Below are 72089 nucleotides of genomic sequence, written 5' to 3' on the forward strand. Positions count from 1 at the left end.
GTGTAGCAGTATAGGAACATTTCTCTGCCTTTGAGTGCAGTTTAGTAATCCAGAAGCTGTTGACTGTGCTGTGTGATGTCCTCCAGATGGCAGCGTTACTTCACATACAAGGTTTGGCATTTCCTGAAGGAGAGTTACTGCTCAGTTAATGCCATAAATACAATGTGCACAACAACTCATATTAAACTTACTCAAGCAGTCACCGCACCTCTCCTCTCCTACATAGACCTGCAGAAAAGAAGGAACTATGACATAATCTGCAGGTTTCAGCCAACCCATAGACATATGTATATTATATACGCTTTCGCCACTTCAGCCTGTTGCTGCGATATGCAAACGCGTCTGCCATGTTGGACAGAGCAAGACTGTCTGTAAACAAATACAAGTAAACAGGGGAGCTGCAGTTCTTCTGGATAAAAAGCACTATAATGTTTGCATTTCTCATCCAATTTCGATGAGTTGTTCTTATATTCAAAGGTTTATGATCTACGTGGAGTACAAAAAAAAGTTTTGTCCCTAGTTACTTAGAATCTGGATATTTAGGCTATAATTGCTGCTAGATGCTCAAGAGAGGAGTGTGTATCAACATTAGGCTTACAGTACATGAACTGAATTATTTTCCTCTGTTAATACTTGTGGAGACATCCCTATATAATATAATTTAATGTGTATGAAATGTGCAGAAAGTTTTTTGACATTGTGGAAATGGCTTTTTCTGTCCACGTCCCCAAAATGTTAGCTTTTCTTGTGCTCCAGGTCAGAATACAGCTCATTCACTTTGAAATACTGGGAAAAAATTGAAATAGTGCATCTTTAAGTGCTAATAATGAGAAAAATGGAACAAAAATCAGATAGTGAGAGACTGGCAGCCAGTCTACTTTTTATATTTTTATAGCAGTGAAAGCAAACAGATATATAAAAAGACAATCATAAGATAAAATAAAATATGCCCTTATTGATCCCTGGAGGGGAAATTCAAGTGTTACAGCAGTATAACATATATACATGATATGGTAAAATATATATATATATACTAAAACCCTTGGAACGGAACTGTTTTGCACAGCTTTTTTCATGAGTTGCCACTTTGTAATTTGGAATTTGTGGAAGACAGACACAACTAATGACAAGAGCAAATAATGATGGTTGTCAGTTCCAAACTGTGTTTTCTGAATGTGCTCCCTGAGAAAAAACACATCCTCTGAACCAGTCTCAGCCCAGACAGATTGATCAAGGACACTGACGGCTTGCCTGATGATGTCTGGTGAATAAATTGCTCAGCTGATCTGACCACCTCCAGAAGAAATCATCAACCCTTCTTTGTTTTTCAGTGTAAGCGAGTGGTAGCTCTCTGGTCAAATGATGCAGGCACAGCATCTGTCACCAAGCCTGCAGGGCACACACACATCAGCTTCCTCAAAATCTGTCAAATGACAAACCCTGATATGTACCCAAGGGCATTGTCCACAAGGCCACCAAAGCGGGTTGGTAGGTAGCTATGGTCACAATTGCAGAGATGTTAACAAAAGGGGATGGAAGCTATTCCGTTTCTTCTGCTGCTACAGCAGAGGATATCTCAACAGCAGATAAGGACACAGTCTCATCCTGTGCAGCCACGTTGCTTGGAGAGACATCGCACTGAACCATGAGACAGCAAAAAAATGGCCTGGAACTGGCCTGCAATTGTTATTCCAGTCCCCAAAAAACAAACACACACACACACACAGATGCACTCAACGCTTAATACAGATATTTGCTCTTTTCAGATGACAAAGACTTTTTTGAAAAGTCAATTTGAACACTTCTGAAATCTCTACCTGATGCCCTGATTGAATTGAAGAGGAGCTCCAAGTTTAACTCCTGGCTAAATCAATAAGTGCAGATATATCGCTGAAATTGTAGCCGTTCAGTATCATCTACATCAGGGTGTCAGTATTGACGATGAACCCCATGACAGACCGGTACCTTTAAAAGAAAATGTTTTTTCAATAAGATCATGGCAAACCAAGATACCTTAAGAGAGCACCAAGTAATTTTGTTCATTAAAAGTTGTAAATGGGCTTCCACAAATATCTATGAGATGTGACACAACAACACAAGGTGGCTAAGGTGGTGAACAGTAATAGAACTTTGCTCCACTGACTTGCAGTGCAGTTGCAGCTGGAACCCAAGAACATAATATATAAAATGAACATCATGCTATATTGAAGAAAACTTGAAACTAGTGATTGAGACCATAAATTCATTAGGAAAATGTTTACTGAGGTAATAAATCAAGTGAGAAGTAGGGTCATTTTCTCACAAACTTCCATACAATTGGACTTCTTTATGGAGTCAGTGGAGTTGCCCCCTGCTGGCAATTAGAGAGAATGTAGGTTTAAGTCACTTCCACACTGATCTCACTTTTCAGAAACTGGAACTACCCGCTTGTTCACAATGCAACTACCCCGATTAAAAAAGTGTGCACCGTATACAATTTGGGATGAACTCGATGAATCGTTTCTAATATATTTGCATCGGCAAAATCCACTTATTTATATATAATTATTAGTAGAGGCCCTATGCCTTTATTATTTAGAAATGTGACCAATAATCTGTGACCAATAATTTGATATTTAGATTGATTCCCCCTCTCTGAACTGTTTCTCAAGTGTGCTAGTAAGCCACAGCTAAAAAGCGCTGCCAAATCATTCCGAGTGAAACTCTAGAATTATTGTTCCACATGTCAGAGTAAGTTGATTATTAAACTATTTTGACAGTAATATTTTGGTTCACAGAGCATATGCGTGTAAACTGGAGACAGTGAACATTACACTACAGAGGACTTGTGAAAAGGCCTGTTTGTGAAAGGTTCGAGTGTTTTTTTAGAGGTCAAAAAGAAACAGCATAAATGAGATGCTTACTGAGTTGCAGTACTGGAATATGTAAAGTAAAAATGACACTTTTTTAGTTAATTTATGATTTTCTGTACGCTTACGAAATAAAATCAAACTCTCTACCATGAGGAATTGTAGAGTGTCATTCCTTTGCATCGCGTCATATTGCAGTGAGTTGCATTGTGTTGAATCAAATTGTGTGGAATGACAAGGCATTGCAATAGGGATGAATCGTATCGTATCGCAGTGATAGTTGCTTCATATGTATCTTTAATGTATCACACGGCTGGTAATGCATCGAGATGCATATTGCATCGGCCTCAGTGATGGAGATGCACATTCCCCAGAGCCAACAGTGCAGCAGAGAGGCTGTTCTCCACTACTGGAGACATGACGTTCATAACACAGCGGAGCCCTCCACCTCCCCTTCATGTTGTTATTCTCATACAGGCAGGAGACTGTAAAATGCTTTCAAATGAAATAATTCATTAATAAATGCAGTTCACTTTTGGCTGCGGACCATTTATCTTATCTACCAGTTATGTTTATATATTCAAACAGTGGCGATAATAAAAATTGATCAGCAATCAATATGGGAATCGATAAAGAATCAGACCAATAAGCAGAATCGATGAGGGCATTGGTATCAATAAAAAATTATCAATTCCCACCCCTACTTATGACATTGTGAGATTGTTTATTGTTTATTAGTTGTGATGTCACTAATCCTGACCGTATGTACATGTCTTATGTTGAGAGTTAATATGTTAATATAAAGTCAATAAGGCTAACATGTCAGACAGCTGTAGCTCAGATGCACACTCAGCAGACACTGAGTCTGCTGATGTAAGTCCAATATTCACTCTCCTTTTAGCACTGTTTTGGTCTCCACTAATGGCTGAGATAAATATCTGGCACTTTAGCTGCTAAATGCTCCACTATGTTCACCAGCTAGTCAACAGCTAACTGTGTTTGCTGTATGGTGCTGAGAAGGTAGTGTATTGTGAGTTTTTAAAGTGTTTTCATTGAAAACAGCTGTCTGCTGCTGCTGGAAATGACTAAACTTTTTTGGGGGGGTTGAAAAACAAAAACAACTGAAGGAGGCTAAAAAGCTCTGAGGGGAACTGCAACGTCAAGCGATAATTCTCTGTGGGTTCATCATTATGAGTCACCTCCTTCATATCATAATTTGCTGTTTGTTCTTTAATGCAGCTTTAAATAAAAATAACCTGAATAACCCATTTTAAGTCTTATATTTAAACAACTTTAAACTATTCCCAGACATCTATAATATCTACCAACACCATGAAAAGCTAAAGCAAAACACACACAACAAGGGACAAAGAGTTTAAAAGATGTCATTTATTGCACTTGTCTGGTGCTGTTGAAACAACTGGAATGATTGTATACTTGAGGCTTTCATACAAAAGCTAATATGCTTTTACTAGGTCAGTGTCTTGGTGGAGGTGGTTGGCGGTGGGGGGTGGCTGGTATAATCCTGTAGCCATGGTCACTTGAGACACAAACACACACACACACACACACACACACACACACACACACACACACACACACACACACAGTCTTACTATATCCTTGTAAAGACCAAGTCAAGTCAATTTTATTTGTATAGCCCAATATCACAAATCACAAATTTGCATCAGGGGGCTTTACAGTCTGTACAGCAATACAACAGCCTCAGTCATTAAACCCTTGATTCAAATAAGGAAAAACTCCCCCCAAAAAAACCCTTAATGGGGAAAAAAATGGAAGAGCAACAGAGGAGAGATCCTTCTCCCAGGATGGACAGATGTGCAATAAACTTCCTTCCCTCTCTCTTTAACTTGTGTCCCAGATTCTGAAGGACTGCTAAAGTATTTTGGGACTCTGGCCAAAAGGTGACCTTACCCAGTGTATCTTGGGAAAATTAGGACTAAAATCATCTGTCCACGATAACACTTAAGCATACAGCATGTTAAGTAGTCAACATTATCCACAGTATGAAGATAGACATTTTTGTAATTTAAAGGTTCATCTGGTACATACAATCGTTTTCCAGCCCCTTAAACAAGCTTGGAAAGTTAAGACACGCTATGAACATGAACTCACTTTTGATTCACATTTAGGATAATGCTAAAGGCCTCGAATTACTTAACTTGAACCTCACTTGAAAAGAAGCATTGGAGAGAGCTTTCTACTAGAGACACTAGAATGACCAATGAAACAAAGGCATGTAGTACCCATTTAACTTCACTCACATCTAAACTCAGTTCTAAAAGCTTAAAGTCCTTTTACAAATCTAACTTTCACCCTAACCTAACCCCATCTAATCCTTATTCTAATCTTAAATGTGAGTAAATTCAACTTTAAACTTAAAGTTAAATCTAACCCAAACCAATTTTTATCTAAATCTTCAACCTATAAGAATGTTTAACTTAATTTAATGCCTATCCTGATGTACAGTATGCTAATTCTAAAAACTCTAGTGTAGACTATTTTTCTGGTTTGTGTACTTGGATCACAGAATGATTATGATTATGATGATTATTCTGTATTGATCTCAAGATGATCCATGTTTGTTTTCTCATGACAGAGAAAATATTTTTTATGAGCTAAATTTTGTTTTGTCATCAGTCAAATAATTTCATGTTAATTTCAACATTACTGAAATTATGAAATTCTGAGATTCAAATTCACAAATTTCAATAGATGTGAGTAGGTAACAATGACTGCAGCTGCAACCAAAGACAAAGTCACTGAAATACCCCTTCAGTACTAAATTTAAAGTAATTGGGATTGACAGGGTACTTGTGCTAGTCAACATTTACACTATAATTATACCTTTGATTTGACATAAAGATATCCCTGCAGAAACTACTTCATGTTTGCTAAGTATACATATTAAAAGGCAGGAGAGGGGTACGCAAATCCAAATGAACTCAAGCAATAGGAACAAAAAAAAACCATTGATAATTTTTGATTCACTCTAAAATCATGGAAGCAAAAAAGTATGCATTTTATTATTTTTGCCTTAATTATAGATCCCACAAATATTTATCTAATGATCACGAGAAGAAAGTTGGCACCATGAAAAGATATAAAATAATTATTCCACAATCCAAAGAAAACAAAACATAATAACTTCCATGGCCTCATTGAACTTCCATACAACCCTAAACTCAAATCCTATCCCTAAACTAGCCATTGATTAAAGGGAGGATTGAGCAAAACGTCTTGTGTAAAACTTAGCTGTGTCCCAGTTCTATACCACACACTCATTCTTAGCCAAGTTTGGAATCTGTGACAAAATTAAGTGGTCAAATATGTCAATATGCAAACTAAATCTGCTTGATTTTTGAGTGTGGAAACACTATTGTGCCAAAACGCAATGCACAAATGGAGCAGCGCTGGATCAGCAAGCAGACAAAGCAGACAACTGCCTTGGGACCAGGAGCCATTTTTAATGCGAGTCAGCTGATTTTTGGTAATTTAATTAACTGCCATTTCTTTGAGAATGTTCTTGTCTGTGCTGGCTTAAATTTAAGCATGAAAGCTCTGGAAAAAGTTTGGAAGTGGACTTTTCGTTGAGACCATTTTGTCAACTGTTTCAAACATCAGGAATGCTTAAAAAAGTATTAAATCTTCAAGATTAAAGTTGCTTCCTCTTTGGAAGATTTAATTGGCAGTGGCTTTTTCCAAACAGTTTGATTTATATCTGTCGATGCACTCATTGCATCATTTCCCATTAGTACAAAACAGAACAATACATTCAGTTCTTGTATTGTATAACTGCACAGACAGTATACTATGGCAATTATCCTATAATCTGTACTGTGTGCAGTTAGTAAATAGCATGGAATGGGGACACAGCTCTAGTCTTCACAAGGATAAAAGTACAAAAACACATCCACACACACACTTGAGCTCTGTTTATGATGCACTGTGCTGTAGGGTGACCCAGTTTGTACTGAATTGGAATGAATGGCTTTTTTGCTGCCCTTCAGTGTATGAAGGAGCTTTATTTATATTCTATAGTAAACAGAGACTTCACGCACTGGACGGGCTGTTGTGTGAACAACATTTGTGCTTGGTGGATGGAGGACTGAGGAAGATGATGTTCAAATAAATGAAATATATTCACTTTGTCATAGTGTTTCACTACAGACATTGTTCAAAAATAACATAGAAAGATATTACAATGTAAAGCATTCTCTTCCCATTGACAGGCTTGGACGAGCATAGCTGAATCACATAAAACATTTCTTTATCATAAAACTTTTTAGAAATCCATTCATACATCTTATGAGCCATAAAATATTACAAATACATATTCTGCCCCAACTATTATACAATATAGAGCGGATGTGATGGTTTAGTACAAGAATTATTCTAGATGTCCAATGTGTTAAAAACAATATTTTCATTGTTGGGCTTGTGGTGAGTTGTGCACTCTCTGTATCAACACTTCCAACACTTTCTTTGGCAGTTTGTGGACTCTTTTAAAAGTGCAACAGAAATCCAAAATCACCCTTCATTCAGACTGATTCGCTCTCTTTACAATAGTACAAGTACAAGCCTGGCTTTATCATTTATATTCTTGTTTTCACTTTCCTGCTTCAGCCTGAAGCAGTTTCACTTTAAAACATCTTCATCTGGGTTAAATGGCTTTTCAGATAGGCAACTGTGCATCCATACATCCATAGTATATATCTCTATCTACAAATCAGTGTGTGCTGTACAGTCGTTACACCTCTGTCTGCTTTGCACAGCAATAAACCACAAACAACAGGAGCAGATCTGCAACGGAGTATTAGAGTCACAGTTAGGAGATATCAAGAATAAAATAGTAATATGTTGTGAAAAATGTGGCAAAGTTATGAGAATGAACTTGTCATTTTTTGAGAAAATGTTACACAAATAAAGATAATTTTAGGAGGAAAGTCATAATATTGAGCTGAGTTAAGTCTCAGCTTTACAAGGAAAAAGTCTTAATAATATGATGTAAAGATAAAGAGAATACATCCTCAATTTTACTTTCATTTAAAATTATAACTTAATTTGTAATATTATGAATTTTCCTTCCTTTATTCTTTCAATAGAATTATGACTTAACTCTTGAAATATTATGATTTATCCATGTGAAATAATAACTTTATTCTTAAGATATTATTATTATTATTATTATTATTATTATTATTATTATTATTATTATTATTATTATACTATATCTTTTTGTGAAATCATGATTCCATTCATGTATTATGATTTTTTCTTGTACAATTGCAACTTCATTCTTGAAATATTCCGACTTTTTCCTCAGAATTATAATTCCATTTTTACATTTGTTCTTTTCTCAAAACATTATCACTTTATTCTTGACCTACATTTATTTACTTTCTTTGTAAAATTACGACTTAATTTGACTTTTTATGACTTCCCCTTTTCTCATGATTATTACTTTATTTTCATAACATCACAATTTTTTCACAATTTCAAAATATTACAACTTATACTACTATGACTTTTTCCTCATAAAGTTATGACTTTTTTCTTTTGACATTACTTTTTATCCCGTAAAATTACAATTTCATTCTCATAATATTATGAGTTTTGTGTAGAAACAATTACTTTATTTTCACATCACTATGATTTTATTTATCCCCAGCAGTGGCGCTATTACTTTGTCATACAGATCACTTCAAGCCACATCGAAAGCAAAAAAGCAAAAAACTAATTAAAGCTGAAATATAAGTAGTCTGAAATATACATCTTTTAAACGCCTTCACTTGAGCTGGAATAAGTGTACTGAAGAGGAAAGAGAAGTGGCAGTTGAGCTGTACGTGTGTTTTTGTTTGTTTATACATTTTAGTGATGGTGCATAAAGGTGTATATGTTTGTAACTGATAAAATCCTCTCTTTTTCCATGTGACTATGTTTACGTGTGTACGTATCAGTGTGTGTATGTGTGTATGTGTACCTGTATGTCTGTATATCAGTGTGTGTGTGTGTGTCAGTGTGTGTTCAGTGGTTGAGGTTAAGCAGCAGGCTGGGCAGTGACTTCAGATCCATCTGTGGCAGTAGCCAGAAACAATAGAGCAGCAGCCACAGCAGCAGCAGCAGATATGGCTCCCAGCTGTCACTCCACCTACACACACACACACACACACACACACACACACAGGCAAACACAAGTAGAAAAAGAGAAAAGAGATCAGAACAAGGTCAGCAGACAAAAAACATAAAGAGATCATAGTGGCCAGCAGCACTGCGGCCACCAGGATCTATTCATTAGTCAAATCAAATCTCATGTTTATCACAAAGTAAATATTCATGATACATTTATTTTGGGTGTTCTCATGTGCTGTGTCCCAATTTAGGGTCCACTTTCTTGGCAGTCTGCATTTCAGCAGTAAGTCTTACTAGGTCGCCAAAACTATTTTATTCTAGAAATGAGAGAAATGCTCTCTGCAGCCCAACAACACCAGCGTATCCATTGCAGCCCCCCACAATGTTGTTTGACGGGTGCACTGGGTCAGCCCCCGTCAGTTTGGAAATATGTGAACTTGACATATTTACCAGCTGCTTGCCTTCAAGTGAGCATAAATCTATCACATAATCTGTGCCAATAAAAAGCCAGTAGAGGAAGTAAGTAAACTAAGCCAGACATAAATTTCAGTTTGATCTTGTTGTCAGTCTGGTTTAAGAGGGTCATTACAGGTAAATTGAAGATTCTTGATATGGGATGCAGCACAGCAACAAAACCCGAAGACATTCAGTTCACTCTCATAGAGAACTAAAGAAACCAGAAAATATTCACATTTACGAAGCTGAAATCAGAGAATGTAGACATTCACTCAAAAGAATTAATCAATTACTAAAATAGTTGACAATTAATTTAACTAATCACTGCAGCTCTAATAATATGAGACAGAATTTTACTAATCTGGAAATTTATCATTACAGCAATAATATAATTTGTCTAAAACAAGGTGCAGTAAACAGTAGAATTATGCCCATATCTACAGTAATGACATTTCTAGCCACAGAGATGAAGATTTGTTCAGATTTGTGACTGTAAAAACAACCACAGGAAGTGTTGACAATGCTAGTGAGGTTAGCTAACACACACTTAACTTGTTACTCACTAAGGTTTATCTTAAAAAAAAAGATTAAGATGTTTGTAGAGGAAGTTGCCTACAGTTCAGGCAAACATCAAGCTTAAAATATAACGTCACCAAGATGAGCAACACTTCCTGTGGACAGAGGACAGCGTGGCTGCACCCTGGAGTCTGATCACAGCTGTGGAGTCCTGTTTGACAGACATGTTCACTATCTGTTCACTGACTACTAGCTTGTAACCAGTGAACATAGAAGTCATGAAAGCCCTATGCAGGATAGATAACTAAAGCAGGGAAGGAAAAGTTCTTACCAACAATCAGATTCAGCGTCGTCAGCTTTTCTGGTCAATGCAGTGACGGCTGTCTGATTGTCCTGTGAGTAGAATAAAACACCAGACACGCACACTCTCAGTATACAGTATCAAAGAGAATATTTATCCAAGGATAGCAATATCTCCACGGAGGAGGAAATGGAGTGTCAAACCAACCATGGCCTCAGTGAAGCGAGCCCCCTTCCTGTGGCGGAGAACTGGAGGGATCTGGCTTTCCTCTTGTCTGCTTGAGCTTTTACTGTCACACCTGAAAGAATGAAATCTGATAGTTTAGGTCTCTACGAGAGAGAGCAGACCCAGGAAATGCCGTGCTAAAAGCTGTCATGAATACTACGATTTATTAATAGAAGTGAACCGAAACAAATAAAAGCCTATTTCAGATTAGTCCCTGACCCTTTCCTCTATTTATAATTACAGTGGTTTAATTTGACTACATGATGACAGTAGAGCAGATAGCAGTAGCCTGCAGTATATGGTGCAGATCATTAGCAGGAGCAACCTGCATTGCACTTGAGTGCTGCCACCCACTAGAATACAGAAAGCTGACATCACCGGGCGGCAGACGCAGTAGTAACTACGCTGCACTACCCCCACAGTGTGTCATCACTTAAAATGTAAGTGCGTTATGAAGGGATCGTCTAATGGTCAGTATGAACAGGAGGAATAATTACAGCAAAAAAAACATGTTTCAATGTTCATTTGGGCTCCTGACTGTTGTTTTAGGACAGACTTGAAAGAGCATAGATTGACATTCTGATGATTTCTGCCCCGGTCGATTTGGCGACACCTGTGGTCACTGGTGGTAACAGCATGTGCTTGATAATAATACAGGTCTCACCACTGACCACCGGGGGCAGCAAACATAACTACGTGTGGCTACTGTGTCAAAAATGGGCTGAGAGGATTCATCTTGTCACACTGTAAGTAAATAAAGACAAAGGGAGACCAGATTGTCTGACACAGTAATATTAAACTCATGATAGGACGTGTTCTTCCTTCTTTATTATGTAATATGTGCAGATGCAACAACTTTTATCTTCTGCATCATGTCCAGTAGATGCATGCATCATTTCCTGCAACTCACTTGTGTGTGAATACATAATATAAATCCTATGTGTAACAGTATTTATGTGAGACAGTTAAAAAATGTTAATATAAATGAGTGGTTACTGCTGAAAAATGCCGGCCATATATAGTATCATTTTTTTTACACTAAAAATCTTAAATATTATAATTAAATTCCTCTCTTGAACATGAACAGAATGATGCCCTTGTATAAATTAATTCAACTATATTGGTGTCTGTAATCCTCATCCCCTCTCTTCATGCCACAGTCTGTCTATCCTCATAAGGCCTGCCTTAATTTCCATCACCAGCCTACATAGATAACTTTGTTCAGTACATTTAAGGAAATATGTGAGCAAACTGAGAGAGGCCGGGTCAGAGAAGTCCCATCCATTGCCATAACACTGGTTTCCCCCTGGGTGCAGTGTGTTTTTCAGTTTACCAGGGAACTGACTAAGAATAGAATGCCTACCTCACGGGCTCTGTGTTTTCCCTGGCAGAGCCTGGGCTCTGTAGCTCAGCCTCAGTGTGATCACTGCCATTCAAAGGAACATCACCACCCCAGAGTCCTCCCATCTTCTCCTCAGGCAACAAACACTGTTCCTGGGGTTCAGATGCTTTGTAAATCTCCTGGTTGAGTTTAGGGATCACCTAAAAAAGAACAAGAAGCAAAGAGAGGAAATCTTTTATCGTACTGTTATTGTATCCAGCACTTTTATATTTTGAGGTGTAACAAACATTTCTGCGTTTCAAGAGCAGAAATGCCTTACAACAGCACAAAACACAAAGGACCACTGAAGTTGACGGATATGTCATTAGTATTGCAGGTATTTGTTGCACAAATTGAAATTTTGACCTGATGTTTAAGTTAAGGAACTTTTATGTGTGTAGGAAATTTCATAGTAATCCATCCAACAATTGTTAAGATCGACTAAAAACTACAAATGTCAACCTCATGGTGGAGCTAGAGGAAAAGTCAGGAGACCACTAAAGTAGTAGGATTCATCGCCTGGGAACCATGCATGTCTCTACAAAATTATTATCAATCTGTAAAAAGGTTGCACCTCTCCCTTTTCACCAAGCCCTGGTTCCCAACATTACCAGTGTTTTTTGTGTTAAATCATTAATTTTAGTCCAATTTTCCTATTAATCCGTTGATTTATCAGTCATTTTACACAAATACTGGAATATGGCTTTCAGTTGAATAGTTTGTGATTCACAATGTCATTTTATTGTTGAAGGGCTTCAGTCTGCTTAATCAGTGAAAGTGACAACAGTTGTGAATCATTAGCTTTCAAGTTGCTGTAGGAAGGATGAAACTATTCTGTAGTAAATGACATTCTGTATAATTTGGTGCACTCACTGGTGCACTGTGTGTGTGTGTGTGTGTGTGTGTGATCACAGAAAATTGTGATTGCCAGCAGTACAAAGAAATCCTACATCAGTGTTATTCTATATGCTTTGAAAGCTTTGTATCAGTGTAGCTCACTCTGTGGTAACCTGAATAGATGGTATGTTCCAGTTAGGTGAGACAGGGGCTGTGTTTGAAATTGCATACTAAGGTACTGTCTACTACATAATCAATCAGTATGTACCGCATACTGCCTACTAAATGAAAGATTAAGCATGCCATTACCAGTATACTCAAGCAAGATAGTCATGTGACAGCATCACATGACTGTATCAATCACAACATTACCTGTCTGAGCTACTGTTGAATGAAAATTGTTTATCACAAATGTAAAACCTTACATCTTCCACTTAATGTGGAATGCTACAGAGACATTAGAGCCAGCGGTAAATTACTAAAGAGCCGCACAGATCAGTTCATCAGTTCATGTTCTCCCCGGGATGACGACTGACATTGACTGGTTGATCATCTCAGGAGTCAGGCTGCTAGTAGCTGAGATGACCAGCTGGTCACCCGGCCAGCAGCTCCGAAACATCTCCAAAAATGTTGCAGCAAATTTCCAAACAGGTGTTATTTGGATAAATTGACCACATATTGGGAATCTAAATGGTTACTTTCTCACGTTAAAAATATTAAATCTTATTAAAGTCACATATTAGTGACATGTAGTTCTAGAGTGAAAATTACAACAGCTTTTAGCCTGGCTCAAAATCTCTGCCATTGCAAAGTCTGAAGAGAGAGGTTGAGTATGTCCAGTAAGCTCACATCACATATTCAGAAATTCTTGCTAGTTTAGTATACATGTGGGCATTTCTTGAGCACATAAAATCCACATACTATGTAGTTGCAACGCACTACATACTCACTTTGACGTCATACTTTGAATAAATAGTACTTAGTATGCGTTTCCAAACACAGCGTGAGAAGGAGCGAGGGAGTGAGGGAGAGTAGCGTGCTGTGAGGCTGCACATTTTATTTATTTACTTGTAGGGTTTTTTGTGTTTTGCTTCAGTTTAACTTATTTTTGTTAAATTTAATTTCATGTTTATTAACATTTTTCTTAATAAACATCGCCTTTTTTGCACATACTCCTGCCTGCCGACCTGCTAATATAATCCAGTGGTTGTTGAGATGTTAAAATTAAAACTGGGTGATAATTATTATTGTTTCAACCTAAATATAATCTTATTGCAACAAACCATTCATATAAGAATACTGTATTTTACAGTTCACGTTCAAATGAATAGTAAGTTAATTTTTTTACCATTATCTATCACAGTGTGACATCTTTAATGATTAAGCATATGTTATTTGAAAATGATGTGATTTTATTCTAGTTGAACATGCACACACACTCAAAAAACATTGGACTCAAACAGAACTGAAGATAATTGTCCCTGTTTCTGTGAATTGTCAAGATTTCTTGCCACTGCTTATAAATAATTTGTTTTCAGGAAATATTTCATAATAACAGATAACTTTAGTATGAACTCATCACACTGACAGGTCCTGAGCTTTCAAAGAGCATCAGTGGTACAGAATGGTGTGATCAGATGATGAATGTCAACAGGTCATCCGGTCGTTAGGTGTGATATTGTGGAAGTGTGAAATGTCACAGTGCTTCATGTTCCTCTTCAGGCAGATGGATCATTACGCACACACACACACACACACACTCTGAAGGCAGTGTTCTCCAAGATGCCACTTACTTTACACTGACAGAAAAAATACAGCAAAACTACCATCAAGAGTAATAGACTTTTGTTGATTTAACTTTAAAATTCGAGTTCCTTTGCTCCTTTGATATCTATTGCATATGTACTGTGTTTCCACTGGCAACCATGATAGGAAACCTGGGAAACAGGTTAAAAATCTTTTTTATCATTCAGCGGATGGAATATTTTGACCCGAATGTATGCTAGTATATAAGAGACACAAACTGCGGCTAGTTTTGATCTAGTGTGTTTAGTATCTTAGCATTCCAACATGTTCTACTTAAAAATTCCAGATTTTTAAATGTAAATATTTTGTTCTTTCTTTAGTTCTCTATGACAGTAAACTGGATATCTTTAGGTTGTGGACTGTTGGTCGAGACAAAACAAGACATTTGAGGTTGCATCTTGGGCTTTGGAAAATAGGGATTCAGTTTTCTGACATTTTATAGACCAAATAACTAATCGATTAATCAAGAAAATAATCAACAGATTAATCAATAATGAAAATAATGATTAGTTGCAGCCCTTGTCAAGATATTTACCTTGTCCTGTTCTTGTAATAAATCCCCTCCATTCCTGAAGTCCTCCTCCAGCAGGTTTAGTGGTTTGTCTTCTGGCAGGGTCTCTGAAGCTGGCGCTGGTTCGAGAGCAGATACACTCAAAACAGAGGGCCAGCTCTGCATTTCATTATCAGGTGGCTCTGTAAACATGGGCTCCTCTTTGTCAGGATAAAACAGATCCATGGGCTCCATAAGGTCACCAACTAGATCCTCTGTGGGAGAACTTCTGTCAAAGTCTGTATAAAACAAATCCATGTCTCTGGACACAACAGTTGGTTCAAAACACAAAGTCCCCATCTTACCATTGGGCTGCACGTTACCTGGATCTGTGTTCTGCTGTGTGGTGGCGGTCAAGTTGACTGGAATGGTGTCTCCTTGTTTGTCTTGGTGTCCATCAGGTTGACCAGTTGAATTTATGTCCTGCTCAGTATTCACAGGATGAGTTTCGGCATCCGTAGAAGACTGACAAATCAAGTCCTTGTCAGTGTCACCTGTCTGAGACTTATGGTGAGGAGATTCCTGTTCAGCTTCACTTATTTCCATGTTATCTTTAGTGTCTGGCCCAGATATGTCTGCATTTGAAGAATTCCTGATGTCATGTTCATCTGTATCATCCAAATGCCCATCTGTAATCTGCTCCGGAGCTATTTCTTTAACATTTTCTGATATCAGGCAAGAAGAAATCTCAGGAAGGTTGCTGGTATCTTCTTCATTGGAGTCACAACTCAGTTCATCAGGATTTTCAGGGCTGGTGACATCTGTGCCAGTTCCCTTACTTTCAGACGCCTCTGGCTGGGGCACATCTTCATCCCCAACATGATCTTGTCCTTCTGGGCCACATGTTTCCTCTTCATCCTGTTCTTCTGGCTCACTGGAAATGGAGATGAGAGGAATATTTATGTCCACGCATGGATCCGGACTTGGTATTGATTCTCCGCCTTGGTTGGTTGGATGTGTGTTTGCTAAAGCATCACAAGTCTCTGTGCTAATCTTTTCTTGGGGATCTGGGTAGCCTCTTAGAACTCCTTCACTTGCTTCACTTTGTGTTTCTTTGACCCCCTCATCCTCTTCCTTCACAATCTCTGACTCATCTCTTGACTCCTCTCTTTTTTCCTCTAAAGAAGAATCTGTTTTCTGACATTCAGTTTTCACTTCAACCTTTTCAGAATTATTTCTCTCACTCAGACCATCAGTTTGACCATTAAATAGTCCTTCACCATCCTGCGCATCCCCAGTGACATCCACAGCTTCCTTTAAACCTTCCGGTTTTCTGTAAGTACTTGCTTCAACACTGGTCTGCTCTACGAGTTCTTCAATATGGTCAGGAGGTGGTAGTTCAGTGTTGGGGCTGGGTTGGGATTGGTTAGTTTGATCAGTTTCAAGGAGATCTCCAACACTAGAATTGGCCAGTTGTTCTGCATCACAGAGTCCAAAAGATGGTTCTCTCTCTCTGGGCACTTCATCTTTTTGAGACAGAATTGTATCCATCTGCTTAGAGACTACTTCTTTCTGACCAGGCATCTGTTCTAGTGACAAGTCCTGGTTATGATTCTCAAGGTTTGCCTCTTTCTCTTTGACTTCTTGGTTGTCCTTCTGATTTTTCCCGGTACGTCCTTGGACCCTCTCCTGGGTGCTCTCCAATGAGGTCAATGAGTAAATCCCTTCATCGATATATGACTCAGTAATCGACTGGTCATCGGAGACTCTATCCACTATGGAGGGGACAAATCCTTCATCAAGAGTTGTGACCTCCACAGGAGTGGCACGGTACACATCCCAGGCTGTTCCGCTGTCACACAGTGAACTGTCACTTCGACTCTCACAAAACTTCTCTGGCATCACTCCAAACTCACTCTCCACCCAGGAGTCTGGAGAACTGATAGCTGAATCGCCCATTACTGACTCAGTGTTCACTGACTCAGGCACTGAAGAGCCAGTGGGCGAGTGAGTGTAAGACAGCTGTGGGGAGTTTGAGATTGAGTTGGGTAAGACTTCACTGTCAGGTTCCTTGGGGTCTTCAACCACACTACTTGAGTTGTCATCCATATGGGGGGAATCCATTAAGAAGTCTTCAGTAGACCATGAGCGAGATGCAGCCGGTCTGAAGTGGGGTGACATGGCCCCTCTGTCCTCTGACACAGAGGAAATTAGGATTTTTGGTGGGGGTTGGGCACAGTCCTTCTGGAACATGTAAGACCTCTCCCTCACTCGACTTCTGTAAGCACCATTCCTTGTGTGGTTGAAGTCAGGGTCACGGAAATTGAGTCGACCCATTGAGACACTTCGTTCAATAAGCTTGCAGGGCTCCTCCGGCTGAGAGAGAAACAAAGAAGTTGGCAGAAATCTATCAGTGCTAACCTTCAGAAATATCTGTTTTGTCAAAATCTGATGTCAGACATATAATCATGCACTGCCAGTAAGGACTTGTACCTCCTCTATGCCAGGGAAGTGCTCCAGGAACTGTGACACATACGTCATGATGGATTGCTCATCTGGTGCGTTGATCATCACATCTGGGCAGATAAAGAACGATTACCACAGTAGCATTTTACATAAAGGCTCCCATGTCAATTAGGCTCCCTCCTAACAGTCATAAGGCCCTTTCAGAGTTGCACTTTATTATGTAAATGTCATGGCAAAATGGCAATTTTACATGTAGATCTCATGTCTGAATAAAGCCATGAGCCACTTTTTTGTAAAACTCATGATGGTAATCTTACTAGGTTGGCCCTATTAACATTTCTGTCACAGTTCCAACATGGCACAAGTCCAAGCTGAATTCTGTCACATTGACACAAAGACACAGGGAGAGATTTTTACATTGTTGAGCAGCTGTCTCATGTCAAAGGTGTCTGTATAAATAGGTTTTGCTTATTTTTTTTACCTCACACATCAGGGCAATAGGACTAAAATAATCAGGAAACTACATTAATCATCAGACAGTCTCCCTGCATTTTCATCCATTCCTGCTCATCCATTTTATATCCATGTGAACAAACAGGAATTAAATGAGAATCACAACCTAATGAATAGTCATTTCTTAACAATGCTAGGGCACTGTTGCATTCTAAAATTGGGCAGCAGAATTCTATATGTCATGCCGAATAAATTATGAAATTGAGTGCAAAAAAAAATTACAGGGCAATCTATACAGTTTATTCTCATTATCTAGCTATAAGAGATATGTTTAATATGTTTATCTTATGGCTACATTAAAGTCCCCCCCGCTCAAAAATATATTTTTCTTCTTATTCCTACAGTTGGATGTTTGAGCTTCACTGTGTAGAATAATGTTTGTGCAGAGTTTGATACTAGAAGGCTGTTTTCACATTCATCTGCTGAAACTTGAAAGTTTCTCTGTGCTCATCTTAAATCAGTTTAACACATGTACAAATGAGCATGAAGTGTGACATCACAACTCAAAATCAAAATCAATCCTGGTCCAATATTTAACTTACACAAGTGTGATGTGGAAACATGCAGCCTCCAGTGTATATACACTGAGAATGGACTTCACAGTGAAGTAGAAAAAATCTTGTCAGTTGAACTGGAATGAGTATATTTGCGTATTCATATATTCTGGAATTTTTAATGAGGAAGAAGGAGTAGATGTCATTTTAGGGATTTTACAGTGATAATTATACTTTGTTTGTGGAAAAAACATATCAGACACATTATTGCTCCAAAAAGAGGCATTTTTATGTCTTAATACATGTCTGGAGGGGATCTTTAAACAAGTTGCCGTGCCATGAAAACACCTTTCACTTTTGGTTTTCACATTCATGCATGGACTCACACATGATTGGAGTATTATTTTATTACAGTATTTTATTTTAGTGGGGTATTTACTGCACTAACTAGATTATTCATGATATCACAGCGTTGTGTACATAGCATAACCTGGAAGGGACCTAACTACAGAATTTTCAGATTACAATGATGTGTAATAAAATAACAAGATATTTTCTTGTTACCCTCAGGCTCCAGGAGGCGTGGGATACCCAGGCTGAAGTGGGCTATCCTGAAGGCATCCTCCAGATTCTCCCTGGCGCTTCTCAGCAGGGCCTTCCTCATGTCCACAAGGCTGGTGTCAATGGATTTAATGACAGCCAGGAAGGCAAGACCACTTGTCCAGCTCTTCCCAAAGTCCTGCACTGCCACACTATACCTAGGACAAGACATGTACAATGTCAAAATTGTTATTTTTCAAGACTCCTAAGATTTAATTTAACAATCTTTATATCTTTAATGGCAGACCACACTCACTTGCGTGTTCGCTTCTGCACCCACTGCAGCAGCTTCTTGATGGCCTTGCTGTGTTCTCGCATGGCTGTTGACGCTGACTGTCTCTCGTCTGACGGTGTGCTGCTGAAAGACGTGTCAGAGTCGGAGCTGGTGGGGATGGATGACAGGCTGGAGGAGGAGGGGAACTGGCTCCTGATGTTCCCGGTCAACTCCTTAATCTGGCAGGAGACACAGAATAGGATTATATTCCCTACACTGGTCTGAAGTCCACTGTCCCACTGCTTAATTTAGATGTTAAGTGAAGAGAACATACCATTATTTCTTGAATAAAAAACTGGTATTCACATAATGTTTGGGCCAGAGGGCCAGTCCCTAATAAAAGCCAGGTTCCATTACCTGTAATCCCAAAAACTGCTTAGTGGGTGCCATTCATCCTCTCCATGTCTGGTGCATAAGGTTGTATTTAGACAGGAACTACTGTATCCCGGGTATAAAATAGGATCTGTTCTAGCTTAAAATTCCATGTAAGGATAACAATAAGGTGAAAGGCCCAGCCAATAATGGGATTTATTATATAATGGTTATCATGGTAACCATGACACACCATGTAAACATTTCATCAGCTGTCCTCCACAGTTATGTTGTAATCAAAACTCTCAAACAATCAGAGGATATGTCCAGTCCTGAATCTGTGGTTGGATCTTAGAGATGTAATTAAAGGGGCACTCCACCTATTTAACACAAAAACTTCAGTTAACTCATCATGGGGAGTATTACTCGGGCTTTAAAAACAGGTGTGAAATCTCCTCAGTGGCTTCTGTGGGAGCTTTCTAAAGCCTGAGAAAATAACACTGATGATGTCATCAAGACTCAGAGACACATTTATAAACAGAAGCCTGTGTTATAAACCGGAGGTGTCACCATCTGGTCGTTAACCAGAAAGTGAGGGTCCAATGAAAAGATGCTATTGGTTGCATTATGTGAAACGTAGCATCAGACTCAAAAGTCAGGACATCTCAGCCTCTGCAGCACAGATTTTGACCATTAAGTACCGCTTTATTACAATTTTATTTAAAAGTTTGATGCATTTTTTCTTTTCTTTTTTTTGTAAATTAATAAGTGAGAAAGATGAACGACTGTGTAACATACAATCATGCAAACAGGATAACTTATTTTATTAGTTTTAGTAAGGTCATTTCACCGGTGGATTATGGCTTTGAACTAAGGTTGCAGCATTTAGTCAATTTATCGATTATTGCATCAACATGAAAATAACTGGAAACTATTTTGATAATCAAATAATCATTTAAGACAGTTTTCAAGCAAAAACACCAATAATTCCCTGGTTCCTGACTCTCATTTCTCTGTTTTATGTGATAGTAAAATGAGTATCATTGTGTTTTGGACCTTGCGTTTTAGGAAATATGGACATTTTTCACAGTTTTCTGACATTTTATAGACTAAACAAGTAATGGAGAAAATAATCAGCAGATATAGTGATAATGAAAATAATTGTTGGTTACAGCCCAACTTTGAACAGGAATATACATACTATCAATAACAATGATAAGACTTTACTTACATATCACATTCCACACAGGAATACTGTATGTAATACAATTAGCTTCACAAAAATGAAAAATACACATCAAGAAAACAAATGCAAAAATGGAAACATTTTGTCCAGCTTTCACTTAAACATTAGTAAAGTCTTGGTGTTTAAAAAAAATTAAATGTGTGAAAGAAATACAACCTAATAAGTGGACTATAAGTTAAGATTTTGTGGAATTATTCATTTCAAGGTCAAGAATGAATTTTCATGCTAAAATAAGTGTCAGCTGGGGAAATGGCCAATGCTCTAAGACCATCAAAGAAGCTCAGTGTATCCTGTTCATCATTAGCATTTATCCCAGCTCAGACCTGCCAGTGTAGGCAGCTTCACACAGGGGAATGCCTCTAGAATGAGAGGACAGTCTGAGAGGACTGTGGAGATAATTGTTTCCTCATGGTGTCTGTCCAAAGGCATTGAGCCACAGTGTGGATTACATAAACTACCAGGCAAGCTGCACTTTGATGGACTTTTGTGAATGGAAAGTGCACAGGCTGTGAAGCAGACACTTTATTGTTACACTTGACCTCATTTGAGTGAAAAGAGAGGCGGAGGAAAGGAGGGTGGATGGAAACTCAAAGTACAGATGAGAGTGGATGAACAGATTTTAAATAAGAGGACGGATTAAAGAAAGTGTGATTACCTGGAAGAAGAGGATGATGTTCCAGATGAGTCCCAGGATGATGGAAGAGTTTCCATCTGCAACATCAGCAGCATCTATACTGACCAGCTTTACCTGAAGACACACCAGCACGCACACATTCTGTATGTGTAAACAGTTCAGCCATTAAACATACAGTATCTTCATGCTAATACACGCTGGTACTCACGTTTCTCTCCTCAAGGAAAGACAGGACCTTGGCAATGTTGTTGAGTCTGAAAATACGATGGGAGGACTTCTTGAACCCATGAAGCTGGAAGATCATTCAGAATGAGAAAAATATAATTAATCAGTATAAAAACTGCCTGCAAGATCACAACTCTTACTACCAGCACTGCTCTGTGAGCTGCTAATGTGATTATTATACATAACACTGTACACTGTGTGAAAATATCTGCCACTAAAAACAAAAGAGTCTCACCAGCTTGCAGCCAGAGAGCTCCTCCAGCAGGGCCATGAGGATGCGTCCATCCTGGATGTCCCGGAAAAGGTCATGGACCTCAATGGGTGGGTCACACTGAGAATGGAGGGAAAGATAATATCAGACATTACTGCAAAGGCAACGTGCAGTGACTGCATATAAAAAATGCCAAAAGAAGAGTTAAGTTAAAATCCTTCAGATTTTTGCCCTGGTTAATTTGGTGACACGTGTGTTTTAATAGTGTGCTTTAATAGTTCAGGAGTTCTGTTCTAAATCATACATGTAATGACCACTCAGGGCAGCAAACAGCTACTGGTGTTGATCTGTTTACAGTGCAGTCAAACAAACTGTACGCTGAGAGGATTCATCGTGTCATGTTGTTTTAATAAAGACTAAAGGCACAGTCACACCAGACTGTGGCACAGCAAGATCATCTGTAAAATAGGTGGTGCTTGCAGCTACTCACAAGGCTAGACCTACTGTTGCTGGCTAAGCTAATGCTGACAAGCTAGCAAGCCGGGAACATGTTAGCACTAGTCAGTCACAATAGCACTCCAAGCTTCTTTCTATTTTCTCTGTACTGAACCATTTTCTCCCCCCAGCATTGTGTTGCCAGGGCTGTACATCATTTAATTCAATACAGAGATACTGAAGAGGAAAAAGTTTTACAACTCTTAGTTAGCGAGCTTGTTAGCAGGGCCTGTATTCAAAAGACAACACAGCTAATAAGCTACAGTAGCTTTCTTCATTTTGGATTCTCTCTCTATCCTCAAAGGTCAGCAAAATTAAAAGAAGAATACCAGAAAATGTCTTCTGACACAATAATGCTGAACTCATGGTGCAATGTTGTCTTCCATATTATGAGAAATATGCATATGCACCAACTTTAGTCTTCATCATATTCAGTAACCTATGAATGCATCCTTTCCTTTAGATCTCATGTGCATGGGAACACAATTTGAATGATAAGGTCATTACAGAATGTAAATGCACTGAATGGCTGTTGCTGGAAAAAAATGCTGTCCATAAATAGTATCAAACAGGGGGTTTCATCTGATGAAAATCAATACATTTAAATCCAGAACAACAAATCAGCTCAGACTTGTCCTTGCTAGACAGGAAAAAATGGGTTTTGGGTTTGGGTTCTGATGGACAGTCATTAATTTTAAATTCATTATAAAAAATACTGATAGATTTATGAATATAATCATTACTTGCAGTCCTTCTTCAGATAATACTGAAAAGTGATGAGTCTGATCAAAGCTGATTTGCAATCAAAACCTCATTAATCATTTACAGCCACTGTATTAGCTAATTATAGTAGGTAATTTGATGATGGGAGTTCCCAAGGCCAAAGTTCCAGTAATCTCTTCTGCAAAGAACAACAACATAATAATAATAAAGTTAGATAAAAATAAATGAATAAATAAAAATAAAGTTAGAACTCATCCCTATCAAATACACCCTTGAGCATTGATTCAACACTTAAGATGGCTCTGAACAGCTCTCCTTTCAACACTTGTCACTGAAAAATCAACACACAACCATTTTCAGACACTAGAAAGATATATATGGAGATGTTCTTGTGAAATTTGAGTGAAATAAAATACACAAACTGTTAAAGTGTAAACTATGCAGATTTATCTATACAAATCTGTCAGCTACTCAACAGCACACTCAGACTGAGCTAACATTTCTCCCTGTTATCACAACACATCATTACTAACTAGGGCATTTGTGAACTTGTCTGAACATGGTGAACTGTGGCAGTAGTGGGGTAAAGTGACTGGAACTTTCCAAGATGACTGAAGACAAATGTATGATTGTCAATTAGTGGGTCAGAGATTTGATGCAAGGCCAAAGAGTGAGTAAGAGAAAAGAGGCTCATTGTGTGACAGGAGACAAAAGGCTTGATCAGACACTCAGACTCTCGGCTCACTCTGATTCACCCCTGGTTGGGGACTGAAAACAGAAGCCAAACAGAAGCTCAGGAGTGAAACAGAAACACAGCGTGTCAGCAGAAGCACAGTGAAAGTAAGGCTCTGCTGGAGCTGGCTGAGTCTGAATGCACAGGTGACTATAGCAGGCAGTGAAAAAAAGCAAGAGAGCACTGCTTTCAGAGGTGTGTGTTTGACAGAAAGCTTCACTAGGTGCACACAAGGACAGAATTTCCACTGAGGATGGGGGGGGGGGGACGTGGGGGGACACTTTTTAAAATCCTACTTTCATATTTTCAGGTTGACTTGCTCTTTAAAAGATCTCTCAACATTGTCCTTTTCATATCCAGCATCCATAATGTAGGTAGAGAGGAGAGGAGCTGATGAAAATGTTGATATTCTCAGGGTGCCTGTAGTTGTTACCGTGCACTCAGAGCAACAGGCTTTAACAGCAGCAGTGAGTGGTGCAGCGAGGGATTTACATGCTTTTTTGCCCAGGGTTTTAACTCTCAGGCCACATAAAGGCTGCCCTACCTGGTGTGGGCTGTGGGGGTTCTATGCAGCCTAAAAGGAGGACCTGCAGACTCTGCTCAGGGCTGAAAATCACCTTCACTGCACATTTTGGGTGAAAATGAAAAAGAATTCCAAACCTACACCCCTGACAGCACATTTTATTTCTTGTGTGCATTAGTCTCTAATGTTGTGTACTCTCCTATTATCAGTTTGTCAGTCATCTGTGGAGAACTTTGAACTGCACTACCACATATTTGCACACACCTATAGGTGCTGTAACAAATAAAGTTTGACTGACTGATTAATAAATCAATTCAAAATTAATAGTAAACTAATCTGATAATTGACTGATGGTCTGAGTGATTTCAAACAAACAACAACAACATATATTCTGTGCATCTGTCTTCTCTAATATGAAGATTTGCTGTTTCATATCATTGTAAACTGATCATCTTTGGCTTTTAGACTGTTGGTTGTACAAAAAAGGTCATTTTAAGATATTACCTTGGAACTTTCTAATTTTCTATCTATATTTACAGTTAACTAATATCAGCCATTATATTTGTATAGGCTGGGCTCTACTTTCCACATTTATTTAACTTTCTTTAAATATGTGCAAATAAATAAATACAGAAATAAATGTAGAAATCAATACATACATTTAAAAAATATGGAAATAAATAAATACACAAATAAAATATAATAATTCTTAATAAAATTGTGTTTATTTCTAATTTAATATGCATATCTATGTATTTATTAATTAAGTGTCCCCTTTGGGCCTCCATACATCCTTAGTTCTTTGTGCCACTTGTTGAGGAACTCTCATTGGCCAAAAGCCTGGAGGAGCAGGGGAGGGGGCTGCTCCTTCACCCGGCCATTGTTCACATACAGGAGCTAGCTGGGCGGTGTGGAGAGGAAAACGACCACCGTGGGCTAACCAGACCTGTAACATCACCACTGTTCTCTCAGAGTAACACTTTACAGCCTCATGAAACTTTAATGCTGCACACATGCAGTTCCACACTCCCACATGTATAATTCAGACAGCGATGAAGAGACTGCAGCTGTTGTTTATGTACAGCACGTGTCTCTGCTGCAGAGTTAAGCGCGTGCAGTGAGTACGGTGGAGTCATCTCAGCATCATGATACACTCTGCGGTGAGGATGGAGCTATCCTGGGTTTTGGGGTGAAGTGGCAATAAAAGAAATTGTCTTGTTCCACCCAGGTAGTGAATGAATGCTCAGTGAGCAGCTCTGTAATAACCAAGGGTGGAAACCATGATTACTCTTTCTCCTCTGTGTGTTTTCATGAAGCTCTGAACAAACCTTTTCTAAATGTAGGTTCATCCATCGTGTGAAGGTCCTCTTCTGAACCACCTCTCTTTCAACTGCAACACAGAAACAGAAGAAAAAAGATATCAGTCATTGGGACACTGAAACCAGGGCCAGAGTACTGTCAGAGAGAGAAGACGCCACTGAGCATGAATCACAGCCTCAAAGGGATTTCATCGTAGCAGAGGAACAGCATGAGAAACACACACACACACACCTACATGTTCTTTTTCACTATTATCTATCCATCTTTCATGCTCTTATTTCAGATTAAACATCCTGATATTAGAATCAAATCTAAGACTGCAACGATCAGATTAACACAATTCAGAAATTACATATCTCGACATCGCATTTTGGTATTTACAGTAATGCCTCGTTCATGTCATATCTGGTTTCACAAGTCTACGAATTGTAAATTATGTTCACATCAACATCCTATTTGTAATTAAAACTGAGACACAGATTTTTCTCAAAGCTCTATTATACAGTATTTGACTTGCCACTTAATAATATAGAACTCCCTCATGACCTCAAGGCCGTCGTTCAATGTAATTAAACCCAAATTTAATGAATATAATATAGTTTTGTTAATGCACAGTATTTTAAACCTCCACACAAGGGAATCTCTGGCATCTCTGAATCCCTCCCACATGACCTGAACACAGCATAACCATTTACAGACCCTGCACACCCACACAGGTGTTTCCACTTATTCAGGCTGATTAGACCTCAGCTCTGGTTGAATTTGGGCGGGGTTATGCTGGAAATTACATGAGGTCACCAAACTCCATGTACCAATTAGAATGATAAAGGTGCTTGTTGTCCCGCCCTCACAGGAGCAACAAAGCTGACAGTGTGAGGGGGTCCTGAGGAGAGGTCTAATCAGGCTAATAAGTTAAAACACCAGTGTAGGTCTTCTGAACTTTCAGATATTGCTATGCCGATGTAACTGTCTTCATATTACGGCTAGGCAACAATTCACTATTATCATACTGACTTTCAGTTGATCTTGATGTTCATATCATCTTTATGATCCTGACTATATGTAATGCACAGTTAATGTTATGTTCTTAGCACACTAAAGACCTTTTTACATTAAGTATGTCACAAATAAAAAGCATGGAGATGATATAAATGTACCGGTGACATTGCAACACAAATTTACAGGAGCACTCCACAGATTTAGCATTTCACTCTTATAACATTGTCAGACCAGTGGAAAAAAGGATCAAAATCAATGCAGCAGAATCTGATATATTGTCTTTTTATTGGTCCTTGTCAAAAACAAGTGGCCACTAACACGGCTGACACTAATGTGGAAGTTCATTAAAGATGCTCCAACTGACTCCCATTCAAAAAGCCTCCAGTTCTCTCTAGAAATACTGAGTCAATCATTGTTTCAACAAGTCATTCTGGTCTCAATCTCTAAATCCAGGCCCTCTAATAATGAGCTGGGGTTCATTTTGGAAATTATTGCTCCGTTAATAAGATTTGAAGATTTAAAGTAGCTTTGATGTCTGCCGTGTGGGTGTTGATTGACAGCTGTAATTGAGTCCTCAGCTCTGGAACTCGCACTGGGTTGGACTATTGTCACAATATTTCACTAATTTTAATGTTATTTGATTATGATACCTGCCCTATTAGCACAATTTAGCTAAAGTAGCTAACGTTAGCCCAAGTGTGCAGCAGTCGGTGTTTCCAGTAAGCTAGCATTAGCTAAGGTAGCGGGGCATGTTTGCAGAGCATGAAAGGCAACACCCCACATCCCTTATCTAGAAGGTCCTGGCTACAAACGGAAAAGATGGTGCCGACCAGAAGCTGCAACTCTGGGCTTCAAACTAACTCTAGTGCAAACCAACAGGTGATGTCACACCTCGCTATGTCCATCTTTATATACAGTCTATGGTCAAAACCTGGCTCCTTCATTACCCACAGTGCTCGATTCACTCAACTGTACAGATTCAGGTGTGTTATGCTAGTAGCAGCTAATGTAGCCTGGAGCTGCTTACACTACTAACATATGAGGTAGAACCCCCCATGCCCACTATGAAAATCATGACCTCTGTGAAGGGCCTTAAAAATCTATTTGTTTTTTTAGTTGTTTTTTTTTTTAAATGGAGCCCTTGAACTCACATTTTCCCCACAAATCCCTTAACTAAGTCAATTATGGCTTCATCCACTTAAACAAATGTCTTGTGCAAGTTACACATTTTATACACATTTTTACATAGCACTTCCTACTTTTGGAAAACTTTGGGCTCTTCACTGGCATTAAGTTCTGTTGTTTCTGAATAATGCTTAATTGTATAGCATCAACATTTGTAATGATGGACACACTAATGTACTAACAGATGAGTATAAAGCTTCTATCTATGTATTGTTCATGAGATATTAAAATTACAGGTCAAAATAGCATGGCATATATTTGTTATGGATCGGGAGTTGCAGCATGTTTTGTGTTGACTTGTTTGGATTGGAAAATTCCATTCATGTCTCAGCCCTCCTTTGTAACACTGAAGGAGCTTTAGTGTGCTCAGTCCAGACTGCACCAGAGCAAAGACAGCAGACGTATGGGGGGAATGGCAACTAGAAAGGGTGGGAGGAGCTCTGGAGGGGTTACCATGGTAGCAAAGTCAGCTGTTATTCATCTTTATGTCCAGTATGTCTCACTGGAGGCACCGGGGATAACTCTGCACTGTGCACACCAAGGGTAATGAGTGCTGTGGCTGCTGTAATAATATTGATTTCTGGAATCACGGCTGCTTCGCTGTGGCCTGATGGGTACAGACAGCTCTGCATTATAGCAGAAGCCACAGATACAAGGGAAGAAAATCTCCCTCTTCATCACGGAGGGGTCAAAGTTAGTATCCATATTGGCGTAGGTGTAGAACAGTAGCATGTGGAGGGCTGAGCCACTGCTCTGTCACTGTTCCCCATCAGTCCAACAGCAGTCGGTCCTGTCCAGTGTTTCCTCACAAGGAAACTCCTCAACACAGAGAATTCCCCCACTGTTCTCAGAGAATGCTAGAGTTGGTATTCAAGAGGCGTCGCTGAGGCTTTAATGCATGAATCTTGTTCAGAGCAGACACAGGGAGGTGGCAGGGGAGGGGGGGGGGGGTTGGTGAGAAAACAGAGAGAGGATGACAAGAAGAGGACATGATGTGGAAGGAGTGAGAGACATAGCCTGAAGGGAGATGAGCAAGACATGAGATGAAATGAAGAGCATGATCAAGAACATTAATGAAACAACCACTGCTCCAGACTAAAAAAAACATCCTACCAAATGTTGGCATAAGTTATTCAATGATGTACAGTGGAAGCAAGCCAAATGATTCTGAATAAATGACATGGCTGAAATCAGAAACACACCAAAGGATCAGATTTTCAAACAATGAATCTACCAATAAACCCATCCCTGACGAAGAGTTCACCACTCTTAATGTGAAATCTGTGCACTGGAGCACTAGAGCTGTAACTAACAATTATTTTCAAATGTATTCATTTGTTGATTATTGTCTCATTATTCATGAATTTAGTAATATTTTATCTTATCACATTTGATTAAACTAATAGGTCTATAGGCAGGCCATCTGTTCCTGGAGCTTTTTTTAAAGGTAAATTATTAATAACAGATTAAGTTCTCTTTGCTGCACTGATAAGCATTTCAAATGAGGTGATTTAAGAAAAGGAAGAGGATTGTGTTCTTTTATTCCTGATGTATATAGGTTCTCATAAAATGCACTAAATTCTTCATTAATGATCTGATTATTTCTATAGACTAAATTAGATTTTGTATTTTTTAGAGAAATGGAAACTTATAACTTTTTGACTAATGAGGTTAAATGTTTACCCAATTTGTTAGCAGAAATATAATCGAATTTGTTAGTTATGCTTAAAATAGCTTTCTCAAGTAATAAAATGTCCAGATTTAATTTCAACTGTAATTTGGTTAACGTTTTACTATTCACTTGTATCATATCTGCTATTTATGTGTTTCCTCAATTTAATTATTTCATTATCCAGGTCTGCTTTCCTTTTTGCTGCAAACTCTAACATTATTCCTCTTACGTATACCTTGAATGCAACCCAAATTATACCAATTTCTAGCCTGTGTTGAGGGTCCCCCCCTTCTACAAGGGATTGGATAAATAAATCAATTTGTCTTTTAATATACTTCTTCAAAAATTCAGTATCCATTAAATATTTCCTATTCATTTGTTCCTGCACAAAAACAGTGTTGGTTTCCCCAAAATGATATAAGACTGTTTTTTATGCCTTCTTGTGATCCATTCACATTCCAGCTTTCATTTAATACTTGGCAACTAATCAATAACTGACTGATTGTTGCAGCTCTAATACAAAACATCAACATCAATGGGTGGCAGAAACAGCAGTAGTGACAACTTTAACATGCTGATAACACACACTAACACGTTAACATTAAACATAAAGTACAGCTGAGGCTGATGGGAATGTCATTCATTTTGCAGGTATTTGGTCATAAACCAAAATATTGGACAAACATGATGATGACACTGGACAACAAGTCAGAGGATCACCAAAGTGTTAACAATTCATCCTGAGGGGAACATGAATATCTGAATCAAATTTCATGGCAATCCAGCCAATAGCTGTTGAGACATTTCACTCAAAAATTACAAATGTGAACCTCATGGTGGCGCTAGACAAAACATCAGAGGATAATCTACAGTAAGTTAGTAGGATTCATCTCTGGGAACCATGAGTGCCAATCCATCCAATAACTGATGATTGATACCCACACCTAACCCTGAGGGGACCATGAATATCCTACCAAACTGAATGGAAACCTGGCCACTAGCTGTCTCTTTTTTTCCAACTGATGTTGCATTGTGGGGTTTGTATTTTCTTTGAAAACAAATAAGCAATAACATAGTGTGGAGGAAATAGAAGGATCTTTGGCTAGAATAGCATACCCTCTATGAGACCAGACCAAGCAACCAACAGTGGAGTGACTTAACTTAATAACATCTCTCTTTGCCAATTGCAAAGAAATAAATCACCAGAGCTTACAATGTAGCACATTCATAAGGATACACTCTGAAGTATCCAAGTGGGTCCGGATACTGTGACCTAATCTTTCATAAAAGAGTCAAACACTCTGAGGCCACTCGGCAGTCCTTTCCTAACACAAACCAGAGCTCCGCTTTGGATATTATACCTGGAAAAATGACATCAGCTGAAGACATCATTTTCACTGCATATAATAGGTTTCTTTTTAAGTTATGGCTAGTTTTATTTTACAGGTCTGACTCTGTGTGTTTCCCCAAGATAACTAATTAAGTAATTACTCACAAAACGGGCGTTGTTAGTCTAATATGGAAAATGACAGCTTTAAGAAAAACACAATAAAGCATTTGACTGCACTGCAGTGGATGTGTGAACATCATTTCTTAGCTAGACACTGGAACACTGAAGTAAGCCTGTAAGAGGGCGTGTTAGCCTTACTGTTACTGTTTGATCATTTACTCTGAGGCACAGCAAGCCTCAGAGGAAAAGTCCTCATTATGTTTCTGTATATACAGCCTTGTTAGTTTGCTGCTTTGTGTGTGTGTGTGTGGAAGCATATACTGTATGTTCCATGGGATAGTAACTGTGATGTATTATGCATGCTCAGGGAAATTCATCACTTTTTCCTTGATTCTATAGTTTATGATCGTTGTTTCTGTTCCTTCACTTTGTCAAAGTGTCTCAGTAGTTCAGATGTCTTTCTCCCAACACTCCCAAACCTTAAAGTGTTCCACTTGCTATCAAGACAAAGCAACAACAAATAAGAAAAGCTGCAAATCCTCACATTTGAGAGGCTAGAACTGATTAATGGATGTAATTGTTTCAGCTCTAATCCAAAGCAAATCTGGCCGTTGGATCTCACTCGTATCTCAGAGTAGTGGTCAAAGGCTAATTTTCCCACTTTTGGAATTGTCCTCAGAGAAACTGATCAGTACAGACAGACAGATGACCCTCACCATCCTTAGTCCATGCTGCTGGCAGGCCAAACGCTATCTTATTAAATCCCACATTCTTCGGGTGAGTAAACGAGGTCATTTCAGTAGAAGAGATGAATGTGCTGTCACACAGCTGTGACAGGTTACCAACAGCAACCAAATGAAGAAGAAACCAAACACTGCACTCAGGGCAAACACATTTCCTCCATTTTTGTTTATGGAAATGAGCCACATGAAGGCACTTACCCAAATATTTTACATTTCATTAAATCTTATTCGTGTTTACTTGTTTTTCTGCATGAATGTGTCCACATTACCAAGAATAAACTCAGGAATATATCTCCCTCCTTGTTTACCAAACTACAGTAATATACTTGTAATAAAATGGAAACAAATGATAATCCTATAATCATATACTGCAATAATGACAGGTACCATAACATACCCATTATGCTGTGAGAGTGAGTTTCACAGTAAGAACTAATAGTGAAAGTAGTGTGTTGAGTTTACCTGGGATATTCTAACCCAGTTGTAAAGGCTGCAGGTGACAATTAAGGATTAAGGATTAGGATTAGCTCTACAGTCTGCTCTGGCTTTCAGCCAATGACTGGCTAAGTTCAAACACAACAGAGTCAAGTTGCATAATGATATTGTGTCTGTGCACAGGGCTAACCCAGTCTTTATGCGAGTCCTGAGTGGAATTTATTAATAGTGCTCCACTCCCTGCCGGGACAACTGGCAATCCGTTTTAATTCATTCAACAGCCACTGTGCATAGCTGGAGCCATGTGGCCCTGCAGAGAGCTGGGGCTCTGGGAACAGGGCCCACTCTTCTTACAGACGACTGTGTATCGTTTTTTGGAAGCAATTACACAAACGTTTATAGCCAAATCAGCTCTGAAATTAGTGCACCGCAGGTGATGATGAGTTATACTGTAAATAATAGTGTTTTTCACATGTTTTAAGTCACGAGAAAGAAACTAACAGAAGCATGTTGATATTCTGAAACCTATTGGTTCATGGTGGTATACTACAGTGGCCTTGAGAGCTCAACGTACTGCAACTTAGAAACATGCAATAGACGACGCAATTGCAAATGAGGCAAACATCACTGATTTGTCAACACACCAATAGAAAATATAGCTGCAAAGCTAAATAAAGTTAAATCTTTAACTTGGTGAGTTGAACTCTGGAGCTCCTGAGAACAGTCCCTGCTTCAGTCCAACCAGGAACCTTTGTTGCATGTTGCATGTCATTCCCTGTCTCTCTTTCCCCTGATTTCCTGTCATCTCTCTACTCACACTGTCCATCAAAGGCATAAAACGCCCTAAAAATCTTCTTTTTAAAAGTTCGGAAGTACATACACACACACACACACACACACACACACACACACACACACACACACACACACACACACACACACACACACACACACACACACACACACACACACACACACACACACACACACACACACACACACACACACACACACACACACACGTCCAATCCAATGACAATAAAATAATAAAATCATGAACCTTATAACCTTACCTTGGTTAGGTCAGTACTTGGGTCATGATTGATAAGATCTTCAAGAACACAAGTATAGACAAGAACGCAGACTGAGACCAGACTTTGTGTTTTTATTTCAAGATCTCACACTTTGTAGAAACACTGGTTTTACCACCACAACCAAAAGCACCTCTTGCTTGTGATGCTGCTGAGTTCAGTGCTAATGCAAGGCCCAGCACTGTTCAGGAACAGAATGGGCTGGATGGTGATGTGGTCTCACTTCAGTAGCAAGGAATTCTAACAATCAAATAAATGTTTTTCACACGGCTGCTGCAAACTTCCAGGTAATTTGCGGTTCATTTGAAACATTCAGTACTTGGTATTTGAAGATAAACATGGTGCTTGGTGTGGAAAGCTAAATAACACATCTAAATGAATAAATCACTCAATTATTATACCCTGCACATGATAAACAGATTAGAAAATGGATTGATGGATTCCTCCTCATACAATCACTTCTGGTGGTAAAAGTTAATGTGGTGTTGCACCCATAATTATCACACATATTACAAGTCTGACTCTCCGCTGTGCCAAGATGTCAACAACAAACACCTGTGGATGCTGCCTTCACTAACAGGATTAGTCTGTGTAAAAGAGCTAACAAAGGACTTTTTGTCATGTTAGCAGAGAAGAGGTGGTCCTGAACATTGAATATGAAAATAATCAGCATGTTTTCCACTCAGTTGGTATGTTAATACTGCTTGTGTGATACCCAACCTGTGTCTGATCTAAACCCCCTGACAAACAGCAGCATGAGTGAACACAATTAACATTATTGTTTCGTCATCCACAATCATTTGCTCTGAGAGTGACACAGTCGTAGCACTTCCTGACATACAGGTGCATCCAGACCAGCAACATTATTTTTCCGTCTTACAGTGAGGATCAAGTGAGCTTACTGAAGTGACTGCCAACATGTTTAACATGTGCACACACGTACTCACACACGTTTCCTGTTGTAAAAAAATCAAGTGTCAGTGATTTGAGACATCCCATCAGGAAATCACACCATAAAATGAAGTATAAAAGTGATTTATTTTTACTCATTTACTAAACTTGATATTATTCTTTACCTCCTTTCCATCCATCTCTCTGAGCAGTTTGTCTAAGATAAGCACTCACTGACTTTGAGTGCTTGTCATGCAAACAGAGCAGGCTCAGCTGAGTTACCAACCACAGCCTCTTGACAGCTATATGAACGATGTGTTTAACATGATAACTCTTTTATAACGTTTTTGGGCGTCAGAGAGGTGGAGGGGAGGGTGCAGAAGGAGCAAGCAAATATAACTAAGAGGCAGTTAACTCTATGGAGGCTGTAAATGAACACACGTCTATTAAAAGAACTAGACAGGCAATGACTTTTGTAGGGTTTTCTGGCGTCAGTGTCTCTTTGCTCTGTGAAGCTTAACCAAAGCACGTCAGTTAATTGTCCTGTGTTCCCTCAGAGGGAGGATTCATGGATATAAAAGACAACTATGCATCTGACAGACAGTGGTGATCACACACACACAGCACGTATTTTAAACACTGTGGCTCATTTAAGCTATCTTTAGATAACAAAGTAGGATCTGGTCCATCTTATAATTGTGTGCAGACATGGAGCAGGTAAAAGGCCGGGCTACCTGAGCTTCTTGTACGCCTGGTAAAGTAAAGCAGGGCAGAGCAAACACAATCACAACTGTGGTAACCACTACGCAACAAGTAAATATTACCACAACTGCCTGCCAGAGCTTCCATCCACTGTTGAAGACTTTAAGACAGGAGTTCTCGACTTGTTTTGGCACAAGAGCCCAATTTAAGATCTGAACATTTTTAGACCCTGGCTATTTATAGTATACCATCTTTGCTAGTGGATATCTTTTTAATAACAAACAGGCAAGAGTTATGAAAGGACTGTTTTTAAAATCACTACTAGGCTACATAAGAGTCCTAAAGCACATGTCAACACAAATATTCATTTGAAGTCACCATGTCTACAACAGTCCCTGCAGCCTGCAGTCAGGTGGTCATCTGTCATGTTTAACTTGGACTGGTACTTTGATTTCATGCGTACCAGAGCACTACTACTAATACAGCTTCACACAAGTGTGTGCTTGCAGGGGGAACCATAAGTAAAACTAAAACTACTTGTAGTGCTTGATCAGTGCCCTTTCACACTGGACAAAAAATCTGGCTTTTGTCTTGAGTGTGAAAGGGTACAATCAGCATTCATTCCCGGGTCAAATGACTCTGCAGTAGTCACGGATATTTATCGGCTCCAGCTCCAATCGGTAGTCATGGAAACATGACACATGGAAACGCCAATTTTTGCCCCTTTTCTGGCTGCTCTTTCATCTGTTTCTATTTGCAGATGTCACATAGGGTCTCATCCATATATTCCTGTATGGTCTCTGTGTAATAACAACGTAATACCCACTTTGTTATTACAGTAACAAACATATGGTCTCATCCATGTTTACATATGATCAGCATGCTAGGCTAACAGTCCATCAGCTCTGCAACTTTATATCTGTGCTATGACGTCTTTCAGAGCACACAAACACCGTAAACACACTTTTCACACTTTTCTGCCCAGCATGGTCCTGTTAAAGTGGAAACACCGCGGCTACACCGTATTTTTATACAGTCTATGGGCTACAAACAGCATGGCACGGCTATGCTAACGATGCTAGCCATGCTAACTAGCTGCGAGCCGTGACATTGAACCAGAAAAAAAGCAGAAACACAAACTTGTCTACTGGCAGTGAGAAAGGATTCAATTGCCTATTTTTAGCTCGTTTACCAATGTTTAACAAACCTGCATATACACGCTAATTTTGGTGTAAAAGGGTGTAAGAGTGCCTGTACTAATTTTTTTTACCACGTGTGCTAACCTATTTCACAGAGGGACTCTGTAGCAAGGATAACGCAACATACTTAAAGCAATCTGTTTTTTAGCATGTTTTAATGTTTTCCAATTTGAATTAAACTTCTTGAAAATGAGTTTGATTTACAAGGACCATGTATTTACTTTATTTATTTATTTTTTTAGCAATTATCTTACAACCCCATTTGGGAAAAGATGCTTTGGTGTCACTGAATTGAAGAAATGAACAGTTCTGATTTCATACTTCAGATGAATACAGTCTCTTAAACCTGTAACATTGCCACCATGTCAGCCTGAATTCCACAATAACCATTTTTCTACCTGTTTTCATGTGAGTGTCTGAATAAAATGACATGGGAAGTAGAGGACCCCCCTTTTTTGTACCTCAGTGTTTAGCTGAGAGCGTTCGTTCTCACTGGGTGCCAATTAGAGCCATGAAGACGACTTCTTCCACACTGATAAAACGGTAAAAAGGAAAGCCTGCAGACGTGCTGGAACCACCTACGCAAAACCCAAATTCAGAGCAGGAAGTCTTTGAGCACAGACCCAGGAGATGAATGATACCAAGTGATAAATGTTCCCTGAGTATCTCCTCTCTTTTAATGATTCTAGTTGTTTTGTATTTTAGGTCCCATGTGCCTCTCAACATCATAATCAGACTGGGAACATGAATGTAAGTTTGTGTCAGAATGCCTCTCATGGTAACCGCTAAAATATGAAGAATAACATGTGGGCTTTTTCTTGAAATATTCATCAGCAGCATGACAGGGGTTTCCCTTTAGACTGCACTGCTGCATCATCCAGCAGTATTACATAACTGCAGCCATCAGAGAGAAGCTCTTTGAACTCCTGCCTATTGGAAGAAATCATCATCATCTTACCTGGTGGGCATCAACACCACATCATTTCACATCCGTGTAAGGTTATAAGAAAGATGTATGTTTGCATGTCAGTTACCATTACCACACCATTATCTGAATTATCATCATTTTTACTACAGGCAATGGAATGTTAAACCCTATCTAGGCAAATAATCTTTTGTGTAACTACATCCTAGTTTCAAATATATATATTTTCTCAATTGTAAATGGCAAAGTTTTACTTATTCATTTGGACATGAGAACTATTAAACAGAATGACTACTACTACTACTACTAGTAATAATAATACAATTAATATATAAGGTAAGTAATTAATAAGTTCACACTCAATCATTTATATTTATAACAATATATTACATAGAATTATACACATTTTACTACATTTATTACATATATGTCTAATATACACTTGTTTTGATTAATTTATAGTTTATATACAATCTGGGTGTAATATTTGGTATTATTCAGCACTAATAGAGTGGAAATGACCTCATTCATCAAAAAAAACTAAAAGTTTCTAACTAAAAAAGTAAAACGTTTTGCTAGTGAAGTGAAATTAAGTGAAATGTTAAAGTTACTAAAAGGAACTTTTAACTTATGAAACCGTCTCATGATGCCTCCTCACTATTCATCCTGCAAACAGCTGTGTTTAAAAAAGAAAAATAGTATTCAAAATAAGTAGCATCCTTCTTTCACTCGCTTCCAAAATAAATGCACATGCTAGCCAGATCTCTATGACACGAAGCAGTGGTGCTCATGGGAAATGCAGTCTTCACTCTCCACTCTGGGAAACACTACTGCTTTTGTCTACAGGGGCTGACAAAATCAACACAAAATGAAAGTTCTTGTAGTAACTTCGAGTTTACCCTACCAAATCATTTTGACTCGTCATAGCAGGAAAAAGTACAGTAAAGATGACTCTCTTCCATTTACTGAGCCATTGTTAATGTTATCATTCACACCTGTTAGACAAGTCAACATGTCTGCTGTGAGAATATCCATATCAACTTCCATGGCAATCTGATTAGTGATCGCCATTCTCTGCACCAATGTGTCGGACAGACAGAAAGCGACTGACGTTGCAAAAATAGATGGTTAGATGGGACATTGTCTGACAAAGCAAGATTACATAACCTGTCTCCAAAAGCTCTGCACTTTATAGAATCACAGAGCAGTGATCAGACAAAGAGACTGTCCAACAACAGAGACTGCTAGCTTCAGTGGCTCTGAATGGCTAATCAATCATTTACAGGAGAGTCGTCCAGTCTTTCTCCTCATGTCTTTCTCATTCACCAATGTTCATTCATTACAGGAATAAACTAAACATATACAGTAACTGTCCACACTTTTCACTCACAATAGTATGATCAATAAAGTTATTTTTAAATAACCTCAACTTGGAACAGAGGGGTTATTTTTTGTGAGTAATCGTTAACGCTGACACATGACTAACATCATGTTCACCTTATAAAGATGTCTATAAACTGTAATAAAACTGTAAAAGAAAGCACTGCAGGAGCTAATATCTATAAATGATTGGATGGAATGAAAATAGATAAGACGTGGGCCAATCACCATCTGCACAGTTCAGTTACTCACCAAGCTTATCTGTTGGAAAGGGTTAATAAGTCATGGAGCAAGGCAGTTTAAACAGAATGAGACTGAGTTTGCTTTACGTATCCAAACAGTCTACTTTGAGGATTATTTTTATGCTTAAATCACAAACTTGGAAAATAAGCAGGTATGATGCAACTTCCAAACAGTCCCAGTGACAGTCTGTGCTGCTTCTTCTATGTTTATATTCACTCTCCTGAACTAAAACAATGACAAGATGAAACTTATCCAGATATGAGCACTTATTTAAACTCAAATGGGTTGAAGGAAAATTCTGGTTTATTTCAACTCAGGTCTTGTGTAGGTTTTTGTGTAGTCTTCATCATCATCATTATCATTTCTGTCAGTTATAATAACTGCACCCACTAAACTGTCTGATCTTGTTTCTTGGCCTGTCTGACTTCTCTTCAGCGATGTTACATTCTCACATCTCAGCAGCTGAGTTGACCAACAACTGTTTGTTAAAATGATGTCTCTGTTCTCTAAAGATCTGACTGGTGGCATACTGTGATAACAAGAGTTATAAGAAAAAAAAGTGTTATTCAAATCTATAATATTACTTATTTTGGTAGTTGCAAGATGTTAAAAGAGCCACATTTTACTTTGAATTTCCAGGAAATTAAAACAAATACAAATTCTTAACTACAGAATATGGTAAATAAATATGACACAATTTTCTGTTCATTTTTCAAGACAAATAATTAATAAGAGCTTCTGTAAGTAGTAAAGTTGAGTTTGATTAATTGTTACTACAGTGCTGTTTTTTGTCTGAACACCTATCTGTTTTGTCTCAGAGACTAATTTTTCTACAGACAGTAGAGAATACTACAGAGTAAGCAGAACGCTTCTTCCTCTGAACCATCTTTTTTTAGTTGCACAACAGAAACACGATCCTTCCCTCTAATCTAGTCAGCATGTTTGTGTGATCACTGGTCAATGGCCGGAGGCAAGCGCTCGCCCTTGTGTCATTGCCCCTGGACCACACACTGTCTGCTTAGCACACTGTCACAACTGAAACTGAATGTGCCTTTTTTTTCTGCTTTTTCTGTTTTGAAAGCATTTACAGTGACAAGGGGTCTATTAAAGGAGATGTTCACACATTTTCAAGTCTGTCTTAAAACAACAGTCAGGTGTCCATATGAACAGTGAGAGAGGTTTTCCTCACTGTAATCATTCCTCCTGTTCATACTGGATATTAAAAGATCCTTCAAATGTGATTTCAATGTGAGTGATGGAGACCAAAATCCACAGTGGGCCCTTGACCTTGAAACCGTCCTTTAACAGCAGCTCAATTAAAGAGCAACTAAGTGGTTCTTTGCACACAAGAACATTATTTCTTCATAGTCAGATGTTGGAAGATGTTTTGTCCTGTCAGGTATATAAATTGTATGTTTGCGTTGACCTATCAGAGTTCTCTGTTCGTGTGGAGAGGTGTGCATCTAGAGGGAGATGGGAGAAGATGAGAAAATGCTGGAATGAGTAGAAGCAATGTTTTGCCTGCGTCATGGTGAAGCCATTTATTTGCTGCTTCCAGCGAGGCATACTCTTGGAAAAAGGGGCCAGACGTCAAAATGGGAGTTTAAGCTGAAGCTTTACAGGCTGTAGCACTTTACTGGTGAGTACAAGTGAAAGATAACTGCTTTAGCTTCGGACATTTCCACATGGAAACGGACCAGGTTTGTGTCTCTGAGGTGGTCGTGAACTGAGAGTGACGGGAGACAGAATTGGTTGAAGAATAAGAAATCGATGTTTCAAACTGATTCATGTTATTGGCCATTAGCCAATTAAGTGTTTGGTGTGTTTCCGGTCAGGGAGTCACCAGTGAGAAGACCTAGGAAAGTTGCGTCTGAGGACAGACAGCGCAGACATTGGTTGTGTCAGGAGTTGAATGGAGTTCATTGGGGATCGGGCTCGAGTTGTACATTGAGATGGTGGTGGTTGTTCAGGTAGACAGCATGTCGTGAGGGATTCTAAGGGAATTTGAACCAAGGGTTTCCCTGCCATCTAGACTAAACTCCCCCAGTGACTCATCTCATCCAACCCTGCTTGTCTCTGCACACTGATATATTGTTCTTGTTTCTACTATTATACCAAGGACCAAGGTATATTGACTTGTCTTCTTGAATTGAATGGTGAATGTGTGACTGTTAAAGTAATCCAATCCAATCTGTTAGTGGATGATTATCTGCTACTGTGTATGGGAAATTACTCATGGAAATTCATAAACATGGACACTTTATAGACTGAGACAAAGATTTAAGTTGAGACATTGTGTTTCATAAAGGAATATAAGTGGAATATTTGATTTCCTATGTGAACTTTTGAACATTCACTGGTTTTGTTATAAAAATTCTGGTGTAAGAAAAGATTGAATTACAACTTTCATTATTCATTCATTCATTATTTCATTGTTGCTCAGTATACTGGTTCATGTTGTTGGTTAAGAACTTACTTTGGAGTAGAGGTGTCTCACCTTCCCTGCCAGATATAGAAAGGGGGGGGAGGGTTTGTGCTGAAGTTAGCTCGAGTTAACAGGCTAGTGCACACTTACACTCCAGGTAGCTCCCGTGTTAGGAGGGGGTTCTGGAGCTCACTTTGACATACTTAATAGTGTTAACATTAATAACACTGCATACCAGGGTAGGTAAAAACATACTTACAGATGTAGGTAATGAGACCAGTTGTATTGGGGTTGGGGAATTACATCTTGTTTCGCAGTCATTCAAGGTAAGTGAGTAATGGTTACACCCCTACAAGGCAGTGGTTTAACTCCCCCGCTACACTTCATTGAATTCCATCAGTGACTGGTTTCAAACTCCATCAGAATATACAGCAGAAAGCTTTAGTTTAGCCTTAGAACATTATTGGACATCTCCACTGCAGCATCAAAGAACTGTTTATATATTAGGTAATGCAGCGTAAGGAAGACCAGTCGTTTTCTGCTTCTTTTCATGCCTTGTCAGACTCAAGAAACACGTAGAGACACTTTATAACCACAAAGACACCTGAAAATAGACAGCTGTCTTACTGCAAGGCAATAAAGATGGGGCTCAGGAAGGGTAAGAATTTAATCAACAGTATGGATATGACCCCACAAAAGATGATTTATGGATTAATGCTAATATTCTATCAACATTTCTAGGCCACAGTAAGTTCTGCAGTCAGCAGAGCATCAGGGTAAGGGTGTATGGGTGTCTTCTAGCAAGGCTGGCTCTCAGCTGTCAGTCAGCCGACCACATGGGAAACCCCCACTCAGAAGCTTGAGGCTGTTTCTCACAGAAAAAGTGAGGGTAATTCAGTTTGACTGACAATACACACATTCTTAAAAAAGAGGTAAATGTATAGGAGCATGTGTGTTTGACTGACATGAGTCAGTCCAGGCGGAGGCTACTTGTTTGTCTCTCCTCTTCAGCTGTATCCAGACACCACCAACATTCAGCTCTCTCTCTCTGCAGACTGTAGTTCAGAGCAAATAAAATAAATATATGAAGGCTAGAGACATGTTAGAAACAGACTGGAACCATTAAGCTCTATATTACAGTGGCCCTGAGAGCTCAACACACTGCAACTTAGAAAACACATGCAAATAGATGAAACAAAAGCAAATGAAGAGAACATCTACACCAGTTTGACAACACATATGAATCATTTCAATAAAAGAAATGCTCCATGTGTTGTAAAATTGGTGTTTTCTTCATTTGCATTTTGTCTATTTGCATGTGTTTTCTAAGCTGCAGTACGTTGAGCTCTCAGGGCCACCGTACTTTCTACCTGACTGCAGACAGACAGACATAAGACAGCCAAGGTGATAATGAGTCTTTGATCTCTTAGATCAAATCAGAGAAAGTGTCTTTGAGGAAGCTCCTGTCTGAAATGTTCAACTATGCTGCTGAGAGCTCAACACACGGCAAACTGACTGATGTCATCCTGCATCAACCATCTTCAACATTCCAAACAAATTACACAAAGCAGCCGCATCTGAAAAGAAGCTCATGGGTAAGATTAAACTGATAAGCTCACACACCTGAGAATAAAGAGCAACTGCAATCCTAAGAACAAAAAAACAAAGTATTGAGTTAAAAAAAGAAGGACAGATCTGGGTAAAAAAAAAAGCAGGTTTACAAGATAAACTGAGCATTTTCAGTTCACATAAACAAAGATGGCATAAAACCTTTTCTGACTGCAAGGGGAAAACGAAGTGAAAGACCAGGAGAGAGAGATAGCAGCTCAGGTTGAATCAGTGGAAAATTGAAAAGCAATCCCTGGTGGGTGGGTGTTTTTCTGTGCCGCTCATACCTGCTCAGCGAACGCCCCCGGGGGCCGCAGGTCAACCTGAGAGCGTCGTCTCTTAGAAACACTGCGTGGTGAGGCACAAGGCTCTCTGTTAGCATCTCTGTTAACCCTTCAAAGGCAGCTCTGCTTCAGTAGAGTGTGTTAGTGCCGAGCCATTTCTCTTGCCCGGCCGCGCAAAGCCACCTGCATCTCATAAAAACCTGCCTTCCAGACCAATCACAGACTGCACACAAAGAGTGAGCTAACCCGGGCTTACATCACCCCTCGCTGGAGGTTTATCTCACAATATAACCACTGACCTTTTAAAAAGAGCTGAGGTATTTTTAGAGGGGGTAAAATGGGTGTAGCTTTATAATAGAAGCACTTTCCAGACTTCTTTCGGCTCTTTCAGGGCACTTACCGGGCCGTGGCTTTACAGGTAATTGCTTGGTGGAGACACTGGGAGTGAGTGTAAGCTCTACTAGACAAGAGGAATGTATGTCAGAATGCATCCAAACAACTAGGCTACTCGTTTGTAGCCAATCATTGTCCAGTATGCATACTTGCATATTCATAGATTGTGGATGTTTCAGTGAGGAAGGAGAAGCAGATGTCATTTTAAGAGTAGTTTTATTGTCTTAAAGCATGTTCTTTAAATTCAGATGAAACAGGAGGGAAGCCACTAGTATTGCTGGGATATTGTTGCTGTTCCCAAATAAGGCATTGTAATTGAGGCTGGGAAATATAAACATTTTTATATTTAGAGACTTTTTACCAGTATATACAGATTACACCATGATATTTATCTGTGAAATGGTTCAACTGTAATATTTACTTAACAGCCTTAAATAGTTTTAAGATCAGTCTGTTTGACCTTATTATAGCTAGCTGTTTATTTGCTACCGTTAACTATTGTAGTCTTTGATTTGGATCATGTCCAGCTCTGCTCAGCTCTCAGTGATGTACAGTACAGTATGTGTACACTTGATATACGTGCTGTCCAACTCTGCCTTCAATTATCCACCAACACATAAATCAAATATGGTCAAAGTGTAACTCAGATGACAGCAGGTAAGACATCACAGCTGTTTGTCAGTTATGTAACCTGACAGATGTGCTCCCTGCTTTGCAGTATTATAGAGGCAGCATACCTGCAGAGTACAGAAATGGCTTATGTATGTTATTTTTGTCAGTTTGTAATTAATAAAAGACTCTCCTCATGAATATGTTGCATATTAAAATCAGCCATTAAACCATCCAGTCACTACAAGAAAGGGGAAAAGCATAGCTCAGTCTCAGCTGAAGTGAGTATCTGTTGGAAGATCCTGTTTCTTGTAAGTGAAGAAAAGACTTTATGAAATGAGGATACCTTCAGTACAAACTCTGGAGCCCTTCCAGTTGGGTGACACGGCTGATCTCTCAACACCTCCTCCACAGAAACCAGGTGCTTATTCATCAAGTGGCCCATCAGCCCACACATGCTGAGTACCCTCAGAGTTTCAGTCCATACTTGCTGTTATGTTATAGAATTGGAATACAGTGTGTGAATGTGGCTTTGCTACTTAAGCATCAGCTTAAAGTCAAACCAGCTTAAATTTCTATAGTTGCATGTTATTTTATTACATGCTAATAAGCACAATAAAGACAAAATACAACAGAGGCTGATAGGAGTGTCATTAGTTGTGCAGATATTTGGTCATAAACAAAAGTAAAGGAAAAGTCAGAGGATCAGGAAAGTTATCATAATTCATCAAGAGAGGAACATGAATGTCCAAATGTCATGGCAATCCAACCAATAGCTGTCAGACATTTCACTAAAAACCACTAATGTGAACCTCATGGTGACACCACAGGACAAGTCAGGAGATCAAATAGAGATAGAAAGTCAGTAGGAGTTTCATGGCAAGCCATCTGATAGCTGTTGACATTTCAGTCTGGAGCAAAGTGACAGACTGACAGACCAACACCCCTACAGCTACACTGCTTGCATGGCTAATAATAAAAATCTCCTCCATCTGTTGAATTTACTGAATTTGAAGCTAATCTGTGGAAATAAGAGAGTGTGACTGAATGATTGTGAATCAGTAGCTTTGCTTGTGAAGGCTGGGTGGCTGAAAGTGTGTGCCAAACAGTTGATGAATGGATACAAGGGACAGAATGACCCTTGGAAGGATCAAACCCAGAAACAATCTCTTGATCAAAGCCTGTTGGATTAGCTTTCAGCCACTGCATGGGATAGAGGGTGGGACATTTGTAATCCAAAAGCATAATAAATCAAAAACTATTTGGCATATTGGTAAAAACCGCTCAACTACAGTATTGGTCCATAGAGCTCTGCTGTTGTTTCCACCCTCTCAACCTGTGGAGGCAGTCCTCTGTTAACAAGAGAGCTGGAGCAGAGGCTCTTATTCTCTGTACTGAAACATCAACAGAGAGAAGCACAGCAACTTTGTCTAAGCAAATGAATATTACATGCAAAGTCTGGAACTGGAAAGAAGACATGCTGTACAGGCTGCTGCAATAGTATTTGCATAAAATCCTCTGAATTCCTCTTTGGAAATCCTGTTTGCACAGCTTTGTTGCAACTCATCCCATAATAACACCTGTTAACACATAGAAATGACAACACATCTTTTCCATAACAAACTTCAATGGGGTAGTATATTCCTAAGTAATTATGTAATGAATATAGAGCCTAATCATATGATCTGTCATCTTATGTTATTATGACATCATCGGTTGAATTACGTCATATGTCTTTCAGTCCTGTCAGAGGGGAATTCAGTGGGAACAGGCTCCTCTGTACACATTATACCAATACAACTGCTTTAATCCACTCCAGTAAGATAGGAATCACTATCATCATTACTATCATCATCACTAATCATTAAGTAGGGAGAAAGAGCACACAGAAAATGCTGTCATCTATTAACTAAATTGATCACAACTAAACAAAAACAAGCATGTCAGAGTGAGTGACGAGGTTTTTAAGGTTCCCCCAAATCTAAGAAAAATGGATACTCCAGAACAGGCAGCTAGACCTCATGGCTGGAGCCACTGAGACTGCTACTCTTAACATTTATTTGTAAGGAGTCGTGCCCTTAAGGTCACAGTACTCTCTACGACCAAATCAAATTAGGCAGGCTCGTGAACAGAAATAGTTGCCACATTTGGCTTCAATCACTGCTTTTAATGCACTTTGCTTTAAGTCAGCCAGCAGAACTCACCCAATACATCATCACTAGCATCTGCTCGACAGTGTCACGCCTGCTTTCTCACAGTGTATTTTTGCTTTACTTCCATGGAAATACACACGTTTTAGTTTCTATTTCCATCTTATCTTCATCTCACGACATTAAAAAGAAATTCCAGGGCTGGGTCAAAGTCTGTTGCCCAATCACAAAAAACTATTTGAAGGGGAAGTTTTACTAAATTAATTCAAGCCGGGACCAGAGTGCTGCGTACACATTTCTAAATCCAAATAATAGAGAAGAAACTTAAACAGCTTCCACAATCAAATAAATCCATTCAATAATCAAGCTTGTCTCCTTGTTTCTACAAGTTTCTTCTAATCTTTATCATGAATCCAGCACTAGATCTAGATTATTAGCCCCGAAGTTAGCCACAACGGGTTAGCCTAACCTGACCAGTCTCACTTAAGGTGGACTGACCTTTTAAGGTGGACCAGCAATTCTCACTCAAGTGACAATTTCAGCCTCTTTTAAACAGAGACTGGAGAAATGTCTGGCTGCTGAGTCCCCCCCCCCCTCTCCACAATTTTCATCAGGAAAAAAATATATCCCCATGTCAGTTTTTTCAAATATCATGCAGCCTTAATGTGTGTGTTTAACATGTGCTGCCTCATGAAAAACGCTGCTGTTACACAGTAAATATCAGCCTGAGGGTTTGGGTAGAGAGAGCCTATTTGCTGTGAACAAAGCGGACATCTGAAACTGTTTACAGAGGCTTTGCTGCAGGAACAATATGGAAGAGGAAATTCAAAAAGAATGAGGGGATGAATTGAAGAAAAGGGACCTTTGTTGCCACCGCCCCCCCTCTAACCTCCGAATAACTCATAGCAGAGAGTTTGTGAAGGCCGAGGCTCCGTGCCATCCACTCTGCTCCTGGATGTAGGGGGGGACTGGGCGCACGTTCAAGAACCGACACATTCAGCCCAATGTGAGCAGCAAGAGGCTGCGCTGTCACTGTTGTTTGCTGTCTGACCGTCTCGCTCAGACGCGGAGAGTCAACAGAGCACAGTGAGAGAAGCCTCAGTGTTTGGCTTGTCTGAACTCTCCTTGACCCGCTGTAGTTTGTTGTTCAGCACGCTGGTTTACGGGGAATCCTTTACACATGTTTCTGCCTCTCACAATAGATACAGGTTTGACCTCTGTGCTGCACAGGACTGCATATGTACACGCTGACAGATGGTGTACTGCACACACCTTCACACAGTCTCAAACACCACACACACACTCACTCACACACACACACATTTCAATCAGGAGTCCATTTTTCAAGCAGCAGACCGGAGAGATACATTAAATTGTTCTTTGTGTGATAAAAATGATTTTTTCTGTGCTCAAATGTCCCATCACACACAGGATTGAGACACAATTCCATAGAGAGACGCAATTTCATTTCCAGTCTTTCTGGAATAATTAGCATATGCACTGAAGAAAGGCAATGAACCATGATCATGTTCAATCTGTATCATCATTTACTTCAAATGTGTCTCTCAACAACATCTACATCAGCTAAATGTTCTGTTTGAATTGAGCCTTAAACCTTTTTAATAACAAGAAGCTTCTATTAAATCCCATTATCTCAGCTGCTTTAATTCCCTGCTAATATATCTGGTATTAACTTGCTTCTCTGAGGCTTCATTTACAGCAGTGGTATATAATTTAACCTTATATCATGACCGTACAGAATACTCTAATACGATTCGCTGAAGGCTCTCAATATTATCTACACAGCTTGCCCTGACTGTAGCGCTCTTTGCAGTGATTATATTGTATAATCTGTCGCCTATTGAAGAGTTACAGCAATTATTTCAGCTATGCACCAGTATGGTGGTATCTGAAATATTCATACTGTAAGGGAAATTAAAACCAGTATAGCAGATGAATCAGTATACCAGCCAGCATGTTTTGGAATGTTTGTTTCTTACTATGACTGAAAACATGACAAGACAGATCAGAGACAGCAGGCAGACACTGTGAGCAGGAAAACTCCTGAAAATACACACTATGTTTACTGGGGCATTTGGGGCAGTACAGCATGAGTCATGCTCTTATCAAACAACAACACCTGACGATACTTTCCAAAGATTAAACGTGTTCTGCCCCTAAATACAGGTCAGAACATTCTTTAAATAGAAACTTTGTGTTGGCACTGTTTTTGTGAACCTTTGGATAAACGTTACTTTACTAACAAGTGGGAGAAGCTGCAGCCTAGTAACAACCACAACACATAGGAGGAGTCCTGTAAGACTTCATATTATTCTGTTCTATTTTGGTCAGTTTCTCTCCAATCAAAACCTTGTTACCCTATTTTCCATCTCCATATTGTTTCCCTCTGCTATCTACTGCTGACACATTTCATGTTTCCACAGGCTGAACTTCAAGGGGCCACACAAGTGAGTTGGAATTGCACGTCCATTAAGTTGGGATTTAAAAAGATGAACGCTCAAAAGGACAAGACAAGACTTTTAATCTCTAGATTTAGAGTTAAACCTCAAAAACTATAGATCCTACATTCCCCATAATGCAACTTAACGGCATCTTTCATTAGACCCTCGCTGCCTGTTTAAAACCCCATGCACCATGTTTTTAATGCAGGCTTTCTATTAACAATTTGAAGTCTCCAAGTGCAAGCTGAGATAATCCCTGATGACATCATCAAAGCTTTACAGTTATCTGAAAATAATGCATGTTCTCCAGCCAATCAGAATCCAGTTTTCTACTAGCATAATCTTGTGCCAGAGCTCAGACCAGTAATGTTAACTGTTCTCAGAGAGAGAAAACTGCATCCGAATGAGGTGGGAGGCAGTGTTTGTGTGTGTGTGTGTGTGTGTGTGTGTGTGTGTGTGTGTGTGTGTGTGTGTGTGTGTGAGGGGGAGAGAGAGAGAGAGAGAGAGAGAGCTGTGTGGGATGTGTGATGTGGGAATGTTCAGTTCAGGGACTCCAGCACTGTACTGCAGAGGGAACTGCTCTCCCTCTCTCACCATCTCATCATGTGTTATGTAAGAGCCTCCGGGCCATTGTTTTAAAGCGCTAGCTGCTCTTCCAGCTTTCATGCTGAGAATCACACACACACTCCAGCCTCTCATCAGATGGCTCGGGCTCATATGGCAGCGTTGCAGAGATATGGACAAAAGTAGAAAACTTCTGCATCTTTTCAAGAGGCTGGAAAATGTCCAAGTTCACAGAGGAAAACAGCTCCGTTTATTGCCAGGACGAATGTAGAGAGCTGAAGCCCTCGTGCAACTGACATGTAGTGAATATGCAACCTAGTCATTAGTGCACATATCCAGCAGAGACAGCACAGGTTGTGGGCTGTTGTAATATGTTTAGCACATTCTTATGGGTTTGACACTCAGTAGCTGATGCCAAATCCAATGCATTGTAACCAAAAATGCGACACTAACAAGTCTTCTGCCTGAAAAGTGACTCACGATGTGTGAACTATGCAATTTCACGCCGGAGCCTGAACCAAATCCAGGGTTTGCATAGAACAGCCAACTGAATTTACCCTGAATAGATACACAAGCCTATGACAAATATAACAAGTATCAGCAGTATTCCATTCTAATACATTTCTGTCTTCTTTGTATCGTCCCTGACTTCAGAGCCACGATTGTGGCTCATGATTGTGACTCACGGTTGTGTGTTTCCAGGGCAACAGTTGCTCACCAGGTGCAATAAGATACACAGTTCACTTTAATCTACTTGTGTGTGTTGTCACTGGCACATGTGGGGACGGACCACTTTAGCCATCCATCTCCATCCAGCATCTATCATGTTTCAAGCCCATTAGGAGGAAGGAAGCCTTCATCACCTACAGTCATGGTAGTGAGGAGCATCACGCTAATCTTCTGCATAAGGTTTGGATATTTAAAGTGAGACTATGCAACTTTTGAAAGAAGAAATAATACATTCTTCATCTTAAAAATGAAAAGTTGAACTTATAATGATTAAAACGCGCCTTTGCTCAGTTTACAGTCAGCAGTTTTACTGCTACAGCGTTACTTTGTCTGGTATACCTGTAGCTTATGGTGGCTAATTTTAGCAAATGTTAGCTAGCTTAGGATGGATTTTACTGTATTACATTATTGAGTCAGCTTGCTGACTCTTCTCTTTTTGTGCTACTGTTACTCTATGTCAGCAGTTAGATTCAACCAGCCAGTTTTTCTAGGATTTTTCACTGGGGGTCTTGTGCATATGAAACTCAGGACTAGATGTTTTATTTATTTCTTTTTATAACACTGTTTTGGATTGTATCAGATGTCAAGTTTCACATTAGTAAGTTACGACTCATTTAAAACGCATTTGGCTAACAATGACTCATATGTGAATGTTCTCGTGTTGCACTTCCTTATTGATGATCTACACATGATAAGCCTGCTTCATTTATGGTTGATTGAAAATTCCGTTTTTGTTGCCTTAAAAAAAACATGACATCAATACACGTACTCTATTAGACAGCCAACTATCTGTTTTTGAAAAATAAACCTGTTCTCCAATAGATTACAGTTGTGGAATTAAATCAGTGTTAGAATTGACACATTAAAATGTAATTCCTGGTAGTCATAGTTTTAAGTAAAAGATGGAACAAGGTTATACTGTATTCACCGGGATTCACATGAGCCTTGTGTTTATTTTGTTGTCTACAGAAGACTTTTGGAAAATGATGCAAAAGTTTTGATGTAAGCTAGCTTTCATATACGGGCCAAGTATTTTTGCAGGAGGGACAGATTTGGCTCACAGGATGCTATTTGCCTACCACTGCCTTATGTTTTAGCATTAGCATTATCCCATAATTATCACTGTAATCACAGTGGCTGCTGTTGTATAGTCTCTCTTTAAAGGCTCCCCCTCAGTACCAGGAGGCGTATTAGTGACTTTCAGCTCGTTGTCTTGGTTTCATACATGCAGCTGACTGTTTTTGGTTCAGTCTCAGTGTTCTCAACAACCTGTTTTTCATTGAAAACGCTCTGTACACTACCTGCCCAGCACCAAACAACACAAGTTAATGAGATATCATCATCTATGATCTATCACTAACAGTCCTATCATTTAATACTCCATCTCAGCCTACTGTTACACTACTCTGCATCAACACATGATATGCAGAGATGGTGTGAATGTATTCTGGTGTTTTTAGAGGCCTACTTGTTACAGGCTTTGGGATGAACTGGGTTAGAGCCAAACAAAGCTTTCATTCTCACCACACTCATTAAATCAATTACTTCCACTTTAAAGAGCAATTATTGTTAGTCTGCTCCTCTAGTCCTTGTTAAGCCCTGTTTGGCACACTGGCAACACATACAGTATATTAGATATTCCCACAAGATTTACAGGATCACTCCAGTTCAACAGCAGAACAAAGACATGTTGGCCTGTATGTTAGTGTTCCAGTGTGGTCTGCAACATGTACCAAAATAGTATAGTATCTCTGGTGCATTTACAGTAATGTCTTGCTAAATGAACCAATAGATAAATAAACTTTACTTTTCAAACTAATGGCAATAAAGGAAAAACTCCCTCATGACAAAAAACTTGTTCAGCAGAAAATTGAAAAATGATATGACCTGAGTACAATCATATGATAACACTTAAGTTATTAAAATAAATGTTTCCCAGGTCAAAATGAACTTCCGTGCTCATGTGATGTAACTTGCTGGATCTTATTTGTGTGAATATCTGGTGTGACATCATTCCACAAACTTCCTGTGGCGTCAGTGAAATTTGATATCTAAAATATCAGCAGTGAACAACAGGTTTTACTGTCCGTCCATCAATATCAAAAGTAACTTCTTTCAACCTGCTGCAATCCCCAACAGTCGTACAGGAATAAATCCAGTGGAGGAGAGAAAAAGAGAGAACAAGTTCTACACCCACAGGAGCAGAAAATAGACCAGAATGCAATGCAGCTACATGAGAGGGAAGGTTTCCATCACTCAGTAGCTGCTTGGATTACCAGATTCACATTTTGTTCCCACATCAATTCTTCATTGAATACAACAATGTGTCCCTCCGCCCCCCCCCCCCCCCCCCCCCATCTCTAGGGCTTGTTTAGAGGAATTCTGGGATCTGTAGGATTACTATTAAACACAGAAGGAGATATTTTAGACCTAATATCACACCCAATATCTCTGCTTTGCCACCCAGGTACACCCAAGTACAAATACAGGTTCAAACAGGTTCTGCTTTACCACTCTAAAAGAGAATTTAAGGGGTATTTAAAATTTGAAATTCTGAATTTAAAACCTCAAAGTCAGTTGTACTGTTGTATAACGCTTTCTGTAGCTCTGGAGAAAAATATCAAATACACAACCACGCACTGCTTCCTACCTCGTTTAGATGACAGTTTCTCTGTAAACAGTAAAGTTAAAATTACTGGTCAGAGCCGGATTCTGATTGGCCAGATAAGGTGCATTATTTTCAGACTGTACAGCCCTGATGATGTCATCAGGATCATCTCAGCTTTGGGTGTGGAGATAACAAAAAGTTTGCCTTAAAACTAGGAGTGTGGAGTTTGACAGACATGGGAATTTACCAGGCAGAGACGGTTCAATGAGGGATGCAGTTGCATTATGGGAAATCTAGAATCCAGTGTTTTTGGAGTTTCATCCATCTACTAAAATCCAGGATATCTCAGCTTCTATTACCATTCATTAAGTCCCCCAATTTTATGGTAGTGCAGTACTAACTGACCAGAGTACTTTTTGCAAAGACCATGACATCTACTCTGACTGTACACGTCTATAATGACCATGATACTCTCTGACATTTGACAGACACCCACAAATACATCACACACAGACAGAGACACAATGCCAATTACATAATCTGCCAGGTATAAAGAGTAAAATCAATATTTGAAAAGTTGTGAATCATCTGTCCACATACTCTGATTCCACCTTCTCATAAGTGAATGATTTCTTTAGAAACCGTAAACTGAATATTGTAGTTGTGGACTGTTGGTCAGGACAAACAAGACATTTGAGGACATCAGCTTGGACTTTAAAGAAAATGTGATTGACAGTTTTCACTATTCTGACATTTTATCTACAGCTTCATTTCATAGACCAAACAACTAATCGATTAATCAATAATGAAAATAATCATTAGTTGCAACCCTAATGCTGATATGTGTTACATGTAATGAAGATCTCTATGAATCCATTGATTTCTACAGGATGGAGAACAATTCATAAGCTAACTGTCGACTAATCAGTGAAATGGTTAATACCTTCTAAAATGAATCTTCTGCACATATTTAAAGTGTGTCTGCTTGTAGTAATGCTTCTAAATGAACTTTACACTACAACTGTTTTCTCACTCTGTGCTCTTCATGAATTAAATACCTCCAGACCAGAGCGGCCAGTTATACTGTTGGTTGTAAAGTCCTCTGCAAACAGCGCGGTTATAAAAGGACTCAGAGCTCACACTGGGACACTGAGCAGACCTGTTTGAGGCAGATCTGGAAAGTTTGGGACTCTGCGGGCTGCTGTGCGTGATGAAAAGCATAGTCTCAAAAGTTCCCAACATACCAAACCCATTCTGTGCGTGAGTCGCAGCATGCACACAGTTTGCACTGAGGTCGTGCATGCGTGGCCAGGCCACTCACCGCGCTCCCACAGCTCCGCTCTGTTATCAAACAGTCAAACAGCAGGATGCTCCTACCTTGCAGGTTCTGCACTCGGATGTCGCTGATCTGTCCGATAAATTCCTCCCGCTCGAACCAGTCCTCCCACTCGTGTCCAGCCATCTGGACCCGCGGAGAGTGCTGCAGGGATCCCGGGCAGGAACACTCAGAAAGCTCCCCGGCTGGAGGAGGCGAAGCTGCTGCTGCAGCGGGCAGGCGGGCTGTCTTATTGTCCTGCCGGCCGACCGGGACCCATGCAAGCCGGGCACACAGGCTGAGATGACGGGGAGCGGTGACTCAGTGGCCGGACATGGCTGGTGTTTACTGCGGACTTCTTCTCTCCTTCACAGCGCTGCGCTGGTAGCGATGGAGCTGTGTGAGGAGAGCCCGCGGAGATGACTGGAGAGCAGGGGAGGAAGGAGCTGCAGCACCTGGTTGGTATTTCCGAGGTGGGATGGAGCTGATCCAGACCCCGCCCACCTCTCTCTCTCTCTCTCTCTCTCTCTCTCTCTCTCTCTCTCTCTCTCTCTCTCTCTCTCTCTCTCTCTCTCTCTCTCTCTCTCTCTCAGTCCCATTCAGTTTAATTCAAAGGGGCTTTATTGGCGTGGGAAACATACTGTATGTTTACAATACCAAAGCAAGTGTGAAATAAAAACAACATAAAATGTCCATAAACAGAAGAATTTTGATTTCGCCTCTAAGACACATAGATAGATAGATAGATAGATAGATAGATAGATAACTAACTTAAAATAAAAATAGAAAAATGTGGAGATTGCAGTTAAAAATGTAAATAAAATAGATACAAATAAGAGAGAACTCTGCAACAATTCTCTCTCTCTCTCTCTCTCTCTCTCTCACACACACACACACACACACACACACACCAGTAATCAGCAAGGAAGAGGCTGTGTGTTTAAGTAGCCTTGTGTTTAGCCTGTTTACTTGTGTGTTTAATGATCTTTTCATATCATTTCATATCGGTGGTCATGCAATACCTGAGTTTCAATAGCCTTCCAATACTAACACTGCTTTTTTATTATCTTATTTTGAAAAATATAACAATGTTTTTCAAGTTTCAACTATTCTGATAATCGATTTATAGATTTATGAAGAACTTTACCTAAATAAAGTGCAGTCTAAAATTGGGAAAATTCAAACAGAAACTTACTGATGAAAGTATGAGATCATAAATCTGACTGGACATTCAGTGGCAGCTGTTTTCTATACTCGTTGCTATGGACACATATGGACATGAGGTAATAATTCCTCTGCTGCAGCACCCCATGTTTACTGTCTGGTCATTTGAAGGAATACAGAACATAAAAGCACAAAACTGAAATAAGATTAGGCAAGAAAAAGGTTTTTTGGACCAGATTTTTTAGAAGGATACCCTTTTAAAGGCCAACATCACTTAATGAATTGGGATATTGATGTTGTGTTTTTGTCCTGCATATTCAGCTTCCAGATAACAAAGCAACAGTTAATGAAATGACCTCAAACCAGTTGTTCCACAGTGAATCAGAGCTTTCATACCACCTGGAATTGGGAGTTCCCGGGCAACGGATCAGTTGTCTGATTTGCCCATTTTGGTAATGCAGCTTTGAATACAAAAGCTGGTATATATTTTTTCTGCAAATCAAACCATTGCAGACTGATGTATTGTGGTGTGTCCTCCAGCAGGATCCAGATGTTCATGGGAGGGGGCATCACATGTGGAGTCAACTTTAGCTGTAGAATGTGTACATACAGTAAAAACCCAGATTGTGAATCTTGAAGACCAACTGAAAAACATTTGAAAACTGACCAAAAGAATGAATATAGTCATTTTGTTTGCCAGCAAATTATACATAAATTACATCCAGAAGTATAAACTATTCCTAAAGGCATTATAGTTTGAAACAAATCATTTCCAAGGCATCCTTTTAAAGGAGAAACCAATACAGCATTATAGTATTATATGAGGTATTGATTAGTTGATTAAATGATGAATTGATTAGCTGATTGAGAGAAATTCATTGCAGCCTTTTTTATAATTGATGAATTATTTATTTCTCAAGCAAAAATGTCAAACTTTCTCTAGTTCCAGATGTGAGGATTTTCTGCTTATTTCTGTTTTATATCCTTTTAAATAAAAAATATCTTTGGGGTTTTCACTGTTTGACAGTTTGAAGAAATCATCTCTGGCTCTGAGAACTTTCTCAGTATTTTCTGACATTTTATTTGAGAAAAGAATCCACAGATTATTCATTAGTTATAGCTCTGGAGGATATGAAATGGAATATCCCAGTATTTATAATAACAGAGTGTGAGAGAGACAGAGCTATTTCAAATCTGCATTACTCAACTGCTATTTACATCCCGTCTTTGGAGCACATCATCTATTGTATCCCATAGCAACAGATACAAGTGTGATGTTGATAACGGTTAGGATGATCAGTGCTGCTTTTGCTTTTACTGTATACACAGTATATAGTATATATACTTCATACATGCGTCATACACACACACACCTATGTACAGTATATATCTGCACAGATACCGACAGCCACAATAAGAACGTCCAGTTAACAGTCCACTAACCCTTATAATAATATAAATATAATAACACCTGTAAGTTTTATTCCACTTTTTCTTTGGCATAAAAATGTAAAATCTCTGGCACAAAGCAAACGCGTGTCAACCAATGTAGTATTGGTCACCAAAAACTACAAAAAAACCTTTATTAGAAAGGAAGTTTAATATTTTATGTCTTCTATGTTTTTGCTAGTATAATAAGAGCTCCTCATGCAAGTAGGATTATGTGAAAACAAGTCATTATTTTCTGTTCTACACTGCTGTGCTGATACCTCTAATTTCATTTTTGCATGAACAGCAGCTGAACAAGGATTCAACGTGAATGTGCGGCTGAATAATTGCGATGCATCTCTTCCTGTGCTGCGGTCATTAAGTCCAGACTGAAGCTGTGTCTGCTTTCTGTACACTGTCACCACACGGGAAATAAGGATCATATTAGTGAAGCGTGTTTATACACTTGAGACAGTCATGTTTGAGTTTACACTGGTGCTACAAGGTTAAAGAGGTGTGTGTGTGTGCAGACAGACTGGCACTGCATCTAAAAACTTTCAATGGCGACTTTTTATGTTTGAGCAGTTTGGATGATCGAAGGACGAAACAAAACCAGCTCAGTTTAAAGGCTTCTCCCATACAATCAGTAAGACTGAACAGTGAGCAGAGCCAGGTTAGCTGTTTCCAACTGCTTCCAGTCTCCATGCTAAGCTAAGCTAACAATGTTCTTACTCCAGCTCTGACCTCAGCACACAGACATGAGACTGATATTAATCTTCTATGTATCTCACCCTCAGAAAGAAAGCAAATAAGTGTATTTCCCAAAATGTTGAATTCTTTAATACTTTAATTACATAATAAATAGATAATGATACAATTAGATCAGACTGATTATTAAATCAAAAGTCAGTTGAAAGATTTGAAGTAATGCCCGGAGTGGCTCAAAGTGAAATGAAGGCGCGTCCATGAGAGTTGAACATGTTTCCACTTAAGCAAAATTTGTATCTCAAGACTTTACAAATCTGTTTCATAAACGTACAGAAGCTATAGATGAACACAAACACACAGAAACACTCCACCATTACTATCTGTAACATAGAATCAGTACATCTGCTGTTAGAGACAAATAAACAGTCCAGAATGAAAGTTTGTTTCTTTCTGTCTGAACTAGGGACGTGCTGAGGGCCCGGTATTTGTATTTGTATCTCTATTTGTTGAGGCAGCAAAATTATTTGTATTTGTATTTGTATTCAAATAAAAGTGGAGAGAGCCTTAAAAATCCTGCTTTTGTTTTTATTATGCTTTTAATTTTAGAAAATTAAAGTGTTACAATAAGTGTTCATGAAGTGTTCCCTTGGGAGCGCTTCATTTGTGTCAGTAGTTCAGCTTTATCTCTGGGGAACACCCCCAACTTCAGGAGGGATGTCTAAATTAGGAAATGTGCGTCATGTAGCAGGTGGATGTGACTCCCCTTGTTGAGACCTGCTAATAGACGTAACAGCGGGGCAGAGGAGAGACACTGAGATAGTGATGTAACTGACCTGTGCACTGGTATTTAAGATGTTTTTTTTTTCTACCTGAAAACAAATACTTTTTAAAATATTTGTATGAAACAAATATTCGTAAAAAACCCACTATTTGTGCTTAGCTGAATAACGTATTTGTATTCGGGCACACTCCTAGTCTGAACACATCTATAGAAACCTGACATTACATAATAAAACAGACACCTCCAACAACTGTATGCCAGATACTTAAATACTTGACTAGATCATTTATTTCTATACTTTTCAAGGATCAGCCTCCGTTCTGTTTAACCCACATGTAGAAACCCATACAAGCTAATACACAAACAGGGATTTCTATAAATAAACACAGTTGAGTGTGAGGGAGATTTTCTGAGAGGAGCACATTTGCATGCTGACCCACATTAACCCAGTGCAACAGTTTGGTGGTTATTTTCTCCCTCTCGGATGCTATCTTTCACACAGCAGAGTCAGCACTACTCAGCCCACACAATACAAAGCCCAGGCAGATGTTACCTAAGCATTTCAGAGAGCAAAGCCATCATCCTCCCACTGACAAGAACATGATGTTTTGGTGGCAAAAGGCACTGAAATGAAAGTATCAACCTTAAAGTTGATCCTAATCTTTGGTGAGCTAAAATCAGCAAACCGCTGGCTGATATCATCCAGAGTAATCTGTTTAAAAGCCATCTGGCACATTTCACCGCATCCAGCTGTCCTCGTCAAATAATCAAATCACACAGCAATACTTCCATGACAACAATGTATTTCTTATAATTACTGTCATACAATCATCTCACAGCAAATCCATCCAGTCACAGTGCTAAAAATGGTTCTACCTGTTATTGCACTGCTGTCATCTCTCTGATGTGGATTATTTTTTCTGGCTCAATGCCATGTTTAATTACATAGTTGTGTTGATCTAGTTCACCTTGTTTGTGTGTGTGGCTTCAATATGTAAGTGCATCATCCTTGTAATTGCTTGAAGGGAATGTAGAGAATGCCACAGATGAGAGGAAGCTGTGTACAGAGACTTCAGTTTCAGTATGTGTGTCAGAAGGTTGGGAAAGCTGTTATGAAGGGACGACAGCCTGCTGTGGAATAACAGGGAAGAGTGATAGCTGTGAGTTGCAACACAGTGAGCATGAGCCATGAAATGCTCCATCAAGATGTGTTTCTCAAAAATGAAATAAACATTTGTGACTCATTTAGTGAGTGTGTGTGTTACCAAAGTGAGTGGGCGTTCAGACCTAAAGGTTGTTTAAGATACAAGTAAGACATGAAGAAAGTCCAGTTAGACTAACAGATCCATGAGTTTAAAGGCTTATTAGACACCTAAACACTGCTCATAATACAACTCTGGAAAGTTATCACAGGAGCAAGTATTTAATCATTTGTTGTGATGATCACATGGTAAATGGTATAAATACTCTGTTCATGTCACAAAGTGATCTACCATAGGCTGAAGGGAATGTCATTAGTTTTGCAGGTATTTGATCATTAACCAAAATATTGGACAAAGTGGAATTCTGACCTGATGATGACACTAAATGAAAAGTCAGAGGATCACGAGGTTCACCCATGAACAAACCATGAGTACCTGTACAAATTATTCTGTCTGTGCCAGTCCATCCAGTAAATGTCAAGATATTCAATGAATAAGTGAAAACTTTGACCTGCTGGTGGCACTAAATGAAAAGTTGGGGATCACCAACATGTTTAGGTTTCATCCTCTGGGGACTTTGAATGTCTGTACCAAATTTCATGGCAACAAATCCATTTTTTAACCTCTTAGTGGTACTAGAGGGGGAGTTGGTGCCTCTCATCAGCATCTCGCCCTGGGGGTCTGGAGCCCATGGGCACTCCTGAGCAGTGCCTGGTCGGTAACTACTGTATCTACTGATAGACTGGAGATGTCACTGTGGGTAAAATGTTTCCACTGCTAGCAGAACCATATTTGTTTTGAATATAAAACAAATTGCATGTAAATAGGTAGATCATAATCAGTGTGACATGGAGGAGTATTATGACCATTTGTAGTAGAATCATCATGGCCTTTGTAATTATTTGATGGCAACTTACGATTTGCCCTTTCACCCCTAAGATTTGACTTTTTGTTTTGTCAGACATGGTTTACCTCTCCATCTTAAAAGTTATTCTAATCATGAAAGGATGACCCTTTGAGGAGGCTTTACAGCCTAGCAACAGAATTTGAATCATACATGCTGTTTGGCTTTGAGATGTAAATGAATCTGGTTGGAAAAGTAAGGATGTCATTGCTTGGTCCTCTCATTATCAAGATTGCTCACAAGCCTTTGAGCAAAAAACATACTCCCATCAGGGCAAGAGTATGCTTAGAACCTTTTTACATGGGTGAAGGTGAGTCCAAAAAATAAAGTCTGGTCAATTTCAGAAAAAGATATCAACTGCCATTTTGCCAAAAACATTGTTTTTTGCCTCTGCAGAACTGATCAAATCTTGATATGTGAAAGGCAGCATTGTTAGGATGATTAATTATGAATTTTCCTTTGGCTTGTCATTTGCTGAGATGCTGAGACATTCCAATCAGTAACATTGCTCTACAGCCATACCACACAGTAGGTACAGCAGTGTGAGCTAAATGCTAATGTCAGCATGCTAACACGTTCACAATGACAATGTTAACATGCTAATGTTTATGTTGCATTCTTATCATATGGGAGTTACTGTAAGTACCAGTTTCCAACTTGTAACTACTATTCATGTCAACATCCAAGTCAATTACGATAGATATGATAGATCATATGAATATCTCTACAATGATACAGTCATCCTAAATTGTCCGATGACATCTTTCCTACCTCTACTATCCATCCCATTCAACGTGAACGCAGCATTAGCAGGTAATGTTTACCACTGTTACCATCTTAGTTTAGCATGCTAATATTTGCTGATAAGCACTAAACATAAAGTACAACTGAAGCTGAAGAATGTCGCTTGTTTTACAGGTAGTCATAGATTAACTCAACAAATTGAAATTTTCACCTGATGATGGCACTAGATGAAAAGTCAATCGATCACCAAAGTTACAATTTATCCTGAGGGTAACATGGATGTCTGTACCAAATTTCAAGGCAAACCATCTGATTGTTGCTGAAATATTTCAGTCTGGACCAAAGTGCCAACTGAATGGCTGTATCAAACATGTGTCTCACTGCTAGCATGGCTAAAAACAACATGTTGCATATGGTGTGATATGTAAAACATGTAGAGCAGACTAGTAGCCAAGCAGCAACTACCACGGCTTGAGGCTGAAGCTAATGCAGAGGTACCTTAAAGTGCCAATGTTGGCCACTAGATGCTCCAACTGACTCCCATTGAAAAAGCATCAACTTCTCTCTAGAAATACTAAGTCAATCATTGTTTTCAACGAGTCATTATGTTCTCAATCTCTAAATTCAAGCCTTCTAATAAGTGTGCTGGTGGCCATTTTGGAGATTATTTTACACCACTGCAATCACATGATACATAACAAGAGATATACAGTGTAACAAAACTAGACGATGCGGTAGTGCACAGTGCAAAAAAGTGCTGAACCCAACTACAATCACACAATGCAATAAAAGTTCACCAAATACTTCATTCTCTAGACAATGCTGTGGTGCATACATGCAAAAGGTGCTGCACACAGCTGCAATCAAACAGTAAGCAATACATGACCAGCATGATCAATGTAATTCAAAACCGACCAAACAATGCACCTGTGCACTCTGACAACAGTTGATTACATTCAACTAGAGGGGATAAGATATTTCAACCTAACCATAAGATACTGCACGTAACCCAAGGTAACGTAAATGAAACACAGATTACATTGTAAATAATAGATAAAATCTTTAAAATCATAAGACATACTACCTAGACTAAAAACTACAACTCCGGGATTCACACTGAGTCGGACTATTGTTGCAATATTTCACTAATGCCGGGCTCAGACTACAGGAGTTTTGGGCCAATTTATCGCCAATTCACTTCTCTTGACAATTAGAGGAGCAATCTGGTCTGGGACCTTGGTTGCTACCGATGTTCAACCCAGATTTATCTGGTAATGTGAGGGGTTTACAGATCCAATCTTAAACCTCCAGAACTGTTCACAGACTCATCGGGGCCGCCTCAATAATTTCAAACAAGTTTGATATTTAGGGTTAAAATCTGGATGATTACATCACTACTTTCCCAGCGAGACCACAATAGCCTATGAGAGAGACAAGTTGGTGTTGCCAAACAACCGTAAACATTTGAGTCCTTGAGGCTAATGTCAGCTTGCATACTACTGTTGACAGATATTAAAACTGACAGTTAAAATCTCACCTCCAGTTCTCACTGAAGAACAGACAACCTCTGCTGACCGCGTCTCCCCCCAACCATTTTCTCATCCAGACTGGTTCAGCCTCCTGCTTTTGTTTTTTCTCACTGCAAAGCATTAAGCTGTTGCACCATGTTAGTCTCTATTTTGTTTACATCTGCTTCCCCATGAGATCACGTGAGGTGGCACAGATCTAGTAGTGTGTGCATGTTTGAGATTAGAGAGAACATCTGTGAAGTTTCTCCTGATGTGCATGATACAACCCAATTTCAAAATCAGTGAGGACTTTAAAACTCCTGTAGTCTGAGCCTGGCATTTAATGATACCTGCCTTGTTAGCACAATTTAGCTAATAGCAACATAGTAGCTCAATATTAGCTCAAGTGTGCAGCGCTTGGTGTTCCCAGTAAGCTAGCGTGGTACCAACCATAAGCTGCAACTCTGGGCCTCAAACTAGCTCCAATGCAAACCAGCATGTGACATCACAGCTTGCTATGTCCATCTTTATATACAGTCTATGTAGCAGACTGCCAGTAAGGCCTTGGGAGGTACTGTATTATAGGAAAAAATCAAATGCTGAGATATATGGGTTATTCTACATATTCAAAACTGTATCAACATGTCTGTCCTGTCTTAGATTATCTTTCATATGAGGCTATAAGAGGTTTCAAAAAAGTGAACATGTCCATAAAAGGTCACTTAGATTCTTTGTGGGACTTCATATATGCACTTTTTTTGGTAGTTAATAAAGATATGAGGTGGGAGTACAGTGAGGTAAGATGGAAAGCCAGCATGGTGAGCTTGTGAAATAGGCTGCTGGGTGTACCAACCAACCAAAAACTGTAAAATACCAAGAACTCTGTGATTAGTCAGCACGTGTTAATTACAGTAACTGACTTGCTGATGGGTCACATTTCTGAATAAATTCATCAAGTTGTAACATTCTTCTTATCCCAAGTGAATGGTTTAAATTGCCTGTAGTTTTATCGGAACCATGTCATTTATTGCGGATTCACTGGAATTGACAGAGCTGGCAGTGAAGACGGAAACAGGAAGTGAGCCATAACTCTGTAATGCTTTCTCTAATCATGGTTTAAAGTTCCTCAGTGGTAGACACACATATACACAAGTCTTCACTGGACGTGTGTGTAATCTGTAACCTGCTTCATGCACTTTTGCTCTGCCCCAAGAAAAAATGATTCAATGTCTATATCTATGTATATCTATTTCTGTATCTATATGAGTGGACGAGCAGAGCAGAGGTGCTGTTTCCTCCTCAGCTGTCTGACTCATGTAACAGTGTGTAGGCGTTAATGCAGTTTTTCTGCAGGTGTCAGTCATCACAGTGTCTTCAGGGGACATCTCCATCAGAAGCCAGAAACATCAGTCCTTCTGGCTGAGACAGAGGCCAGAGAGTCCAGAGTCCCTACCTGCAGGACCTTCAACCAATCAGGAGCAAGCAACACATGGCAGGATAGGCTATATTTAACCATATCTGGATCTTAGCCCAGGCATTTCTGTGTGATGTGACTTTTTCCAGGCTGAACCATCTTGAACTCAGTTAAAGTTTCAGTAATCTTTTCATATAAACGATGAATCAAACAATTATATGTAATATGAAAGGTGTGACAGTCCCACTAACAATTATCACCAGGTCTGAACTTCCTCTCAGCTCTGTTTTTATTGCCTGTGAACTTTACTCTCATCAACCTATTCCCCCGCAAAAGTTGTGATAAACCCACTGTACACTACCTGTTCAGCACCAAACACAGACAGACAACATCAGAGACTAACTGGTGAACACAGTGGAGCATACCAGATACCTGAAAATACCTTTAAAATAATTATAAAACTTCTTGAGTGATCCTTGGATGGAATAACAGATCCTCTCAATACTAAGACAAAACAGTAAAGGACCATGGCGGCCTCCGTGGAAGAGGACTCGCTCATGGATTTGTAAAGAGAAGTGGATACAGCGTTGCAGGCAGGGCCCCGTTCATGCCACGGTACAAAAAGCAACAGTGGCTGAGGATTATGGGTAATTTAGAGCCTCCCGCAATTTAATACTGACAAAAAAAACTTTATATCTCTGAATTGAGGGAGAAGTAATTAAAACTGATGGCCATAACATGTTGAATTATCAAGGACACTCATGTTTCTGTGTTGAGAAATGTTAAAGATAACATTAAAAGGAAACATTAACACAGTGACGGTGGGAAAAATACTTCCGTGCAGCGCGTCCTCCAGTCCACCCACTGACTGATACTCACAGTGTCTCATAGCACCGTGTTATGATTAATATTGGAGTGAATGGACGGCTGGAGCAGTTGCTCAGAGCATCCAATAATGAAGCAGATGGGTTTACATTGGAGTTAATTGAAAGCCTGGTGCCTAAAGGGTGCCTTATGCGTCGGTATCAGACGCCGAGGGGTGTGACATGGTGTCAGTATTTGCCACCCTGGGAATGAGAACGGATTGTCCTTTAAATCAATAAACCAATCAGATTATCCAAAATGAATTTCTTTCAAATAAACTCAAAACATAATAAAAGGCAATACTTCAAGACAGATCTTGTCATGTCTTGCAGCAATTAAATTCTTTAAAGCAGTAGACAAATGATTAGTATTTTAACTATTAGTAAAGCCAAATTATATTATTGCAAGGGCACACAAACAAACAGAAACAGATTAATTCATTCACAAGCACTTCCTTATCCTCATCCTCACAACATTCACCAACACACTAACACACTGTCAGAAACACAATTCCTCCCCTTCCTGTCACAGCCACAGTGTCCATCTCACTGTCCATCTGTTGTGTGATTGCTCAGCTACAGAAGGCTGAAGTCAGCCAACACACACACACACACACACACACAAACATCAGATTATGGTCACTTTTCGGGACATTACATAGACTTAAATTAATTTACTTGCCTAACCCTAACCCTTAACCTAACCTTAACCACTGACCCAAAAATCAGCTTTTCCCCAATTAGGGACACGGCTTTTGTCCTCAACTGGACAAGCTGTACCCCAATTAACTGGTCCTAAGTCTTAAATATGTCCCCAAAAGTAGCCTATGACAGACCACCACACAGAGTCATCATCAGTTTCACTCATTCCCATGCACTGAGACTTCATGCAGTTAGAGGAAGGGCAAGTCAACACTTGACTGCACAAACACAGAGCTGATTCAGTTTGTCTTATCATGCAGCTAACCACTGTCAAATCTCAATAAGCATGACTGTATTCTGAGTGGGTGCCCGCATCTGAATTTGGAACAGGATGAAGTTATACAGATGGGTAGGACAAGCTTGGAAATCAGCATTAATGACCATATAAAAATAAGAATGTTACAGTGTCTTTTGACTTATTTACAACCAGCAGGACCAGTGGTCAAATGTCATAATGTGATGAAAAGAAAATCCTTGTTGTGAACTCTTCTAACTCCTCTCTCTTCCTATTCATTTTGCATGCTGTGGATGACCTTGTTTCTCAGGCTACTCATTTCACTTTCAAATCAACATCAGCTAAACTGGTAAGCACGGACTGTGGGACCTGCAGTAACTTTTAATTATAATCTCATACTGCTAGTAGAGGCTGCGATGTTCACTATACATCCCACTATATCCCACATGTTGAATGGAACAAACAGCACAGTGAGGACTTTTGCTCTACATTATTTAACTTATTACATTATACAATGTGTGCAAGTGGAGATGTTGATGTAAATGTGTCTTTCTTCTTCTCATCAGTTGCATGGCTGACATGTTAAACTCCAGGTTTGTGGTCAACTTGGACCTACTTCAGTCATCTGCACTATGAGAAAAAACGCAGCTTCCTTAGTCATAACAATGAGACATCCTGATGCAGAGGGCTTTGGTTTATAAGAAAATCATCCTGCAAAATACGTTGAACCTGGCTCAACGTTTGCAGGAAGCTATGCATCATCATCTGGCAACACATTGCGTTGGCCAATCAGATACATTTAAAGCTATAATCAATATTTTTATGGCAACAATTAATAAAATGACGATGTGTCACGTGTGAGGTGTCTATCAGCGACTCCTCTAAACTTTACAGAGCTTTATAGCGAGTTTCAGCTCATTGTTTAGCTGTCCAGCTGCAACTTTACTGTTTTGGTTCACTCTCAGCACTCTCATAGTGTTGTTTTCAGCCAGTCAGACACAGTTAGCTGTAGGCTAGCTGGTGAACATAGTGGAGCATTTAGCAGCTAAAGAGCCAGATGTTTCCCTTAGGAGTTGGTAGAGAGCAAAAACAGAGATGAATATTGGACTTATATTCACCAGGTGGACAGAAACACAACTCCAAATGAATGATAAAGTTGCTCTGTAAATGTTGGATGTGGAAATACCTGTTTGCTGACAAGTTCAACATATCAACTTAAAAGCGGATGATATGTCAGTGTTGTGTTCACTACTTTTTTCTGCTGCCCCCAAGTGGCCAAAAAATCAGTTATTCCCACTTTAAGCATATGTTCCCTTGTAGAAAACTACTGTATGTAACATGATGATAGAAAGATAACTTTTGGGGGAACTAGTGTGGTCACCTATGCATGATAACAAAAGATACACAAGTGAAACAGCTCAACACAGAAAACATGAAAAACAAACTGCCACAACAATAGTAACACTAACACACAAGCTAACATATATTCCAAGTATGAAGTATTTATCAATTTAAAAATTTAAAAGCCAACCAAACATGATGTACCTACAACAGGACCAACAATACAATCAATCAAACAATAAATATGAAAAAAAAACAACTTTAAAATTAACAAAGGCAAACAAAATACATATAAAGTGTTGTAATTCCACTGGATCTATTAGTCAAACTGGACTTCCTGGATCTTATTTCAGCATCTCACTGGTTCCTGAAACAACACACCCACACCATCACACCATCACCCACACCAACGCAGCCCCATGCATTGTTTTAATACAATGCTGTTTTCAGTCTGAACACAGGAGCTTAAGCTAGGTTAATTAAAGCAGCTCTCTAGTAATTTGTTGCATTTTCTTCTCATTTGGTCCTCACTTTTTACAACCAGAAGTGTCTTCTGATTTGCTGCAGATCCATTATTTCAGCTATCAAAGACGCTGAGCATTTTTTGGTGAAAAGCAAAGATCTGATGCATTCCCCTCCCTTATCAAGAAGGCTTTTCTTGTAATATTGTTGCAATACAGATTTTCTTTTACACTGAGTCAATAAGAGTGTGCTTATAATCTTTCATAATGGTACGGACTGGGATTTGTCTACCATTGTTCCGCTGTCTGCAGTACTGAGGCTTTTGAAAGCTCTCTAACTAATCAATGTCACTCCACCAGGCTTTTGTCCAATACAAATCAATCTGAGCGCTAAGCCTAACCACAGCTTCTCGCCCAGCACTCTCATCTGCTTAAATAATCACTGCTGTCCCTGAATGCCTGTGTCAAACGCAAAATGTTGCATGTGTTGTCAGTGCCTGCACATGTTCAGTCTGTTTTGTCAATAATAATAATGATGGAAAGAACAAATTACACGAATATACCAAGTATTCCGCTCCATGACATTGTATCACTCACTGTAAATTGTAGTAGGCTCAGTACAAAGATTTATATATACTTTTGAATCATAGTGTAATGCTGAGGTTTCAAGATACAGTTTGGCATATGACATGGTGTTTGCATCTGAAGAATTGACTGACAAGGTGGACCAAGATCTCTGAAGAAGTCCTCAGGATATTTACTGTAAGAAAAGCCTGCAGATCCTTCAGAAAGTTCTGGGGATCTTTAAGGAAGTTTAGGGATCCTGAAAGTTCCAGGGATTATTGAGGTCTTTTAAGAAGTCATAGGGTACATATCTGTCCAGGGAAAATATTCCAGGGAAAAAATCTCAAAACAATGCAAAAACAAAGCACAAAACAATGGTAATTTGCATTTAATAACCATTTCTTACAACTTTCTAACAAGCCCTGCCTAGCCAACTACCATATCTGCACTGTATGACCAGCCAATCTGTTATATTACAAGGTTGAACATATAGTTAATAAATTAATTAATATGGACACAAGCATCCACATCAGGAATAAGCCATGAAAGTGACAACCAAGCTCAAGCTAATGATTTTGCTAACATTAGCTCTGTACAGCCCCTGATCCTGACACACAGCCAAGCTGCAGCAATGGAGGTATGGTTAGAATTCCTGAGGACACTGATGTTGTCAGGGCTGAGCGGCTGATGGAGACTAACATTTTCCTCAATGATTTTTGAGAACGGATGGGCCTACGCAAGTCCAACTTGAGAAGAGAGCCTCACGTCTCTTTGAAACCGTAAGGAGGTAATTCATGTCATCATGGTATCACAATCGAGAGTGGCTTGAGTATTCCACTAATGCTTTCTGTTACTAATGTAGCTAATGAAGCCTACCTGGGCATTACATGCCATTACATCAGAGATGATTGGACAATGAACTCAGTCTGCCTTACCACCATACCACTGGGGGACAGACATACAACATCAAACACTGCAGAGTGGTTGGATAATGTAGTGGTCAGGTTAGGAATTCCTCTTAATAAATTCATTGACATTGTGCATAACATTGGTGCTGGTATTGTGACTGCAGCAAACATACTGGAACAGAAGCATGGGTGGTCATCTGTTCGTTGCAAGCCGCATCTCGCAGTTGGCAATCAATGCTGCACTGAAGCAGCCTGTCATTGAAAGGGCTACTGGAGCTGCAAGATGCCTTGTAGAACATTTAAAAAAAAAAAACAGGTACAAATGGACACACCTGAGCACAAGCTTGTTCAAGATGTAAGCACAAGATGGAATAGTACATTCTAAATGATCAGCTGACTTCTTGAGCAAAGGTTGCCTTTTACTGCAACACTGTCTGACCCAACTGTCACTAAGAGGGGCCTGTGTGAAGAGCTTTCCATGGCCCTCAAACCCTTTGAATGTGCCACTGTGTTTATGAGTGGGGAGAACTACACCACAGCCTCTGCTGTACCCCAATGAATGCGTTATTGAAGAGTGCCGTCTTCAACTCTGCTTTAGTTCAGGCTTTCCAAGTTTCTGCTGTGGAGGAGCTTCAATGGTGATGGAAAAAGGAGGCCATTTTACACAGTGATCCTCTTCTCTGATCTGGATTCAAGATTCAGAAAACTATTTTGTTTCTGACACCTGAACAAGTTTTTAAAATGCAAGCTAAAGTGTTGTCACAGGCCTTCCACCATGACTGCAGCTTCTACCCCTGCCACACCTGTCTCTTTGCTTGAATCAATCCTTGATTCTGAAACCAGCAGTGAGGAGGAAGTAGAGAGGGGGAAGCTGAGGATCTCAATATTAAAGTCCTGACAAAATCCTGACATACTGTACGTTGGAGACAGATCCCTTGCTAAAGTACATTACAGTGGTGGAAGGCTAATGAGAATAGATGCCCCACCTTGGCCATTATAGCAAAGTCTATTTATGCATCCCTGGCATGTCAACACCATCTGACCATCTCTTCTCCAAAGAGAGAGCCAGGCTGAGCCCTCAGCATGTGGACATGCTAACACTTCAATGCAAAGAGCTTGCAGAAAGAACACATGTATGACTGAGTATGAGGGGAAGTGTGTGTGCATCCTGTTGCACCGGTCTACCTCCAGTTTAACTCCATGGCCTGTTGTTGATGCCTTTTGATAAGGCATAGCCCGTTAGCATTCCGTGTTTTTAAACTGTTCAGTTTAAAATCATTTCAAGCAAGTATGTGTTTTGTGAAAAGTTCAGCACTTTAAGCTAAAACTTGAACAAGAGTTTGCTTTGTGAACTATGTGCATCAACCTGCTTTTTTCACACATGATGACAGCATAGTTACATTTGCTTTTTGGTTCCATACTACAGTTTGAATATCTAAAGCAAAAGCATCATTTAAGAAAATGTGTTTTGGTTTTTTAATTGCTGGAAACTGATTTTTGCATTATCTATTTTAAAATCTGATTAATCGAAGTAATAATCAACATAATTGATTACTAAGATAGTTGTTAGTTGCTGCCCTGAACAGTAATCACTGTCAATTTCTATGTGAAGTATGTACTTCTATATGAAGCTGCCATTTCCACCTGTCAGAACAACAGAACAATTTAGAGCCCCATAATAGACTCTAATACAATCAGGGCTGTTGATGTATAGGCCGTTCTCTCACTTAACCCTCACAAAGGATTTCTTTGTGTTAATGCTGCAGTCAGATGAGAATGGGATGAATCTTGTTTGCGTAATTGGTTAAATGATGGCAGCACAGTTCCAGGAGCTAACATAGATGTGTTCACCATCAAAAACCTAAGATTCAGAATCTCCTCTGAAAGCTGCACAAAGTTTGAGTGTTAAAATCTGTTCTGTTTGATCATCTTCTACTTTACAAAAAGCACAAGAGGCCCAAACAGGAATCAGTGAGCCTTGACCCCAAGGTTAAAGAGGATTGCACACTGTCTGTGCAAATATTCTGTGTAACTCAATTTGTTTATTGTGAGGTTTTATGAAAATCAGCTAGTTTGATCTGCATGTGAACCCATACCATAATGTAAATGTGGTTATGTAATAGGGAAGATGGGGGTATTGAGAGACAACATAAAGTAAACACAGTGAAAAATGATCTGATTATAATCTACTGGAATTGAAAACACACTAAAACGTCACTGTAAGGTTTAGAATCTTGTTGGATAGTTGAGGCGGAGGATGTTCTCCAGTCTGGAATTCACAGTTCCCCTGTCACTTTTAACTCCACTGACACACGCAGCTAACACTTCTATTTACCTGCCAGACAGGAGCTTCACTGGAAGGGGGCAACACGTGGAAAGGTTTAGAACTGGGTTAAATTACACTTTGTTGGCACATTACAAAGTTTGCATCTGCAGATGATTCAAGTGAGGAGTAGTAGGGGATGATTGAGGAGGTTCAAAGGTACTTTGAAAAAGTTTAAGTGATCTTTAAAGTCCATGTAAAGCAATAATAAATATGTGTTCTGAGTTTTTCACAACAAAGAAAAATGTGCTATTAATTACCAAGCCACCACCAGCTAAGGCTAACTCCAGTATTTTCCTCACCAATATATGGTATCTGGTGAACATGGATGAACTGCGACTGCTAATCTTGCACTGAAAGTATTGCATGCTGCCATTAGCAAACAACAGACTACACAGCCAGTTGATGCCAAGGCACTTAAATCCTTATACTGTATTCGGGGAGGTTTCATTTGATGACTCCGTTACCTCATGGAGCCACAATTTCAGGCCCGCCCAAAAAATCCTGCACACAGAAATGGTGAAAAGCAGTTTAACAGTCTAACTCCACAATTCAGTACTACATAGTTCACAGTATTTACATGTTTTCAGTAATTATTTTCTAAATGTATAATGTGTTTAACAAGAAATTGCTGAATTTCCAATATGTCTGAAGAATTCCCAGCAGTCTTTAAGAGGAGCCTGGGTATATCTGAAAAATTCCAGTAATCTTTAAGGAAAATTTTCCAGGGAACTGATCTTTCCAGGGACAATTTCCAGGTTTCCAGGGAAGAGATTTTTAAGGAGTTTTCAGGTGTGTTAAGATTCCATGGATTTTTGAACAGTTTCCGAGGATCGGTCCAAAAAGTCTTTGAAGAATTTCCAGGTAACGCTGAAGGGATTCCAGGGTCTCGCAGAGAAGTTGAAGAAGCTTTTTGAAGGTTCCAGGAATCCAAATACCTAGGAGAGAAAATGAAATCTTAAAGAAGTTTCAGGGATCTTTGGGAAAGGTCCAG

General features: G+C 39.3%; 1 protein-coding gene across 2 annotated transcripts; it reads right to left on the reverse strand.

Annotated features, from left to right (window-relative positions):
- Positions 1–4218: 4218 nt before the first annotated feature.
- Positions 4219–54324, reverse strand: clmna (calmin a). 2 transcript variants are annotated; one of them, XM_067613871.1, is made up of 14 exons: positions 53908–54323; positions 25792–25853; positions 22014–22109; positions 21762–21845; positions 21575–21667; positions 19344–19540; positions 19052–19245; positions 17508–17590; positions 15398–17390; positions 15060–15289; positions 11864–12042; positions 10483–10573; positions 10306–10367; positions 4219–9021 (listed from the first exon to the last, which is right to left on the reverse strand). In XM_067613871.1, exons 1-14 carry the CDS (start codon positions 53990–53992, stop codon positions 8898–8900), a joined length of 3573 nt encoding a protein of 1190 aa, XP_067469972.1. In that variant the 5' UTR covers positions 53993–54323; the 3' UTR covers positions 4219–8897. The 2 variants fall into 2 exon arrangements, with proteins under 2 accessions (XP_067469972.1, XP_067469971.1); XM_067613870.1 differs by having other exon boundaries at positions 15060–17390; positions 53908–54324.
- Between the last annotated feature and the right edge of the window lie 17765 nt (positions 54325–72089).

The sequence above is a fragment of the Thunnus thynnus genome, chromosome 16, assembly GCF_963924715.1.
Source record: "Thunnus thynnus chromosome 16, fThuThy2.1, whole genome shotgun sequence".
NCBI lineage: Eukaryota > Metazoa > Chordata > Actinopteri > Scombriformes > Scombridae > Thunnus > Thunnus thynnus.

Coding starts and splice junctions, on each gene's coding strand:
- clmna (XM_067613870.1), bottom strand. CDS start 53,992: ATGGCTGGACACGAGTGGGAGGACTGGTTCGAGCGGGAGGAATTTATC. Junction 22,110..25,791: donor TGAACCTACATTTAGAAAAG/GTTTGTTCAGAG, acceptor CTCCATTCTCAG/TGTGACCCACCCATTGAGGT. Junction 21,846..22,013: donor AGCTCTCTGGCTGCAAGCTG/GTGAGACTCTTT, acceptor ATGATCTTCCAG/CTTCATGGGTTCAAGAAGTC.